The 72,089-nt window shown below is 42.2% G+C and overlaps 1 long non-coding RNA gene across 1 annotated transcript; it reads right to left on the minus strand.

Annotated features, from left to right (window-relative positions):
• Positions 1 to 24,214: 24,214 nt before the first annotated feature.
• Positions 24,215 to 36,221, minus strand: LOC134480742 (uncharacterized). The gene is made up of 3 exons (XR_010055501.1): positions 35,398 to 36,221; positions 33,995 to 34,178; positions 24,215 to 25,924 (listed from the first exon to the last, which is right to left on the minus strand). It is a non-coding gene; the product is annotated as an uncharacterized LOC134480742 (long non-coding RNA).
• Positions 36,222 to 72,089: the final 35,868 nt, after the last annotated feature.

Here is a 72,089-nt window from a genome sequence, read left to right on the forward strand (position 1 = left end):
AGGAACTTAGGGGCTCATTGAGAGTACTTCATGCTTGCTACTCCATAAAATACCAGCCTGAGACAGAGGAAAAGACAGAGACTTTGGCACTGGAGACATCTAGGTTCAAATCCATTCTCAACCAGTTTTTCATGGTGTGACTTTGAGTGAGACACTGAAGTTCTCTTGGCCCCGGTTTTCTCCTCTGTGCTCCGGGGATGATGGGTGCTCTCTGTGAAGTGCTGTCAAATACTGACTTTTCAGCAGCCACACTCTCTAGATCACTATGAAGATCAGTGATTTCATTGCTCTGTCCATGCAGTAGACACTTCTCAGTATCATCTTTCATGTTTTCTTCATTCTCCTCCTATGAAAACAATTTTATTATGTGTCTATATGTTGTGTATTTAAGTTCATGTGCTCTTGTGTCTGTGCATATGTGTGTATGTGGGTGTGTGTACATGTGAAGAAAAGGGTAAACATTGGGAGTCTTTCTCAAAGGCTCTCCACCTTACTTTTTGAAGCAGTGCCTCTCACTGGACATGGGGCCCACCTATTGTCTCTTGGTCTGGGATTATAGTAGCACCTGCTGTACACGGCATCTTACATGGGTGCTTGAGCCCTGAACACAGGCCCTCATGATGCATTTCAAACATTTTCTGTCTGAGCCATCTCTCCAGGCCCCCATTTTGATTTCCCGATGGTGTCTATCCCAGTGCATGCCATTTGAAGGCGCTTTTCTCATTGTAAATGTAGACACATCTTCACAACTAGGATGCCCCGCCTTCCTTCCCACAGGGACTGTTTCAGAGATGAGCATGTGGCCAAAGATGGATCAATGAGACTCCATAGCCACTTCTATTGCTCTTATGGTTGTTAAAATCATGTTAGATGAATCCTCAAAAGGCTGGACAGAATGATCAGATAACCATCATTTCTATTCCAAGGTATAATATAATAAAAAATTTGAACTAAAACAGATCTCAGATAATACCTCGAATGCTCCTTGCAGCACCGTTTACAATGGTCCAAATGGGAAAGAAACAGCTCAACTATCCTTCAAGTGGTTGGATAAATGTGTATGGTATATCCACGCAGTGGAATGTTATATAGCCACCAAAAGGGCTAAAGTACTGCGACATGTAGCAACTTGGACAAACCTTAAAAACTTTGTCAAATTAATAAAGCCAGAGACAGATACACACAGTATGTGTGATTCCTCATCCAGGATCAGAGCAGGAAAAGCCACGAGAACAGAAAGGCATGGACTAGGGAAAATGAGGACCAGGAAGCAGTTGTATACAGGGGCTGCAGGGTTTTTCATTTGGGGGTGATGAAAATGTATAGTGGTGATGGCTGTAGTCCCTGGAAGGTACCCCAGTCCCTTGTCCCAAGAGACTTCCCGGGGGTCTCTCCTTTGTCACCATGAAACAATTGCTACTGAACTGTGCAAATATAAACTGGATCCTTTATTTGGAATTTTAATTTTTTTCTTAAATATCTTCATCAGCATCTACAAGGGATCGCCTCTGCTCCTGCTCAGCGCTCAGCCCTCTGCCTTCCTTGCAGAAGGTTCTGCTTTACCAATTGTGCTGCTGTCTTCCTGCTCAGTGGGGGGCTACCTATCGGAGGTGGTGGTCTCTCATGCCACACACAGGGAGAACTGTTTGGGGCTGTCAGCTAGTTGCTAAGTGTCACTGAGTCCTGTCAGGATGGTGGTAATCTCAAACCTAGGCCTTTGAACTGCAGAGATCCTGCTTTTAAGGGTTAAACGCAGTGATTTTATGCATTTTCTCCAAGGATTCAACTAAGCACAAAACTTTTTCCAGAAGGCCGCAAAGCCTTGCTGTAAAATGTCCCCCTAAAGGGTTTCGGCCTGACTCTTTCAAATCAGGATTGTATCTGCAGAGGAGTGCTGTGACAATGGAGGATGGCTGACAGGAGCTAGGCCAGCCTCTCGTCTCTGTGTCATTTGTCAAAGTAGGTCCCAAGAAAGTACCCCTTGCCCCATTTTCCTGTAGCTCCTTTGTCTGCGCCTCAGCTGAGAACGTTCCTTCCCAGTCTTTTGATTGTGGATATGTAACAGGACCAAGCAATTGCCTTCTCTGAACAAGTCTCAGGTGAATAGATGGTAATATCAGGAATTAGCAGCTTTTCTCTATGGTATGTGTCTGAAACCGGTTTTATGACAGGGTTGGACTCTTCCATAGAGAGTGGTCAGCTTACACAAACATGTTTATCTCCACTTGAGTCTAGCTATCCTGTAAGATTTCCTTCTCTTTCTTTCACCCCTCCTTCCTTCCTTGCTTCCTTTGTCTGTCGGTCGGTCGGTCTGTCTGTCATGGTGACAGGTCTGACAGGGTGCCTCATGACTGTGAGTTGGGAGGACTCCCAGTGAGTGACAGGGTAGAACACTGATTTAAATTTGATTTTTTTGTATTTCTGTCCTGGCTTGATTCCATTGAAATTTTGGAGTGACATGGGGCCCTGTATAGGGAGGAGAGGAAGCTGAAGGAGGAATCATTCAGTTGGAGTTACAGTCAAAGTGGAGAGCCCTGGAGAGCACAATTAGGCTCTGCTTTCTCCCTCGCTGGGGATAGCTCCATGTTCCTGTATCTATTCTAGTTATGACATGTTCTTCCTCTCTATTAAGGGGAAAATGAAGAAACAGAGATGAACATCCATTAGAACAACTGGATGTGTGTGACATTGGTTCGCCCTCAGGGTCAAGCCCCTTTGCCAAATGTGATGTAGAAGAGACAGGTAATGTAAAAGTGCTTGTGGAAACACACCTCAGTTTCCACTGAAGATGCAGATGGAGCAATACTGAGTATGTGGTGCTATTGGACAGTTGTGTTCAAAATCAGTACTATAGCATGTGGAAAGTGACTCATATACACCGTCATTTTCCATGACCAAACAGAATTCCACTGAGTGGACCGTACACCCGTCTACCTTGTAGGCTGATGTTGCTTTTGTGTTGACGTCTGTTTCCTGTCTTTTCTTGTCCCTTCATTCCTTTTCCTTCCCGCTGCATACCCACCCTTAAATAAATAGTCTTTAGGGTTTTTTGTTTATTTTTCACAAGACTGATGATCAAAGAACTTTCTTATCTTTTTGCAGTAGAGTTTCTACTTTGTGTGCTCGAGAATTCTAATGCTGATGCATGCTGAGAGCATGGCAGTTGTAGCCTCGTGCTTGCAGCATCCATTCGGGCCTCCCTGTAGGCACAGTGTGTGCCCTGAGACCTGTGGGATGGGTCTGATGAAGCAAAATAAGAACTAGGACTTGTGATGGTGATGTTGAGGGTGGGATAGCATGGCAGGAAGAGAAACCCTCTCCTACAAAGACCACATGGTGGGGACAGTATAGCGCCTTCAGAGGGGTCACTGAAGGCTGAATGTGCATAGAGATCATGAAAGGAGACTCAAATAGTCTACGAAGAGAGAGGAGCACATTAATGGAGAAAGAGTGGGACCTTGCAAGGGCACACGGGAAACTTGGGCTTTGGCCAGTTTCAGCCAGGCAGGGGATAGGCTGACACAACAGTTCAGTCAGTTCCCTGTGGTACAGGCAGCACACTCTCAGGTGTTAGGTGAGACGGAAGTAGGAACTCCAGCAGGCCACACAGGCCGCCCTTTCCGTAGTAGAAACCATAATTCTTTTGGCCAGTGTTCTAGTTAGCTTTAGCTGTTAACCTGACATGGAAAAGGTTCCCTGGAGAAAGATCTCAACTGACGGACTGTGTAGATCAGGTTCGTCTGTGGGACGTTGTCTTTATTGTCAACTGATGTAGGAGGGGCCCACTCCATTGTAGACATCACTAATCCCTGGGCATGTGGTCCTGACTATAAAAAAAGCTGGATGAGCATGGGTCCATCTGTGAGCCAGCCAGTGAGTAACATTAGTTCACGCTTTTTTTCTGCCTGAGTTCATGCTCTGACTTCTTTCAGTGATGAACTGTGACTGGAAAGTGGGAGTCAAGTAAACTCCTTCTCCCTCAGTTGCTTTTAGTCTGAGTGCTTTGTCACAAAAATGGAACAGAACTTGAACAACCATCCTATGCTGTTCCTTGTGGTAACACACACACACACACACACACACACACACACACACACACACACACACCTTGGTGCAGCGATACAGACTGCAATAGATGCTCTCCAAGCCCCATCTCTGTCTTTCATGTAGTTTCCTCTGCGAGCTGCAAGGTTGCTCACTTGGAGTATCTGTAGCCATCTTCCTGAGGATGTTTCGCTCCTGGACACAGGAGCAGGTGTTCAGTGCAAAGGCTGAGCTGGAAGTGCCAACCAGTTAATGTCCCCTGAGGCTACATCAGTAATTAACCTGAGAACCAAAAGGTACTAGGACCCTGGCATCCTCCACAACAGTCTGGATTACTGCCTGCCTCTGCTTTCTGGGTCATTCTGAGTGGACACTTGCCATCATTTCCCAAGGATGCTAGAACTGGGAATGTTGCTGCAGTGCCTGTAATTATAAGATGCTTTTCTGCCAAGTCCTGATCCACCCGTGGAACCAAGGGAGAAAGTCGTATCAGAATGATGGCTGGAGGCACCAGAAAAGTGTAACTAGTATTCACCTGGTGGGAATTCCCGTGAAGGGAGGAAATCAACTCCCTTCCGCACTGCACTTTCTGGAGCTGCCTTCTACATAGATTTTGTGCAGGGAGAAAACATGCCTAATTGTGGTTCTTTGGGATGAAAAGACTTATGGAATTATTCTCTCGTAAGTTTGCATATGCTAATTAAATACTGAGGCATGAACAGCTCCAAACATCATGGCCTGTCTCTTGTAATCTGGCTTCCTGGTTTCTGTTTATTTGTGTCCAGAGTAATGCAGCTGAGACATGTTTTCCCTTATTGTGCTACCTCTTGCTCAGAACAAATGACAATTTATTTATACCTGTTTCACTTCTGGGGGAGAGGGGACTTATGTGGGCTAGGAATTTTTCTCTGAATGGTTTTAGTAGAGCTGGACATGTGAGAGCAGTGTAATGCACATGCTAGCTAATTCTTTTCCTAGCTGAAGTGCACTGCTCTGAGTTCCTCATTGTATACAAAACAACAGAAAGGATGCCAGTGAAGTTAGGTCAGAAATGGGTCTACAGCTTGGAAAGCAAGTAGGAAACACAAGGAAGGAGAGGAAGCCTGACTGAGGACTTGACCCCAAGACCAGTCAGCCAAGCATGTCCCCACAGGTGTGGTTGCCTCGGCTACTTAATGCTCTACAGTTATTTGAGAATTCAGCCTTAGCTGAGGAAGCGTCTTTGAAGGAGGCTGTGTGTGCACCTCTATTCAGATTCTAAGCCCTGGAGAGGCACTAAGGACAGATGCTCAGGTCTCTCCTAAGAAAACTCTTTGAAGAGGCAGCCTTTCCTGTTGCCTACCCATCCTTTCCCCCTCAGACATGTCTCTTCCTGTAGCTCTATGCATTTCACAGCATAGAATTTATTACCTTCACTGCTTAGGGTCTGGATTCCGCCCCTAAAATCTGGGCTTTCCTGTTTTTCTCATTGTTAAACCTACAGCTCCGGATACAGGGTGGGCACTGAACAAATGAATGGAGCAGATATGGAAGTGATTGAGGGCTCAGGTGCAGGGCTGCTTCAGATGAAGAACAGCCACTGTAGGAAAAGCCTCTCCTTCTTGATAAAATAAGTAAAGGCTTCTAGAAACTGACTTGTTTTTAGCAAGAGGAGACAGTACACAGTTCACACTGCAAAGCAAAATGTGGCAGAATCACTTGACTGTTTTCTCCCTTAGATTTGCTTCCAGGCAAAGTTGGAACTTCTTACCAGAGCCCAAGCTATGGCTTGTCTCTATGTGAACCGAAGAGGCCTTTGGCAAGAAGCCTGGAACCTATCAACGTGATAGACAAGCTCGGCTCTTTTTCCCTGAACAGAGACTAGAGGCTGGGTTTGAGTCTTCTGTTCAGTTCTTTGGTGAAATGATGCCACTTTGCATGGTGCCTGCAGGCTGCTTTGTAGGAGGGGAAAGTGTTTCTCTTTTGACTTTTCCCTGCCCCTGACAACTACATATTGAAGGGCTAGCATATATTCATGTGCTGCATGCCTTCTGAACAATTGTGTTCTGATAAAGACCTCGAGCCAGCACCATTGTTATCCAATTGCAGCTGAGTGATGCTAAGTTGTTTGAAGACGCATCTCATTTTAGTTAAGGCGAGCCATCATTCTAAATGCTAAGCCAGGCCAGGCTTTTTCTGAGAACAAAAGTTTGTTCTCAGAAACATCTCTGTATGACTGCCTGAGAAACTCATTTCAGCCAATCTTTATTAGCCACTATTAGCCCCAAGGGAGTTGTGCTATAAATAGAATGTTTGCATTTGTCCAAAATTTATATGTTAAATCTTAATGCCTATTGTAAAGCTATTTGGAGATGTGGCTTTTGGGAGGGGTGGGGTGACTAAGTCAGTCATGGGAACTAACTTAGAAGGGGATTCATTCCTTACCAGAAAACAAAACAAAACAAAACAAAAAAGAAAACCAAGCCAAAAAAAAAAAAAAAGAAAAAAGAAAAAAGAAAAAGAAAAAGAAACGAACACTCTGGGAAGTTGACTTGCTTCCTTCTTTCCTGTGAAGACACAGAAAATAGCTACCATCCAGAAACCCGGGGACAGCCACTCACCAGGTAGATTTTTGCTAGAGTGTTAGTCTCTGGTCTGCGACTTCCTAGTCCCCACACCGGTGGGAAATATATTCCTGTTGTTCAACAGCTTCCCAGTTTATTAGAATTTCTTTGTATCCACCCGAAAGGGCAAAACATGTTAACAGAGAGTTGGTTCAAAGACCCCTTTGTGTTTGATGATGTTGGCATATACAATAGTGTAATTACACAAGACAGAATGCTTGCAACAGCCAATGCCAGGAGAATCTAGAAATGCCTACAATCTCCATGGAGCATTTCTCACTGTATCGAGGGTCATACCTTACTCTTGCTTCTACAAAGAAAGCAAGCACCTCAAATGTTGGTTCACTGTCCTCGGCATACAGGACGGAGATGGAAATTCTTTTCAAAGTGCCCATTTGGGCCTCCCACCATAGCAGTATGCTCTGTATCCAAATAGAAAGAAACTCAAAATGTGCCTTTATCCTAGGGCCAAGAGCCAGCTGTGAAAAGGTCTGAAGGAAGAGATGCCTGGGTGGATTTAGGTTTTATATAAATAAGGAATTATTCCAATATAAATATGTATTGTGTAACATTTCGAACCCACTCGCCTCAAAATTTGTTTCTTGGTTATTCAAAACTAATTGAACACACCATGCATTTTCCTTTCTAAGTCTAAGTACTAGAAGAAGGATATGCCTTCTTGTCTCCATCTGGGCCCAGAGTCAGGACTGTTCCACAGCCCTCAGACACAAAACCTGCCCTCAGAGAGCTGGTCTGCCGGGAGCACTCTCCCTCCTAAGCCCACAGCCCACAGCCCACAGGAGAGACCCTCCAGAGAGCACAGGGCTCAGAAAATGCAGGATGGCCTGGGGAAGGGTCCTTCCCGTCTTCATCTGCACCCAGAGTCAGGACTGTTCCTCAGCCTTTGGACAGAAAACCCGCCCACAGAGAGCTGGTCTGCCAGGAGTGCTCTCACTCCAAAGAACATAGGCTCACAGGTTCACAGACTCACAGGCTCACAGACTCACAGGCCTACAGGAGGGACAAGCTCCCTACAGAGAAAGCAAAACCAACTAATATCAGAGATAACCAGATGGAGAGAGCCAAGAACAGGAACCTAAGCAGCAGAAATCAAGACTACTTGGCATCGTCAGAACCCAGTTCTCCCACTACAGTAAATACTAGACATCCCAACATACCGGAAAATTAAGATTTGGATTTAAAATCACATCTCATGATGATTCTGTGTTTACCAACACAATACAAGAGATTAAAGAGAGAATCTCAGGGACAGAAGATACCATAGAAAATATGGACACAATAGTCAAAGAAAATGCAAAAAGCAAAATGTTCCTAAACCAAACCATCCAGGAAATCCAGGGCACAATGAGAAGACCAGACCTAAGAATAATAGGTATAAAGGAGAATGAAGATTCCCAACTTAAAGGGCAAGTAAATATCTTCAGCATAATTATATAAGAAAACTTCCCTACCTTAAAGAAAGAGATGCCCAGGAACATACAAGAAACCTACAGAACTCCAAAGGGATTGGACCAGAAAAGAAAATCCTCCCGTCACATAATAGTCAAAACACCAAATACTCAAAACAAGAAAGAATATGAAAAAGCAGTAAGGAAAACTGTCAAGTAACATATAAAGGCAGACCTGTCAGAATTAAACCAGATTTCTCAACAGAGACTATTAAAGCTAGAAGATCCTGGACAGATGACATACAGACTCTAAGAGAACACAAATGCCCGCCCAGGCTACTATATCCAGCAAAACTCTCAATTAACATAGATGGAGAAACCAAGATATTCCATGGCAAAACCAAATTTTCACAATATTTTCTACAAATCCAGCCCTACAAATGATAATAGATGGAAAACTTCAACACGAGGAGGGAAACTGCACCCTAGGAAAAGCAAGAAATTAATCTCCTTGTAACAAACTCAAAAGGAGAAGAGAGTCACACAAACGTAATTCCACGTCTAACAGCAAAAATCACAGGAAACAGCAATCACTCTTCCTTAATGTCTCTCAACATCAGAGGACTCAGTCCCCAGTAAAAAGACAGACTAGCAGACTGGATGCATAAGCAGGATCTAGCATTTTGCTGCATACAGGAAATATACCTCAGTGACAAAGTCAGGTACTACCTAAAAGGCTGGGAAAAAATTTTCCAAGCAAATGGTGCCAAGAAACATGCTGGAGTAGACATTTTAATATCAAATAAAATCAAATTTCAATGAAACATTATCAAAAAAGATAAAGAAGGTCACTTCATACTCATCAAAGGAAAAAAAATCTACCAAGATGAACTCTCAATTCTGAACATCTGTGCTCCAAGTACAAGGATACCCACATTGATAAAAGAAACTTTACTTAACCTAAAACCACACATTGCACTTCACACAATAATAGCAGGAGGCTTCAACAACCCACACTCATCAATGGACAGATCATAGAAACAGAAACTAAATAGAGACACAGAGAAACTAACAGATGTTATGAACCAAATGGATTTAACAGACATCTATAGAACATTTCATCCTAAAACAAAAGAATATACCTTCTTCTCAGCACCTCGTAGTAACTTTTCCAAAATTGACCATAAATTGGTCACAAAACAGGCCTCAATAGATACAAGGAGATTGAAATAATCCCATGCATCCTATCAGAACTGGTCTTCAAAAACGACAAAAAGAACAGAAAGCCCACATACACATGGAAGCTGAACAACACTCTATTCAATGACAACTTGTTCAAGGAAGAAATAAAGAAAGAAATTAAAGACTTTTGAGAATTTAATGAAAATAAAGGCACAACATACCAAAATTTATGGGATACAATGAAATAAATGCTAAGAGTAAAACTCAGAGCTCTGAGTTCCTCCAAAAAAGAAAATGGAGAGAGCACACACTATCAGCTTGACAGCACACATGAAAGCTCTAGAACAAAAAGAAGCAAATTCGCCTAAGAGGAGTAGACAGCAGAAAGTAATCAAATTCAGAGCTGAAATCAACCAAGTAGAAACAAAGAGAACTATACAAAGAATCAACAAAACCAGGAGCTGGTTCTTTGAGAAAATCCACAAGATAGATAAACCCTTAGCCAGACTAACCAGAGAGCACAGAGAGTGTATCCAAATCAACAACATATGAAATGAAAAGGGAGACATAACAGCAGAAACTGAGGAAATTCAAAAAAGTTATCAGACCCAAAGCCTATACTGAAAACAACTGTATAACCTGGATGAAATGGACTATTTTTTAGACAGATACCAGGTACCAAAGTTAAATCAGGATCAGATAAACCATCTAAACTGCCCCATATTTCCTAAAAAAGGTGAAGCAGTTATTAAAAGTCTCCCAAACAAAAAGAGCCCAGGACCAGATGGGTTTAGTGCAGAATTCTATCAGACCTTCATAGAAGACCTAATACCAATACTGTCCAACCTGTTCTACAAAATAGAAACAGAGGGAACACTACCCAATTCCTTCTATGAAGCCACAATTATGCTTATACCTAAACTACACAAAGATATCACAAAGAAAGAGAACTTCAGACCAATTTCCCTCAGGAACAGTGGTGCAAAAATACTGAATAAAATTCTCACAAACTGAATCCAAGAACACATCAAAATGATCATTCACCATGATCAAATAGGCATCATCCCAGGGATGAAGGGATGGTTCAATATATGGAAATCCATCACTGTAATCCACTATGTAAACAAACTCAAAGAAAAAAACCACATGAGCATCTCATAGGATGCCGAGAAAGCATTTGACAAAACTCAACACCTCTTCATGATAAAAGTCTTGGAAACATCAGGAATTCAAGGCCCATACCTAAACATAGTAAAAGCAATATACAGTAAGCCAGTAGCCAACATCAAACTAAATGGAGAGAAACTTGAAGCAATCCCTCTAAAATCAGGTACTGCCCACTCTCTTCCTATCTATTCAGTATAGTACTTAAAGTCCTCGTCAGAGCAATTAGACAACAAAAAGAGGTCATAGGAATACAAATTGGAAAGGAAGAAGTCAAAATATCACTATTTGCAGATGATATGATAGTATACTTAAGTAACCCCAAAAATTCCACCAGAGAACTCCTAAACCTGATAAACAACTTCAACAATGTGGCTGGATAGAAAATTAACTCAAACAGATCAATAGCCTTCCTCTACTCAAAGGATAAACAGGCTGAGAAAGAAATTAGGGAAATGACACCCTTCACAATAGACACAAATAATATAAAGTACCTTGATATGACTCTATACAAGCAAGTGAAAGATCTGTATGACCAGAACTTCAAGTCTCTGAAGAAAGAAATTGAGGAAGATCTCAGAAGATGGAAAGATCTCCCATGCTCATGGATTGACAGGATTAATATTGTAAAAGAGGCCATTTTGCCAAAAGCAATCTACAGATTCAATTCAATCCCCATCAAATTTCAAACTCACTTCTTCATATATCAGAAAGAGCAATTTGCAGATTCATTTGGACAAGCAAAAAACCCAGGATAGTGAAAATTATTCTCAACAATCAAAGAACTTCTGGGGGAACTACCATCCCTGACTTCAAGCTATATTACAGAATAATGGTGATAAAAACTGCATGGGATAGGTACAGAGTCAGGCGCATAAATCAATGAAATGGAACTGAAGACCCAGAAGTGAACGCACACACTTGATCTTTGACAAAGGAGCTAAAACTATCCAATGGAAGAAAGATGGCATTTTTATCAGAGTGCTGGTTGAACTGGAGGTCTGCATGTAGCAGATTGCAAATTGACCCATTCTTATCTCCTGTACAACGCTCAAGTCCAAGTGGATGAAAGACCTCCACATAAAACGAGATATACTGAAACTAATAGGAGAAAAAGTGGGGAAGAGTCTTGAACATATAGGCACAAGGGAAAATCTCCTGAACAGAACACCAAGGACTTATGCTCTAAGATCAAGAATTGACAAATGGGACTTCATAAAATTGCAAAGCTTTTGTAAGGCAAAGGACATTGTCAATAGAACAAAACAGCAACCAACAGATTGGGAAAAAGTTGTTACCAATCCTACATCTGATGGGAGGGCTAATATCCAATATATACAAAGAACTCAAGAAGTTAGACTTCAGAGAATCAAATAACCCTATTAAAAAATGGAGTACAGAGCTAAACAAAGAATTCTCAACTGAGAAATATCGAATGACTGAGACGCACTTAGAGAAATGTTCAGCATCTTTAATCATCAGAGGAATTCAAATCAAAACAACTCTGAGATACCACTGCACACCAGTCAGAATGGCTAAGATCAAAACTCAGGTGACAGTAGATGCTGGCAATGATGTGGAAAAATAGGAACACTCCTCCATTGTTGGTGGGATTGCAAGCTGGGACAACTACTCTGGAAATCAGTATGGAGGTTCCTCAGAAAATTGCAACCTGTGGACCCAGCTATACCTCTCCTGGGTATATACCCAAAAGTTGCTCCAACATATAACAAAGTCACATGCACCACTATGTTCATAGCAGCCTTATTTATAATAGTCAGAACCCAGATGTCCTTCAACAGAGGAATGGATACAGAAAATGTGGTACATTTATATAATGGAGTACTATTCAGCTATAAAAAGTAATGACTTCATGAAATTCTTAGGCAAATGGCTGGAACTAGAAAATATCATCCTGAGTGAGGTAACCCAGTCACAAAAGAACACAAATGGTATGCACTCACTGATAAGTGGATATTAGCCCAAAAGCTTGGAATACCTAAGAAAAAATTCACAGATCATATGAAGCCCAAGAAGAAGCAAGACCAAAATATGGATGCTTCAGTCCTCCTTAGAAGGGAGAACAAAGTACTCACAGGAGGAAACACAGGGACAAATGGTGGATCAGGGACTGAAGAAAAGGTCATCCAGAGACTGCTCCACCTGTGTATCCATCAAACATATCCAGCCACCAAACCCAGTCACTATTGCTGATGCCAAAATGTGCTTGCTGACAGGAGCCAGATATGGGTGTCTCCTGAGAGGCTCTGCAAGAGCCGTACTGACACAAATGAGGTTGGTTGCAGCTAACCATTGGACTGAACAAGGGGACCCCAGTGGATGAGTTAGAGAAAAAACTGAAGAAGAGGAAGGATTTTGTAACACCATAGGAAGAACAACAATATCAATCAACTAAACCCCACCAGAGTTCCCAGAGAGTAAACTACTAACCAGAGAGTACACCTGAAGGGATCCATGACTCCAGCCACTTATGGCAGAGGATGGCATTGTCTTACATCAATGGGAGGAAAAGCCCTTGGTCCTGTAAAGTCTTGTTTCCCCAGTGTAGGTTAATGCCAGGGCGTTGAGGTTGGAGTGGGTGGGTGAGAGTGGGAGCATCCTCATAGAAGCAGGGGCAGAGGGAGGGAGTATGGCAGAGGTGGCGAAAGGGGACAACATTTGAAATGGAAATACATAAAATATCCAAGAAAAAAATTTAAAAAAAAAGGACGTGAGCATCTGTCTCAGTTGTCTTCAGATCTGACGCTTTCTTCATGTTCTAATTAAGTGAAAATCCAACATCTTAAAAGGCTCAGTTCATAGTAACAAGGATTTTATGGTGGAAGGCTTTACTTCATCTTTAGCTGGAGACAAAGCTGATCTGTCTGATTCAATAAGGGCCACAGAAGCATTTTTTTTTCTTTCCTTTCCACTCTATTCATTCACAAAGAACAAGGATGGGCCAAAATGGGAGTTGCTTTCATTCCCAGGACTTGTGCCTGAGAATTGCCTCTTTTGTGGAGAGTAGGGGCTGAAAGCCTGAGGGTAGCCTGCTGAGTCCTCAGGGCAGGTGCTCATTCAGGCTCCTTGTTCTCCTATTCTTGTCAGGCCCTTTTAGGGACAGCCGGCAGTGTTGAGGATATTGAGACCCACTTCCTCATCTACACAGGAATTGGAGAGGTTTTTAATTTTTATTTTGGTTAATTGCTAACAAGCAGTTGCACCAAACACGTTACTGTGCAAGGCTACAGTCTCCTGCTTCTCGGAGTCCCCTTCAAACAACGGATGTTCTCCAGATACATGCTTGGTCACCAAAAAGGAAGCATCTGTTAAGAGCACTCTAGAGAACCCTTATACACACACGAAAATTGCTTTTATAATAACCACATACACAGCTTTTTTTAGTTTATAGGTTTTGTAAATGTCGAGGATCCTGTGCCTTGATTTTCTTCTAAAGCAGAATGTGTTTGTATGTCTCTAATGTCTTGTTCTTACTTCCACTCCCCCAACCCCTCCCCATCCTCAGTTCTCTCCTCTTCCTCTCCTGCTAGCTCACAGCAGGGTTACGGTCTTTTTAAAAACTTTTTATAGATTCTGAGTTCCACACCATGCACCCCAGTACTGCTCATCTCCATGTCCTCTCATATCTGCCCTCCACCCTTGTGGCCTCCCCCAAAATAACACACACACACACACACACACACACACACACACACACACACACACACACACAAGCAAATATAAGGCATAGAAAACATCTCTTTGTAGAAGCTGCAGTGTGTCACAATGTGTCTCACAGTTCATACATCTTGCAAATGTTCATTGCAATGAGTCTGGCTCCAGGTCTCTGGCTTCTGTGACACCAGCAATATTGGGTCCTCACGGGATGCCTCCTGGTTATCCTGTTGCCCTGTGTCATGGAGATCCTGCAGCAGCTTTGGATCAGCAGGACAGTTCCTTTCATGTATCTCAACAGTTTACAGATGGTGTAGATTTTGGATGGGCCAACTCAAATCCCTGGATCTGCTGGGTCTGGTGTCAGCCCACTTGTTCTCCCTTATCCATACCACTGGGCCAGCTCTCCAGTACTAGAGCAGTGTTTCTTGATTTAGATCATAGGTTAAAAATAAGGAATTGTAGGTTTAGTGCTAACAGTATGTGCTAAGTGGATTTTTTCAGATTATGTGCTGTAATTAGTCAGAGGTTTTTCTTGTAGCTAGGGTTAAGGAGCCTAGAGGTGAAAAACAGAGTAGCCAGACTGGGGGATCTGGATCTTCATTCTAGCTCTGTAGCTTGGAATGTGTTCTTTAGAGATCCAAGATGTAGCCTAGTCAAAAGTGCTTGCCTGGCATGCAGAAAGCCCGGTTTGGTCCATGGCATACATGGAACTGGTCTGTAATATCTGCACCCTGGAGGGTCGAAGGTTCGAAGTCATTTATGTTTACATAGTTAAGTTGAGGTCAGCTTCTGCTGCCTAAGACCACTGTTTAGAAACACACATCTCCTATCCTCATACTGGTTATCAACATCTGGAGCTCGACCTCTTCAGTCATAATATGGTGATCATAAAGTATGCCATATAAATCGTGAGGGTTGAACAAGTTCACACAAGGCTCATCATTTATTAATGCTGTTTTTATTTCAAATTGGCCTACTGCCTGTGCTTATCAATAAAGTTTTATTGGAATACAGCTACCCCCATTTATTTGTCATCTCTGACCGGAGAGTTGAGTACTAGAAACAAAGACCACACTGACTGAAATCTAAGATGTTTACGTAATCATAGTACAACAGTTTTCTCACTCCTCCTTCATGTCCCCAGGGAGCTCTGGATCTACTGGGAACAAAGACTCTGACACCCCATCACTGTGCACTGCAGGAGAAAGGCAATGTTGAGCTGAGGAGAGTTTGGGATTGTTTTCTCGCCTCACCTCCAAGCACACGTATAACCTCAGAGAATCAGCTCCCCTCACCTGACCTCCTGATGGCCAAGGTAGCCTGGCAGGCCTAGTGATCACCAAGGGCTCCTTAGACCTTAGAACTCTCTGGTTTCCTGGGTTGTCATTCTGTTACCATATGGGGAAGCTGCAATGGAATAGAGGAAAAAGGAAGCAGAAAAGAGCTAGGAGGGACAAGAGAGAAAGTTCTGGAATGTGTTAAGGGTTCACCAGTCTTTGTACACAGAAGTCACTGCTACAGCAACAGGGTTCTGCATTGTAAGTGTTCATGGAAGTTGAGCAACAAAGGAGATAGGCGTGTGCTCAGATCTGTCTTCTCTGAGCCAGCAATGAAGGGATTCACGTGGACTGGGATTAGGTGAAATGGAGACTAAGTAACTGAGAACCTTGATAAAGTCAGCCATGTTTGTTCTTGGTCCAGGTGGAACTGTCAGGATTCCGTCTGTCTCAAAGCTGTTTACAGTACCTGTTGCTTATTATCTAGACCTGAAAGGCCCTGCCTTTGATCATTTTGCAGTTCCAGCTTGAAAGATTTTGGGTTCCACCCCACCCTAAACTCATACTAGGTTAGGCTTTAGAATTATCTGCATCCTGGGAAGCAGCTTGAGCAGATTTCAGGAGCAGGGAGGTGGTTTTATGGCTCTGTTCCAAAGCCTTGTAAACTCCTTGTTTATTTCTATCCTTTAAACCACCATTGGATCACCCTTGCGTCTGAGCCCAGTTGTGACTTGAAACTTTCTCTCAACCAACAGATGATGACAGAGGTTTTTGAAAGGACAACTCTTTTTTTTTTTTTTATTAACTTGAGTATTTCTTATATACATTTCAAGTGTTATTCCCTTTCCCGGTTTCCGGGCAAAATCCCCCTCCCCCCTCCCCTTCCTTATGGGTGTTCCCCTCCCAACCCTCCCCCCATTGCCGCCCTCCCCCCATAGTCTAGTTCACTGGGGGTTCAGTCTTAGCAGGACCCAGGGCTTCCCCTTCCACTGGTGCTCTTACTAGGATATTCATTGCTACCTATGGGGTCAGAGTCCAGGGTCAGTCCATATATAGTCTTTAGGTAGTGGCTTAGACCCTGGAAGCTCTGGTTGCTTGACATTGTTGTACTTTTGGGGTCTCGAGCCCCTTCAAGCTCTTCCAGTTCTTTCTCTGATTCCTTCAACGGGGGACCTATTCTCAGTTCAGTGGTTTGCTGCTGGCATTCGCCTCTGTGTTTGCTGTATTCTGGCTGTGTCTCTCAGGAGCGATCTACATCCGGCTCCTGTCGGTCTGCACTTCTTTGCTTCATCCATCTTGTCTAATTGGGTGGCTGTATATGTATGGGCCATATGTGGGGCAGGCTCTGATTGGGTGTTCCTTCAGTCTCTGTTTTAATTTTTGCCTCTCCCTTCCCTGCCAAGGGTATTCTTTTTCCTCATTTAAAGAAGGAGTGAAGCATTCACATTTTGATCATCCGTCTTGAGTTTCGTTTGTTCTAGGGATCTAGGGTAATTCAAGCATTTGGGCTAATAGCCACTTATCAATGAGTGCATACCATGTATGTCTTTCTGTGATTGGGTTAGCTCACTCAGGATGATATTTTCCAGTTCCAACCATTTGCCTACGAATTTCATAAACTCGTTGTTTTTGATAGCTGAGTAATATTCCATTGTGTAGATGTACCACATTTTCTGTATCCATTCCTCTGTTGAAGGGCATCTGGGTTCTTTCCAGGTTCTGGCTATTATAAATAAGGCTGCGATGAACATAGTGGAGCACGTGTCTCTTTTATATGTTGAGGCATCTTTTGGGTATATGCCCAAGAGAGGTATAGCTGGATCCTCAGGCAGTTCAATGTCCAATTTTCTGAGGAACCTCCAGACTGATTTCCAGAATGGTTTTACCAGTCTGCAATCCCACGAACAATGGAGGAGTGTTCCTCTTTCTCCACATCCTCGCCAGCATCTGCTGTCACCTGAGTTTTTGATCTTAGCCATTCTCACTGGTGTGAGGTGAAATCTCAGGGTTGTTTTGATTTGCATTTCCCTTATGACTAAAGATGTTGAACATTTCTTTAGGTGTTTCTCCGCCATTCGGCATTCCTCAGCTGTGAATTCTTTGTTTAGCTCTGAACCCCATTTTTTAATAGGGTTATTTGTTTCCCTGCGGTCTAACTTCTTGAGTTCTTTGTATATTTTGGAAATAAGGCCTCTATCTGTTGTAGGATTGGTAAAGATCTTTTCCCAATCTGTTGGTTGCCGTTTTGTCCTAACCACCGTGTCCTTTGCCTTACAGAAGCTTTGCAGTTTTATGAGATCCCATTTGTCGGTTCTTGATCTTAGAGCATAAGCCATTGGAGTTTTGTTCAGGAAATTTTTTCCAGTGCCCATGTGTTCCAGATGCTTCCCTAGTTTTTCTTCTATTAGTTTGAGTGTGTCTGGTTTGATGTGGAGGTCCTTGATCCACTTGGACTTAAGCTTTGTACAGGGTGATAAGCATGGATCGATCTGCATTCTTCTACATGTTGCCCTCCAGTTGAACCAGCACCATTTGCTGAAAATGCTATCTTTTTTCCATTGGATGGTTTTGGCTCCTTTGTCAAAAATCAAGTGACCATAGGTGTGTGGGTTCATTTCTGGGTCTTCAATTCTATTCCATTGGTCTATCTGTCTGTCTCTGTACCAATACCATGCAGTTTTTATCACTATTGCTCTGTAATACTGCTTGAGTTCAGGGATAGTGATTCCCCCTGAAGTCCTCTTATTGTTGAGGATAGCTTTAGCTATCCTGGGTTTTTTGTTATTCCAGATGAATTTGCAAATTGTTCTGTCTAACTCTTTGAAGAATTGGATTGGTATTTTGATGGGGATTGCATTGAATCTGTAGATTGCTTTTGGTAAAATGGCCATTTTTACTATATTAATCCTGCCAATCCATGAGCATGGGAGATCTTTCCATCTTCTGAGGTCTTCTTCAATTTCTTTCCTCAGTGTCTTGAAGTTCTTATTGTACAGATCTTTTACTTGCTTGGTTAAAGTCACACCGAGGTACTTTATATTATTTGGGTCTATTATGAAGGGTGTCGTTTCCCTAATTTCTTTCTCGGCTTGTTTCTCTTTTGTATAGAGGAAGGCAACTGATTTATTTGAGTTAATTTTATACCCAGCCACTTTGCTGAAGTTGTTTATCAGCTTTAGTAGTTCTCTGGTGGAACTTTTGGGATCACTTAAATATACTATCATGTCATCTGCAAATAGTGATATTTTGACTTCTTCTTTTCCGATCTGTATCCCCTTGACCTCCTTTTGTTGTCTGATTGCTCTGGCTAGAACTTCAAGAACTATATTGAATAAGTAGGGAGAGAGTGGGCAGCCTTGTCTAGTCCCTGATTTTAGTGGGATTGCTTCAAGTTTCTCTCCATTTAGTTTAATGTTAGCGACTGGTTTGCTGTATATGGCTTTTACTATGTTTAGGTATGGGCCTTGAATTCCTATTCTTTCCAGGACTTTTATCATGAAGGGGTGTTGAATTTTGTCAAATGCTTTCTCAGCATCTAATGAAATGATCATGTGGTTTTGTTCTTTCAGTTTGTTTATATGATGGATCACGTTGATGGTTTTCCGTATATTAAACCATCCCTGCATGCCTGGGATGAAGCCTACTTGATCATGGTGGATGATTGTTTTGATGTGCTCTTGAATTCGGTTTGCCAGAATTTTATTGAGTATTTTTGCGTCGATATTCATAAGGGAAATTGGTCTGAAGTTCTCTTTCTTTGTTGTGTCTTTGTGTGGTTTAGGTATAAGAGTAATTGTGGCTTCGTAGAAGGAATTCGGTAGTGCTCCATCTGTTTCAATTTTGTGGAATAGTTTGGATAATATTGGTATGAGGTCTTCTATGAAGGTTTGATAGAATTCTGCACTAAACCCGTCTGGACCTGGGCTCTTTTTGGTTGGAAGACCTTTAATGACTGCTTCTATTTCCTTAGGAGTTACGGGGTTGTTTAACTGGTTTATCTGTTCCTGATTTAACTTCGATACCTGGTATCTGTCTAGGAAATTGTCCATTTCCTGAAGATTTTCAAATTTTGTTGAATATAGGTTTTTATAGTAAGATCTGATGATTTTTTGAATTTCCTCTGAATCTGTAGTTATGTCTCCCTTTTCATTTCTAATTTTGTTAATTTGGACGCACTCTCTGTGTCCTCTCGTTAGTCTGGCTAAGGGTTTATCTATCTTGTTGATTTTCTCAAAGAACCAACTTTTGGTTCTGTTGATTCTTTCTATGGTCCTTTTTGTTTCTACTTGGTTGATTTCAGCTCTGAGTTTGATTATTTCCTGCCTTCTACTCCTCCTGGGTGTATTTGCTTCTTTTTGTTCTAGAGCTTTTAGGTGTGCTGTCAAGCTGCTGACATATGCTCTTTCCTGTTTCTTTCTGCAGGCACTCAGTGCTATGAGTTTTCCTCTTAGCACAGCTTTCATTGTGTCCCATAAGTTTGGGTATGTTGTATCTTCATTTTCATTAAATTCTAAAAAGTTTTTAATTTCTTTCTTTATTTCTTCCTTGACCAGGTTATCATTGAGTAGAGCATTGTTCAATTTCCACGTATATGTGGGCATTCTTCCCTTATTGTTATTGAAGACCAGTTTTAGGCCGTGGTGGTCCGATAGCACGCATGGGATTATCTCTATCTTTCTGTACCTGTTGAGGCCCGTATTTTGACCAATTATATGGTCAATTTTGGAGAAAGTACCATGAGGAGCTGAGAAGAAGGTATATCCTTTTGCTTTAGGATAGAATGTTCTATAAATATCCGTTAAGTCCATTTGGCTCATGACTTCTCTTAGTCTGTCGACATCACTGTTTAATTTCTGTTTCCATGATCTGTCCATTGATGAGAGTGGGGTGTTGAAGTCTCCCACTATTATTGTGTGAGGTGCAATGTGTGTTTTGAGCTTTAGTAAGGTTTCTTTTATGTATGTAGGTGCCCTTGTATTTGGGGCATAGATATTTAGGATTGAGAGTTCATCTTGGTGGATTTTTCCTTTGATGAATATGAAGTGTCCTTCCTTATCTTTTTTGATGACTTTTAGTTGGAAATTGATTTTATTTGATATTAGAATGGCTACTCCAGCTTGCTTCTTCTGACCATTTGCTTGGAAAGTTGTTTTCCAGCCTTTCACTCTGAGGTAGTGTCTGTCTTTGTCTCTGAGGTGTGTTTCCTGTAGGCAGCAGAATGCAGGGTCCTCATTGCGTATCCAGTTTGTTAATCTATGTCTTTTTATTGGGGAGTTGAGGCCATTGATATTGAGAGATATTAAGGAATAGTGATTATTGCTTCCCTTTATATTCATATTTGGATGTGAGGTTATGTTTGTGTGCTTTCATTCTCTTTGTTTTGTTGCCAAGACGATTAGTTTCTTGCTTCTTCTAGGGTATAGCTTGCCTCCTTATGTTGGGCTTTACCATTTATTATCCTTTGTAGTGCTGGATTTGTAGAAAGATATTGTGTAAATTTGGTTTTGTCATGGAATATCTTGGTTTCTCCATCAATGTTAATTGAGAGTTTTGCTGGATACAGTAACCTGAGCTGGCATTTTTGTTCTCTTAGGGTCTGTATGACATCAGTCCAGGATCTTCTGGCCTTCATAGTTTCTGGCGAGAAGTCTGGTGTGATTCTGATAGGTCTCCCTTTATATGTTACTTGACCTTTTTCCCTTACTGCTTTTAATATTCTTTCTTTATTTTGTGCGTTTGGTGTTTTGACAATTATGTGACGGGAGGTGTTTCTTTTCTGGTCCAATCTATTTGGAGTTCTGTAGGCTTCTTGTATGTCTATGGGTATCTCTTTTTTTAGGTTAGGGAAGTTTTCTTCTATGATTTTGTTGAAGATATTTACTGGTCCTTTGAGCTGGGAGTCTTCACTCTCTTCTATACCTATTATCCTTAGGTTTGATCTTCTCATTGAGTCCTGGATTTCCTGTATGTTTTGGACCAGTAGCTTTTTCCGCTTTACATTATCTTTGACAGTTGAGTCAATGATTTCTATGGAATCTTCTGCTCCTGAGATTCTCTCTTCCATCTCTTGTATTCTGTTGGTGAGGCTTGTATCTACAGCTCCTTGTCTCTTTTTTTGGTTTTCTATATCCAGGGTTGTTTCCATGTGTTCTTTCTTGATTGCTTCTATTTCCATTTTTAATTCCTTCAACTGTTTGATTGTGTTTTCCTGGAATTCTTTCAGGGATTTTTGCGATTCCTCTCTGTAGGCTTCTACTTGTTCTCTAAGGGAGTTCTTCATGTCTTTCTTGAAGTCCTCCAGCATCATGATCAAATATGATTTTGAAACTAGATCTTGCTTTTCTGGTGTGTTTGGATATTCCATGTTTGTTTTGATGGGAGAATTGGGCTCCGATGGTGCCATGTAGTCTTGGTTTCTGTTGCTTGGGTTCCTGCGCTTGCCTCTCGCCATCAGATTATCTCTAGTGTTACTTTGTTCTGCTATTTCTGACAGTGGCTAGACTGTCCTATAAGCCTGTGTGACAGGAGTGCTGTAGACCTGTTTTCCTCTCTTTCAGTCAGTTATGGGGACAGAGTGTTCTGCTTTCGGGCGTGTAGTTTTTCCTCTCTACAGGTCTTCAGCTGTTCCTGTGGGCCTGTGTCTTGAGTTCACCAGGCAGCTTTCTTGCAGCAGAAAATTTGGTCTTACCTGTGGTCCCGAGGCTCAGGTTCGCTCGTGGGGTGCTGCCCACGGGCTCTCTGCAGCGGCAGCAACCAGGAAGACCTGTGCCGCCCCTTCCGGGAGCTTCAGTGCACCAGGGTTCCAGATGGTCTTTGGCTTTTTCCTCTGGCGTCCGAGATGTGTGTGCAGGGAGCAGTCACTTCTGGTTTCCCAGGCTTGTCTGCCTCTCTGAAGGTTTAGCTCTCCCTCCCACGGGATTTGGGTGCAGAGAACTGTTTATCCGGTTGTTTCTTTCAGGTTCCGGCGGTGTCTCAGGCACAGGGGTCCTGCCGCTCCTGGGCCCTCCCCCACGGGATCCCAGAGGCCTTATACTGTTTCCTCTTGGGCCAGGGATGTGGGCAGGGGTGAGCAGAGTTGGTGGTCTCTTCCGCTCTGCAGCCTCAGGAGTGCCCACCTGACCAGGCGGTTGGGTCTCTCTCTCACCGGGTCTGAAAGGACAACTCTTGACAACATTTTGTTTATAAGGCCTAGTCTTGGCATAGTAGAGACACACCTCTGCCAGCCCCAAAGAAGCAAGTAGCCATGTGGTGAATGTCTGTGGAGGGCCATGGGGTATATTACTACAGGGTATTTGGGGTCCTGAGGTCAGCCTCCAGTTTATAGTCAGTAAGAAGCCAAGGGCTTCTATCATGCAGCTTAAGCAAAAGCATTCTATCCAGAAATATCTCCAGTCAACCTTCAGATGACAAAATATCCTTCAAGTACCCAGCCTTGGGGACCTGGGCTGCAGACCCAAATGAGCAGTATTTAACCTATAGGAACTAGAGGAATATAAATAGGTAATTTTTTGAGTTATCATATTACACAACAATTAAAAATGAATATAATCAATGTCCAAAAGAATTCTAGAAATAGGCAGAGTAAATGACAGCCTAAGGTGGGTAGTTTGGGGCTCCCAAAGGTCTTTCATTTTCCCCTAGGTTTCCCATGTTTTTATACACAATATCTATCTTCCCGATTCTTTATAAATGAAGATGTCAAATATATATTTAAAATAAAGATATTGCCAAGAAAGTAATAAAACACAACACATGTAATGATTATTTGTTGTAAATCAATTTGTTCAAATGTCTGATAAATCACCATTTCATATTGTAAAGACCACTGTATAGGATAAATTAGCTTTATTGTCTGTCTGTTGAGATAGGACTTGCTCTGGAGCTCAGGCTGCCTTGAACTTGAGAGGATTAAGTTCTCAGTGAGGTGGGAGAAGTAACCTGGAGTCATTCATAAATTTATAGAGAATTAGCTACATTTCTGACCTTGTGCTTAATACATCACGTTTGCAGCCATGCACCCCATAATGATGTTTAGTCAGGGGTAGACTCATGCATGACAACACAGATTGTACAGCTGTGTATTAGGCCTTGCCACCTAGGCTTGTGCAAGTAAAATGATGGTCACACAGCTATGCAATCCCCTAAGAATACATATCTAGACTTAGATCCTATTGTTCCTGGATGCACAGCTGTGTACCAGTTAGTGATCACCACCTCAGCACTGCCAGGTAGGCACTTTGACTACTCTCAGTTCTCCATAGCATGGAGTTTATGTAGCTTGCTCAGTCATGTTGCAGTAGAACCTTGGTGTCTGGAATGGGCTTTGCATTTCCATAACAAGAAGAGGCAGCCGAATGAGAACAAAGGCAGGTAAGAGAAATAAGGAAGAGATCTGGAGAAAATTCTCCAAGTAGGAATTATGTTGAAGACATCTCCATTCAAAAAGAAATGAGAGATTAATTTTAAAAAGATGGATACTGGACTTGTTAGCAGCAGATGCCTGAAGGCTGAAGACGGCTTTGAGGTCTTGTACAGGTTCAGTGGGAAACAGGGCTTTGATTTCTGAAGTGGAGAACCTTAGTTGTAGGTGGAAGGGAATGGGCAAGTGGGCTGTCACTTTTTGTTCAGGCCATTCTGAAGTGACATAAAACACTTTCCCAGACTGAGCATGTGACCCGTGCAGTGTGTGCTCTGGCTAAACTATAGCAACTGCACACATTTACATATGTTGTCCTGCAGCCCTCCTAAAAAGAGCAGAAGAGTCAAAAGTTGGAATTGTAAACCCTTGGCTTGCAGGAGTTCTCTTCTGTGAGTATGTTTGGGTCTTTGTTGTCTTGGAAACACCAACATGACACAGTTTAGCAACATCTTCACCAGCTTTATTGATTGACCCAAGGGAAGGCACAAGGCAAGAGCTGACCATAGAGTATGTCTGTGAACTTCCCCAAGCTGGAACTGGGAGAGGAAAGGACTATTCTCAGGTTACTGAACTGAGCAAGGTTGTACAGGGCACATAGCCACCATGTCCACTGTGTGCAGGGATTTAGAATGAGCACACTGTGCAGGGCTGTCCTACAGGAGAGTGTCTTATACTCCAGAGGCAGTATTAGGATAGTTTTAAATCCCTGGTTCAACTTGACCCTGATTTTAACAGCTCTTAGTAATGAAGCATATTTGAGGTATGATTAGTATATAACAAGCAATGTCAATTTTACATGTAGGTTGAATCATGGATATGTATTTATGAAATCACAACCAAGATACTAAAGGTACAAATCCCCAAAGTTTCCTCTGGACCCAGCCCCCAAGGGACTGCTGATTTACTTCTGTCACTATTTAGGGTGGTTGTTGTTGTTTTGTCTAGAATTTTATATAAATGGAATTGTACATTTGCTCTCCTTTTATCTGGCTTCTTCCACTTAGTGTAATGAATGTGATATACATTCATCCTGCCCATGCACCAACATCCACTGTTTCCTCCACTGCAGAGGGACCTATTGTCTCTCCATTCTCTGCTGTTGAAGATTTATCTGTTTTCAGTTTTTGACTCTTAAGAATAACCATGCCATGAATATTGAGTATACGTTTTTGTATGGATGTAGGCTTTAATTTCTGATGCCTTAATACAGAGAAGTGCAAAGATTAGTGGTATACTTAACACAAAGAAATTGCCAGGCTGGGTTGAAGAGATGGCTCAGTATACCAGTGAAGTACTTGCTGCCTGCCCAAGTCTGATTACCTGAGTTTAGGTGCCCAGAACCCACACAGAAGCTGAGTACTACAGTGTGGGTCTCTCTAAAGGAGAGTGGGCAGTGGAGACAGATAACCCCAGGAAACTTAGGAACCAGCCTGTAATATGCAGAGGAGAGGAGAGGAGAGAGAGGGAAGGAGGGAGAGGGAGAGAGGGAGAGAGGGAGAGAGGGAGAGAGGGAGAGAGGGGAGACCCTGTTTCAAATAAATTGGAAGGGAAGAGTTGATACCCAAGGTTTTCTTTTATGACCTTTCTGGATTATTTCTCTCCTCTGGACAGTGACTGTAACAATTGTTCCATTTGCTCCAGGTCTTTGCAAATGTGGTGGTTTGAGTAAGAATGGCTCCATAAACTCATATATGTGAATGTTTGCTTATCAGAGAGTGGAGCTACTTGAAGAGGATTTGAAGGGAGTGGCTTTGTGTCGTTGGAACTGTGTTTCCAGAGTTTCAGTAGTCCAACCCAGGCTCATAACCTTTCTTCTTGCTGCTGTAGATTCTGGTATAGAACACTCAGCCCCTTCTCCAGCACCATGTCTTCATGCTGCCATACTTCCCACCAGGATGATAGTGGACTGAACCTCTGAAACTGTAAGCCAGCCCCAGTTAAATGTTTTCCTTTATAAGAGTTGCTGTGGTCATGGTGTCTCTTGACAGCAATAGAACACTGGACAGCAAACATGGCTTGAACAGTTGTTCCCTCTTCTGCTTTGGGACCAATGCAGTTCTAGCTGACTCCCTGTTATTTGTCCTCAGAGAATGATGATTGTTATAGAAAACCCTGTCTGGGAGAACTTTATCTGTAAGACCTGCAAATCTAAATATAAAAAAAAATATATTGATTTAACAGCAGACAATACCCAGAAGAACCTGCATGAAAGCCTAAGTCATTCCTAACATGGTTTCATTTCTTCATCTGAGAACATCATCATCATCATCTGTCACTGAGTGATATTAACCTCTCACACTGAGAACTACAATTGAAATAGCCAGGGTCCTTTATCTGCCTAGCCACATACCCTGCTGTTTCAGTTGGAACCAGGATGCAGAGTCTGAGGAATCTCTTATGCTTAATTTAGGCAACATGGGCTTCATGAGTTAATAAGAATTATGATTGTAAGAATACACTTGTAATTGTTTCTAACATGCCTCTGAGGTGGAGAAACACCCTGACGGTGGCAGAATATTTGAACCAAATAATGTGAAAAGATAAAAGATGCAGCTTCAGTGTTTGCCTGGTGCCACCCAGGGCCATCAGGGGCTGGAGAGCAGGTGAAGGGCTAAGCAAGATGGCTCTTAATTCAGCTTCCTCCTATTCTGCTTACTGCCTTGGGAACTTTACCACAGTTGGTGTGTGCTGCTCAGTTTCCTCATTTGTGGGGTGCGCATACTAAAAGCACATCATCATGTTACTCAGACTTTATATTGCTGTGACCAAACACTGCAGAAAACAGGAAAGGAAGCATTTAGTATTGACTGATTAACTTCAGAGGTTTTACTCTGTCATGGTGGGGGGAGGCCATGGCAGAGCAGAGCAGAGCAGCTCATATCATGGCAGCCAGAAAGTAGGGCAGAAAGGGAAAAGGGGAAGGGAGAGGGAGGAAGGGAGGGAGGGGGAAGGGAGGGAGGGAGGGAGGGAAGGAAGGACAGTAGGAGAGGGAAAGGGAGAGGGAGAGAATATAGTGAACTAGTAGTGGTCTTTCTTGTGTATCCACTATGTGCATAGTCAATTAGACAGCACCTCCTCCATCCAGGCTCTATGTTCCTCTGTTGGTTGATCCTCTGTAGAAACACCCTCACAGACACACTCAGAAGTATACTTCCCTAATCCTATGTATAGGATTTCTACTTTACTAGCCAATCTGTGGTGTGTTTCTCCTAGGAATATTCCCATTTTTAAAATCCAATCAAGTCAACTCTCAAAATTTGTGATTGCACTGCCTCATAGAGTTCTTGTGACGATAAATTGTCTGTCAGTACAAATTGCTTAGAACACCAACACTGGGTGTAGACAGTAGTCAGTCAACAGATATAACTACTACTACTATTAGGCTGTGATGGACAGTACATTGTCCCTCCCATCCTTAGTAAAGATAATTCATTTTCATGGTCTCTTAGATGTTTCAGCACATTGATTGTCACAGTGTTACCATTTCCTCCCACATTTTACCAGCCTCCCCCTCCCATTTACATGTGAAGATCCCATGAAAGTTAAGAAGCAGTAATTAGAAGAGGCAACACATCACAGCAGGATGGAGATGCTGCTGTTGGTGCTTTCTGTTACTTTAAGATGTTCTTATAAGCACATTGACAAGCCCTAAGGTACCAGATTAGTCTTCTTCCCAGGGAGGAGGAGATATGCTGTCTATCCTAGACCATGCTAATAGTACCAGGGAAGAGCCCTGCTCCTAAGTCCGGGAAGCAAAGTGCTGTCTCTTAAGACAGGTTACTCCTCACGGTTTTAGCTCTTTATTCTTCGTGACTGTAGCAGCCACAGTGTCCTTCCCCAGGAAGCTCTTAAGGAATCTTGGGATTGGGAATTTGAGGGCTTTTGGCAGTGAAGATGCTCTTCCTGCTTGAGGAAAGACATGAAACAGATGACTCCATCCCTAGCAGGAGGACAGCATCCATTCCATCAGCCTCATTAGGTCCAGGACTAAATGTATAAACATGGTCTTCCCTTTCAGACAGCTGCTTCCAGTATTGATTGGGCGTGGTCAGCCCCTCTATTACAGCACCTAGTGATTCAGGGAGAACTGTAGAGGCTTGGGGAGTGAAAGACATTTAACAAACCCATAAGCACAGAGAATGAGATCTTTGGGAAAGATGGGGAGAAAGGAAAAGAAATGAATTGTTGAAAGAAGACAAAGGCTCCCAAATATATCAGGAAGAAAAACAGCACTTTGCTAAAAAAAAAAATTAGAAAACTAAGGACTCCGGTTAGGAGCAGGATAGCCATGAACGGGAAATACTGTAAAAAAGACCAGGGTGAGGGAGGCTGAGGACATGGATGGAGATGCTGGGTAGTCAGGTGGTCATGTGGGAAATACGATAATCCCATACGTACAAGTGAGAGAGATTCAATTTGTGAGAGGCACAGATAAGACAAATATAAGAAATAAAGCCAGTTTCAGAGTGAGACTGGTGGACTGAATGTGTCTGACAACAGGCCAGGGAAGGTTCAGTGGGGAATAGGAAGCATGAAGGAGACAAATCTGAAGAGAAAGAAGATGTCCTCATTGCCATGGCTGTCAAATGACTTTGACAGGGAGCAGAGAGGGACAATAGAGCGCAGAGGCTGATGGACAAATTCTCTAACCCTGAGTCACATAACATTACAGGGATCTGCTTTGTAGTCCATGACCACAGCCATCCCTGAGGCACACGAGGAAGCCTTCAGAGCCAGTGAGGCTGCTGTGGTGTTAGATCTGAGGTGGAAAACCTCCAGAAACAGCTACAGAAGTAAAGACTCAGAAGTCACGTTGGGATTTTAAACTTGCAATCTCAGTGGGGCAGGCATTTCTACTCTTAATAGCTAACCTGTGGTGTGTTTCTCCCAGGGATAGCCCCATTAAAAAACTGTACATAGAAAAATCATTTAAAACCATATTTCCATACATATCTATCATTGGCTTGCCCACGTTTTCCTCACTGCCCTTCTTCGTGCCCCACCCCACCTGACTGTCCTCTCACTCCCACAGCAGTCTCTCTTTTGCTTTCCTATGGTAAGTATGTCACATGCATGTATTTAAATTCTGTATATGAGAATTCAGTGTTTGTCTTTCATTTTTTTCCTTTCATTTTCTTCCCTCGTTCCCCTTCTCCTTTTCCATGATCACCCCAAACCCTCTCTGAGCCTTACTTCCCAGTGGGAAATAGCCTGGTGGTCAAGACTCTGGGATCCTCCACTTACAAACTCATCTTTCTCCACTGGATGAAGCTAACTGTTGGTGGCTTTTTGGTCCAAACAACACAGACAGGTGAAATCTTGCATATTGTAGGATCATTCTAGGTGCAGGGCTACAGACTAAAACCCAGTATAGCTAGAGATAGGTCACCCCGGGCAAGGCAGGCAGGTAAACATTTTTTTTTAATTATTGTTGTGAGCATGTATATCACTTCTAACCTTTCCCCCCTCCAATTCTTCCCATGTTCCTCCTTTCCTTTCCAAACCCATTATCTCTTTATTATCTATATGATATATAATATATGTCATATATATAATATATGCACACATATGATGATGTTATTTCTCTGCTAGTGAAATGAGCCAATTCAAGCCAGATTTATATATATATATGTGTGTGTGTGTGTGTGTGTGTGCATGCAGGTTTATTGGGAAACTGCTCTCAGGCAGGCAGGTTCAATGGCTCCAAGGAAGGAGGCCTGGGAAGGAGGGAGGGAGACAGAGGAGAGGAGGAAGAGAAATAGAGAAAGTGTGCACATGGAAGTAAAAAGGGGATAGAGAAACCAAAATGTCTGGATTCTGTAGGGAAGAGCCTCTGGGGGAAGGGCAGCCCCACCCCTAGGCTGGGAAGTTCAGGGTAGAGACTGACGGGTTCTGGAAGAACCTGGAGGCCAGGTCTGCTTTGGTGTGTAAAATATGCACCTCAGCTCATGTGTCCATCCTGGGGGCGGACTCAGGATCAGAGACTCAGGATCACAGACATGCTTTGACCTTGAAACGGCAGTTATGTGTTGGAAGTCCTTTCAGGCTAGGGAACCTTGCAGGGGTCTTATGAAGGGCGAGAAAGGACAGGAAACTGGCATCTTAGACATGTTTCTGAAAGTGTTTTTCACACAAAATTCACAGGTTGAAAGAAAAGAGAAGCGTCCATATTTCAATAAACTAGAAAAACTTCAGACTAATTTGCAAATTGGTTTTGTGATTAGGGAACTTATGGGTCTTAAATGTTCTTATGGGTCTCACTGATTTCTAAGGGAGACAATGAAGTGTGCAGTATTCTTTTAATTTTAGGCAGAAAAACCTTTTGAAGGAGGATCTTGCAGGTCTGACATTTTGTCTTTTACCACCCCATCATAGAAACAGCGTTCAGTAGTGTCTAGAATGGTGGTCTTGACAGTGAAACATGCAAAGCATTGCTCCTTAAGTCTCAAACCTGGACAGGCAGTGACTGAGGGTTCTTTGTAACACATCAAAGCCAATGTGGCTGCCAGGTTTCTTCCAGCAACCCTCAGTTCCTACCTGTTACAGGGTATGGCTGACATACCCTGATCTGCCCTTAACTGCTTCTGTGCAGGGCCTGGTCTGCCCTTCCTGCAGACCACAGAAAACAGTCTAAAGAGCACCTTTGTTCCTGCCTTAGCAGTTACCCTTCCTAATTCCTTATCTTTTATGACAAACAAGGTAGGAATGTTGGCCATACTGCTGTCACTTGGGGCCAGTGCAATATATTTCCATGACCCTCAGCCCCCCAGCCCAGAGCCCTATTTCTCCCATATGGGCAGTTTGCTTCCACCAGCACTCCTGTCATGGGTGAGGATGTTCCACAAGTCACATCCTGCCACCAGCTGGCATAGGTCAAAAGTAAGGTCAGGCCACCAGTTGTTGAGGGTTTTAGAGGCCATCAGGGAGGCGATCTCATCTCCAGTTCCAGTGGAAACCACAATCCAAGTTTGACAGATCAGGACATGGGGGCAGCAGGAGTCCCCAGGGACTGGGGCATCTGCAGGTTTCATGTGGGATCCATGCATCAGGGCCACAATGCCAGCCACTTTGAGGACTGTAGGAGTGGTTAACAGTACCAGGAAGGGTCCTTTCCACTGGGGTTCCAGTGACTGTGCCTAATGGCTGTGGACATAGACCCAGACACCAGTCTGGAAATGGTAAGGGGTCTCTGGTGTTCCTGGAGCATATAAGGCAGACAGTTTAGGCCAAATCTCATGTTGTATTGACTGAAAGGCTTGGAGTCTCAAGAAGAGGTTCCTATCAGTGATTTGGGATACCTCCAGGGAGGGCCCAGTGGACACCAAGGGAGTTGGGGTACCAAACAGAATCTCCAAAGGGGTCAGGTTAAAGTGGTAGGGGGTGTTCCAAGCTCAGAACAGGGCCAGGGGAAGGAACACCACCCAGTCAGCACCAGTCTCCAAGATCAATTTAATTAAGGTCTATTTTAGGTTTCTGTTCATTTTCTCTACCTGCCCTGAGCTCTGGGGACAGTACCCACAATGGAGCTTCCAATTAGTTCCCAATATCTTTGCCAATCTCTGACTTACCTTAGAAATAAAAGCAGAACTTTTGTCCAATCTAATTACCTTGGCACTTTGAACCTCGGGAAGATTTCTTGGCTACCACAGTAACTGTTTCCTGCTTGGTGGAGAAAGACTCAACTCATCCAGAGAAAGTATCTACAAACACTAGGAGGTATTTGTAACCATATTTACCTGGCTTAACTTCTGTAAAATGGACTTCCCAATAAACCCCAGGTCGTTCTCCCCTAGGTCTCTTGCCCTGTTTGCTCTTGGCTCCATAAGCATTTACTTGCTGACATACCTTACACTGTTCTACTGTCTCTCTGGCTAAAAACCCAAGGTTTGTTACATATACTTTAGATCCCTTGACTGCTTGGATGAGCTTCTTATCCCCTAAATGAGTTTTTGCATTTGTTCACTTGGCCAAGTAAGTCTTTCGTTTGTTCTCTGGGGAGTATAGTTTTCCTCCTTGAATGTACCATTATCCTTCGTTCTATCAGTAATAAGAGGTGGGCTGGCTAGCAATTTGGGCCTTTCCTTCTGTTGTATATTTTAAGTGGGGCCGTCTCTCAGTCTAATCCCAGTCCCCAGTGGGTGTCTCTTGTAGGCTCATAACCAGGGTAGGCTCCTGAATAGCCACTTCTTGAGTCACTTGATCTGCCTGGTTATTGTCCCAGGCCACTGAGTCTCTTCCCTTCTGATGTCCTGGGCAATGAATAATACTCAACAGTTGCTGACTTCATCAGGGCATCCAAGAGATCCAAGATTTCCTGATTTTTTTTCCCCTCTGATGTGAACAGTCCTCTCTCTTGGTATATAGCCCCATGAGCATGGGCTGTGGCAAAGGCATACCTGCTATCCATGTAGATGTTAATTTTCTTGCCAGCCTCAAGTTCCGAGGGAAAGTAACTCCACTTTCTGCACTGACGGGCCAGACCAATAGAGGTTCAGCCAGTGCAGATGATGACATTTGCGCTATTCACTAGGGCAGCGCCCACTCATCTCTGACCTTCAGGAAGAAAACGGCTCATGTCTGTAAACCAGATAGCCTCAGCTCGTGGCAAGGGTCAGTCAGAGGAGTCTTCCCTTCACCCATGGGATTCTGCCAATATTTGACACTCATGCTGTGGTGGCTCCAGGTCAGGATCAGGCAGCAGGATGGACAGATTAAGCCCAATGGGTGAAGAATCTAGTCCATGTCAGCTGACTGGTGGTCTCATCCTCTGGGTCTTTCCATTCAAAGGTGAAGTATTCTTGACTTTGGGATGCCAAGGTCAGGCAGAAAAAAGAATCTTTCAAGTCTAAAACTGTGTACCAAATTCTGTATGGTGACAAAGATCTCAACAGAGTGCGGGGGAGGAGGGGTTAGGCAGAGTAGGGTGGATGCCAGCCAATCTACCATGGTTTAACCTTTCTTAAGTCCTGGACTAGGCAATAATCGTTAGTGCCTGGCTTCTTAACTGGCAAGAGTGCTGTGTTACAGGCCAAATGGCACTAAGCAACACCTCAAGCTGGAGGAGCTGGGTGATGTGTGGTTTGATTCCTTCTTTTGCCTCCCCTGACATTGGGTACTAGAGCACTGAGACAGGATCAGCCTGGGTCTTAAGCTTCACATACACAGCTTACAGATAGATACACATAACCTAGCCTAATTCCCAAGCAAGAGGAAACTTTTCCAACCACCAAGCAATATCCTCTGTCTTTTGGGTATTGGTCTCAAACAATTTGTATTTGTCCTTCAGCCTAATAGTAAAGACTTAGACAGGTTCTTCAGCAGGCCCCCTCAATTGAGGGCCCTTTGGAAGGAAGTGGCTCTGAGACCCCATCGTGGAGAGCAAATCTCTCATGAGCAAGGGATAGGGGCAGTCAGGGATGAACATGAACGAGTAGGATACCCAGCCCACTTCTAGGTCCACAGTTCTTCAGGTAGTCCATGAATATTGTTTAGTCCCAATGACCTCTTGGACCCACGAGTTTTTTTTTTTTTTTTTTTTTTTTTTTTTGGCTGGAGACTGGCCCATCAGCTTGGAGAACTGGGTGGGTTTCCCTTCCACTCTCAAGGTTACCCTGGGCTGGGGGAGGGAATCTGAACCACTGTCTTCCCCCATTTGGGAGTGCTTTTCCCAAGGCCTGGGATTTCCTGCCCCCAGCTTTCATTTGTTGGGAAACTCTCAGGCCCAGTGGCCCCTCTCCTCACAATATGCACATTGGTCCTTTTCAAGGGGCTTTCTGTATCTCTTTGGTTGGAGTCTCTCTTCTTTGCTGTCCCTAACTACTGTAGCCAAGATTTTCTGTAAATTCCTTTCCTGTCGCTTTTTTCATCTTCTTCCTTTCTCCTTTTCTGCTCCTTCTGTCTCCCTGTTATGGTAGACTTTCTCAGCAACCTGCACTAAATCCCTCAATGACTTATCCTGTAGTCCCTCTAGCCTCTGAAGCTTTTTCCTGATATCTCTACTAGCCAGGTCTATAAAAGTCATAGTCACGGTAGCTTTGTGCTCCTCAGTGCTGGGGTCATAGGGTGTATTTTGGCAGAATGCCTCCATGAGCTACTCTAGAAAGGCTGAGGATGACTCGTCTGGTCCCTCATGTCCCTTGGTCAAATTGATGGGTCATAAGGCAGCCCCATTGAGACCTGCCAATGGAGTCTGGTGATAGACCTTCAGGTGATCCTTACCTCCTTGCACATTAAAGTCCCAGCCAGGTCTAGTCAGGGGAAACTCGCTGTCGATGACAGTCTGATCAATCGATGGTGCCCCTGTGTCTGAGGGGACGTTCTTTCTGGCTTCCTGCATTATCCTCTCTCACTCTTCGGTCATGAAGAGCACTCCCATGAGTTGTTGGATATCATCCCAGGTGGGCTGATGAGTAAATAAAACAGTCTGAGATTAATCAGCCCCTTGGAGTTATCTGAAAAGGGGGGTGTTGGGCCTTACAGTTGTACAAGTTGGCTGAAGAAAAGGGCCAATATTGCATGGCCTGATTGCCATCCTCATCTATGGGCCTGTAGGCTCTGAGAGGGAGAGCCACTGTTGTATCAGGTGAAGTGGCCCTTTTGCTCCAAGTCCCCATGGCTGGTCCTGGTTCAGAGGTTCCCTCCCCACATTCCCCCTTGCTGGGGCTGGAGAAAGAGGGGGGAGTGTAAAGGGATGCTGGATAAGGGCTCAAAGGAGGGGCCATGGGAACTGGGGCCATGGTAGAGGGAGTGGAGGATCCAGCAGCAGCAGATCCACTGTGGAAGGGTCCTGGAGGATGTTGTTCTTTACAGACTCGTTGGTCTCTACAGGGTTCTTCTCCTTCGTGGCCAGGGTTGAGGGTGGGGGCGTCCTCCACTAGATCCTTCCAGGTAATTATGTAGGGCACTTGGTCTGGATGGCTGAGGGATCCTGGTCTAAAGACTTTTTTCCTTTACTGTTTTAATCACCTGCAAATCAAGGGTCCCTATGGGTGGCCACCCTACTTTGAAGGTGGACCATTTTGAGGAGCAGAGAATAACTAACCTGCCTTTCTTTACTAGTACTGAGAAGTTTCTCCTCTTTCCCCAGCTTCCCTTCAGTGGTTAACTAGGATGTTTAACAGGGTAGATTCAATCTGTCCATGTCCAAGACCAAAAACACAGAGAAAGACAATCAACACACAGTTCACCCCTGCCCTGGGTGCAGAACAAGATTCAGTTAGCTCCTGTCGATATTGAAGTCCAAAAAAAAAAAAAAAAAAAAAAAAAAAAGAGAAAGACAATTAACACACAGACAGCTTGGACCTGCCACAGGCGCAGAAACCAGGTAATCAGGCGATTTGACCAGCTCCTGCTTGAGTCTACCAGGTGACCGGGCTAGCTTACACTGGTATCGAGTCTAACAGGTTCCAAAAGGAGCAGAGTCCTCCTGATTCCCCCTAGGGTGAGGGGAGGGCAGCAGGGGGGGTTGAAGCGTCCTCCAGACCCTCAAGGTCATGACCTTAAGGCCTGTCCGCCAGCCAAAATTTGACTGCACCAGACCAGAGAGGCTCTCTAAGCTTTACAGACGCTCACAAGCAAACCAAAAGACAGACAGACAACATGGATAAAGACAACCACGGTACCTGACATCAAGCTCGAGCTTTTCCTCCGACCACCATTCCTCGAAACCTCTTGGGGGGTGGGGGGAATCTGGCTTCCCGGCCAATGCACCAAATTTAAGGCTCAAAGTGAGTCTTAACTACCAGGAGACACTACCAAGTGAGACACGAGAACAGAGTTCAATGCAAATGCAAGAGGTTTATTTTTCCAGCGGGTCAACCCTCAATCAGACCCTCGTGGTGAGCAACTAGAAGGCAAACCCAAATGGCTATAATAAGCAGTTTTTATACTTTTTAGGGGTACGTGTTACATCAGTAAGGTTACAGTTTAAACTTATTGGCTAAGCATATTGACCTTTGAATTTATTGGCTAGCAAGTCTATGACATGATTTCAAATTCTATCTGGGACCAGAGGGTCAGGTGACTATCAGTCAGTCCATTCTGTGTTTTTCAAGAATGTCCCTGCTCCTTCTGAGAACTATGGTTGGAGGATAGAACTTGGCCAAGCTTTGACCTGAGGTGGTGGGTGTAAGGATGGCAAAAGCCCCTAGGGTTCTTCAACCCCAACTCTGAGATAGCCCTTTTGTGTGTGCCTACCATCCCCCCATAATAAGTCCATTGTGTGGTGTCTATTATGTGGTGTGATTTTTGAGGTATTCCTTGGTCCTCGATTGCAAAGCTACTCTTTTATCACAAAACCCTTGTATTATCACCTTTGGATTATATTGAACTTACTAAATTGTCCATATATAGTTCAGGTAGGTAACACTCACTACATTTCCTTGCCTCTTTGGGTGGATGTGGTGAGCAGGTAATAATGAGCTTTGTTTTCAGTAGAGTTTAGTCCTCCATGGAATTTAGAAAGTGTTACCAAGGAGACACAAGATGCTACAAAGGAGAGTGAGGTCACAGTCTTAACAATGTGAGAGAGTGAAGCTCCTTTCTCCTCCCAGACTAGGGGATCTTTTGGGTGCCTTTAGGAAGGAGATCCTAGTTCTCCTTTCTTGCACTACAGCTGAGAGGAATGTCTTATACAAGCATGTCTGATAGGTTATGCCTCCATCTCCTGTGAAATGAGCCCAGGTCAAGTCAGATTATATTAAAAGCAGGCTTTTTAGGAAAGTTCTCTAGGACAAGTTCATTGGCCCCAAGGACTGAGGCCAGAGGAGCCACCATGGGGAGGGGTGGGGAAGAGGAGAAGAAAGAAAGGATGTGTGTGCAGAGTCAGAAGAGGAGAAAGACTTAAATATCTGGATTATATAGGGAGGAGCAGCTCAGCCCCTGGGTTGGAAAACTCAAGGTTGGGGACAGGGTGTGCCAGGTGGGGACTGAGGGAACCTGGAGACCAGGTCTGCTTTGATAGGTAAAATATGTACCTGAGTCTCTTATCTGGATCTGAAATCAAACAACAATGTCTTGATAGCATGTCAGCAGAGAGAATTTGTTACTGCTGCTGGGTAACAAATGGCCCCAAACAATGGCTTGAAACTGTAAAGTGTGTTAGCATACCATATGAACACCCAGGAAACCTCGAAGCAGAGAAAAACCAGTAGTTGAGTAAATGTCCAGGTTGAGTGAGATGAGTTTAATGAACCCAGAAAACATGTGTTTGAGTGAGGAAAAGAAAGAATAAAATACCCTGAGTGTATGCTTTCTCCCAATGGAAGCTTAATTATGGCAGCCTGTTTCATCAGTTCACATGGATGAGAGAGAGGGGGCTAGGGGAGGAGATGAATTATCATGAGAGAAACCAGTCTTATGTAAATGAATCTTTGAAGTGACATTCCATTTCTTTTGTCATTTTCTGAGAAGAAATCATTAAGTTCAGTATGTTCTCCTGGAGAGTACTGAGCCAGGAGGTAAACCCTATGGGGGCCATGTGAGAAATGAGCACACAGACCACAGCCATTCTCTTTAAAGAGTTCTGCGGTTATTCCAAAATATTCAAAGGGAGAGACCTGAAGCCCACCTAGGGAGAGGCACTGCAAGGATGGCTGGTGGTCTGTGTGGCCAGCTCACCAGCAACAGACTTTAACCTTGTACTACCCTTTAACCTTGTACTCCATCAAATGCTAAAATCCATGATTTAGTCCCAAGAAAGGGAATGCTTCAGTACTGACTGAGAAAGGCACATTTTAAAATAGGTACTGGTTTTTGCTGTCTTCATAAAGATGGACTGATTTTCATTTACCCAATTCCCATTCCTTTATCTCCTTTCGTCCTGGAAAATCATTGCACAGCTAACCATTGAGTACAGTGGATTAGAAGTGATAAAAGTAAAATGTACGGGTTCAACCCAAGTCACTGAGACAAATCATAGACATTACTAAACATCGAAAAGATGGCTCTGAGATTAAATTCAGTGAAACTTGGAGAAAGCCACTTGTCAAACAGCAAATGAACATCAAGTTGGGAAATACTGAAGAAAAAGAGCAAACTGGACTGGACTCAGGTGAAAGACTTTAAGTAGAATATGGAGACTTTATGGAAATATGGAAAAACTTTAAGTAGAAAATGATAGCCACAACGTCTCAGACACAAGCCTAGCCTGATGTGGACCACACGTTCACATGCCCGTTTATCCAACAGACCTGTGTTGTGCTATGCAACAGGTGCTTCAGTTGATACTCTGGGCATGACAAGGAGCTATAGCAAGCTCCTGTCAGAAGTGGTGTTACACACTGCTGGTCCCAACAACTTGGGAGGATTAACAAGTTTGGGTCCTTTGAGTCTAGGAGTTCAAGCCTAGGTTGGTTAACATAACAAGACATCAACTCAGAACAATCATGGTACTGAATCTGGCTCACTATCTTGATCTTATAAATAAAGTTTAGCTGGAATACAGCTACATGAATTAATTTATGAATTGTATGTGATATTTTCTCATAACAGCATAAAAGTTGAAATAGCTGTCATGACTAAAAATGTTATTGTCAAGTCTTTGACAGAAAAATGTTTGCTGACCCATAGGTTAGACAGCTATGGCTCTGTGAAGTGGAAACTTCTAGTTTGTTTTGAAAGTCAGTTATGTAAATGATGTTTTGCTGGGACACATAGAATGTCTTACTAAGACAGACATGTGAATGAATGTTTTCCTGAAGCAGACACAGGTAAAAGGATGCTTTGCTATAGTAAACATATGAAAGGTTGTATGATGAAGGAGTATAAATGTGACCCTCACAGACAGTGGGAGAGAGAGCATTGGTTTGGTTTGCTCCACCTCACTAGTCTTTATTAACAACAAGCACGTATTGGTTCACCTTACACTGCAATTACCAGGCTCCGCTAGTGGTGAGGCCAGAGAGAAACTCATCAAAGAACTTCTTGTGAGGTTTGTTCACCTTCTTGGTACTTCAGTGGCCTCAGGCCAGTTTGTAAACCTTGTGGTTTCTTCAGGATTTAATTATAACTGCTGGTTTGTGAGTGATGTCTGCCTGCCTAGAGGACTGGACTGAAGCAGCTGATTTATATTTGGTGTTTGCTATGGGACTGAACTGCTGACTAAGAATATTGAGCTTGCCCCCAAAATACTGTTGCTAAACTGGTCCACTCCCCACCCCCATATCCTAATAACTTTTCTCTTCCATTTCCTCTAGTGGGTGGTGGGCAAGAGGGGAGGTTGTACATTTATTAAAATAGGCTGCAAAAATGTAGGCCAACAGCTCTGTTCTCATGGGGTTCATTGTCTGTCAGGAAAGTCACAAGCTTTGTTCATCATCTGTCAGGAAAGATGCATATTATCTTCATAAATCATTGTAATCTGTGATTAGTATTCTGGAAAACTACAAAATACAATCAGGAATATAGCATAGGTCACTGTTTTCAGTTTTTTAATGAGTTTTGCTCTGTATTCCAGATTATGGTTTAGGGGATCATGATTGGTTTGTTTTAAGGTGAGGTCTTGACATGTTGGCCAGGCCAACATGAGTTGGTTTTGAACTTCTGGACTCCAGTTGTCCTTCCTCAGCCTGCTATGGAACTAGGACCACTGACTTGAAGCACCAGGCTTTTCTGGAACCAGTTTTGATAGGATGGTTAGGTATACTTCTGGGGGATTATGGATATTTTTGAGAGTCATTGGATGAGAAGGATTGGGATAGAGATTCCAAACAGAGGAAAGAGAACACATCAAAATCTCTCATTGATAAAGAGCTGTCCCTTGGAAGAACCAGGTTACCAGTGAGGTTGGTCAATGGAGAATGGAAAGCTGATGTTCAGAATCTCTGTATGGTCAGGAATCTAGATTTTGCTTGGGTTATGCTTTGTAATGTATCAAAGTACTTTACAATTGGTTTTATGAATCTCTAAGCTCATTATATCTTGTTTAATTAGTTGGTAGTAGATAGCAGAGATTGATGAAGAATTTTGTACCAGCCTTCCCTCTTCCCTGTCTTGATGAGTATGTCTGGGAACACAGACTAGTATAGACTGTGGCCAGAGGTAGAATGGCTTATACCCTGATGGGTAATGCATATCAGGATAACCACCAAACAAAGGTCATGAAGCTGCTGGAGAGATGGGGAAGGCAGCCTGGGCTTGGGAGAAATTCTGTCAGGGTCATCTTCTAGTGAAAAAGTCGTACTCCTCATACGACATGTCCCTTGTTGAGTATCATCCACAGAAATGCCTCAAGAAAACATGCACCACTAGATTTTGCAGGAAAGCCAGAGGTTCTGATCTTTACAAGGAGCAATGCTGCAGCTTTGATCATGGATAATTAAGCTAACAGTGACTGAGCTAATGGTGGCAGTTCATTCTCTCTACGATGAGCCATCTTTCTCCAACTCCTGAGCCAGTTCTATGGGTATGGGACTTTATACTTGTGTCTGATGATGGAAAGAAATAGCTAAACAAACATCCTTCAAGGAAGCCCCTTCTGAGCATGAAGTAACTCACCTTTTCTGGGTTCTCCTTTCAGTCTTTTCAATTCTCCAGAAGAAACCTTATGAATTCTGAGTGTGAAAACTCTAATCAGCACCTCTTTTTGTAGGGAGCTGCCTGGTACAGTCATCCCTCAAGGCATCTACCAGTTATATGTAAAAACTAGTATTAAAATCACTTAAAGTAATTTTGCCACTTAAAAAGATTATTTCTCCTGAATAATGATTGAAAAAAAGACTTACTGCTCAGTGCAGTGTTATGGGTGCATATGCTGTTGTTACTGATGACTTCAAAGTATACAATGTTATGGGTGCATATACTGTTGTTACTGATGGCTTCAAAGTGTACAATTAAAACAATTGAAGGCTCAAGTCAACTTTATATATTTTTCCAAGGATTCTCATATTACTGAAAAATAAATATTGCAGAAAAGTCCTCTAGTTACAGTTGAGAACAATATCCAGGAACAGTGAGATGGCCTTGTCAGGGCTAGGTACAGTGATAAAGATACTTACATCCCCTTTCTCTTTATATATACTGAATTAGTATCCTTTTCTATATTTAACTTTATTTAAATTTTCTTTTATTTACTGTGTGAGTTTGCTTTTCGGCCAACATATGCATCATGTGTTAAACTAAGCAGCACCAGTATTCTTGTGGAGCCCCCTCTGGAAGAACCCAGTTCTTCATGATAGTATTGATATCTTACATTTCCCTTTATTTCTTTCTTCTAAAAACATTTAAAGTGATTTTCATTCATTTCTCCTTTCTGTAGAGATTAGTATCTCTGTGGATAAATTACTTACATCCCCTTTCTCTTTATATCAGTTGAATTAATATCCTTCCCTATATCTAACCTTATTTAAATTCCCTTCTATTTACTTCATTAGCCTATTTTCAGGCCAACATGTGTCACATGCTAGGCTAAGCACTCTCAGTATTCCCGTTGAGCCCATGGTGAAAGAGCCCAGTTGTTTATGATACCGCTGACATTTTACATTTCCATTTATTCTCTATTCTTTCTTTGATTATGGGAGGCATGCAGCCTTGCTTTTTGCCCTCTGAGCAGCCTGGTTTATTGTATAGCAGGGGCTTTTTAGCATCTGCATGATTAAGCTTCATCTACAGTGCAGTAGAGAAGCATTTGAGAAGACCTCAGGCTGGAGTCTGAGTCAGCAGCTAAAGGTTTTGTTATTAAGGTTTAGTTTTGGGGCGCAGCTGTGTCTTAGCTTACTCTATGAATTCCCTGCCTCCTAATCTTACAGGGATGCCATGTATTTTCCCTTTGGGAATTTCAAATTATTATTGTTTTTTAAAGTGAGTTTTTGCACCACATTGGACGCAAATACGTTGTAGACATTTCCTGTCCCGGGGTTTCTATCCTGCCTTAGATCATTGAATTCCTGGATAAAAAAACACACACAACTTTATATTTGCAACAGTACAAAGGCTGGGCAGCTGCTTGCCCTCTATATTGTTAGAACCTACTTTTAAAATCAATAACCTTGAGTTATTACTTATTATGTTTCATCTGGGCTGCTCTTAACTCCAATTGGCCAGGCCTCGGGGTCATGCTTTCTTGACTCCTAATCCATGGCGGTTTCTCCTTCCTCCTCCTACCTTTCTTCTCCATTGTGGGTTCTCTGCCAAGCTATTAGCTGTTGGCATTTTTATTTGCCAATCAGAAATAACTTGAGGCCAAGGTGTATGATGTAGACTCTCCCTTGGACAGCCAGGTCTTGGGAGCCCACACTTAGCATTGCAATAGACCCAGCCTCAACAAAGGCACATGAGAGGCCCATGTTGGAGCTGGGTACAGGGGAAGACAGACAATGTAAAGGCACATGAGAGGCCCATGTTGGGGCTGGGTACAGGGGAAGACAGACAATGTAAAGGCACATGAGAGGCCCATGTTGGGGCTGGGTACAGGGGAAGACAGACAATGTAAGGCACATGAGAGGCCCATGTTGGGGCTGGGTACAGGGGAAGACAATGTAAAGGACAGTGAGCTGTACATGTTGGTCTCAGCATTGTGTTCAGTTGCAGTTTTCCGTATTGTCTCCATTTGCTGTAAAGGTATTTTCTAAAAATAATATTTCTTTTGTGTTTTGAGATTATAAAAACAATTGTTTAATTTGCCCCTCCCCCTTTCCTCGTCTAAGCCTCTCCTTGTTCTTTTTAACTTTATGATCAAGAGAGGCGTCTTCGAGTGATGATACCTGCATGTTTCTGTGGATAGAAGGATGAGCTTTAGAACTCTCACTATGCTGTTCTGGCGCAGTGCTGGTGGCAGATCCATTTCTGTGGTCCGTAACCTCATTAACCCAAGAAAGCTGGCTAGGTTTCCAGTGTGAGGCTTAATTTCTTTCCTATTGAGTGATGTACTGGTTTCTTATGTTTAAAGTTGTGTGTGTATGTGTATATCTGTGTAGAGATCTGTGCATATGAGTGCCGTTGCAGAAGAGGGTGTTGGAACACTTGGAGCTGAAATTAGAGATTGTTGTGGGCCGCCCGTGGGTGCTGGAAATCCAACGCAGGCTCTTGGAAAGAGCATCAGGCACTCTTCACTGCCAGGTCATCTCTCAGGTGTGAACCCTAAGCACAATGACTTCTGAGAACCACGTGATGTGATCTAACCAGGTCAGGAGTTGGGGCCAGAAGAGTCCTCTTTGTCTCGATGTCTTTTGAATTTCTCTCATCATGGTACTTGTTTTTACTGGTTTCAAGTTTGTTCTTCAAGCCCCTGGGTTTTGAACCCTAAGGCATGTTACAAATTGACATAATAGTTTGTAAGTTCCTGTCCTGTGAAAAGACACAGTGACACCTAAATGACAAGTTATAAGTTTTGCTCTATTTGTGTTATCAGAATCTCATTATTGTGGGAAAGGAATTTAAGCTAAAATAAAAAGCTAAGCAAGTTTGTGGCAAGGGTTGAATTATGTAAGAGCTGTGGATTTTCTGCAGAATTAGAGAGGTGGAGGGGTGGAAACTGATGTGTATAACCAAGCTTTGTTCAAAAAATGTAGATGGGAGCCAGAGAGGTGGCTCAGTGATTAAGAGCCTTGGCTGCTCTTCCAAAGGACCCAGGTTCAATTCCCACCTCTGACAGTACAGCTCACAACTGTCTATAACTCCAGTTCCAGGGGACCCAATGCCTTCTTCCAGCTTCTTCAAGCACTGCACACACATGGTACATAGACATTTATGTAGACAAAAGGAATATACTTCACACATGAAAAACCTCCAAAAGACTGATCAACTTAGAAAAACAATCTTTCATCACTAGTGCTTGGGATTAGATACAAGCTCAAAACACTTTAAAATATAGTCCCTAAATATTTCAATGAAATAAATACCTTAAGAAGATATGTTATAGTTACATTACCTTAAGAATTCTGTACCATCCTCCTCTCACCATATGGATCTTAGAGACTAAGGCTTGAAATCCTAGCTGCTGGGGAGAGGTGGAAGCAAGAGGATGACAAGTTCAAGGTTAGTCCCAGCTACTAAGTGAGGACAAAGCCAGCCTGGGAAACTTAGGGACAACTTCTCTCAAAAAAAAAAAAAATAAATGGAGGGCTAAGGCTATGGCTGAGTAGGAGATTCTAGGTGAGCATGCTCAAAGCCCACATTTAGCCCACAACACAAAAACTGCACTCGGACAAATCTCAAGAACTCTGAGTGGCATGTCTACTACTGCTCATGACAGCAGTCAGAAAGGAAGACGCTAAGGAAGAAAATGGAGAAATGGAGACTAGTCATTATCCAGCCCTAGGAGCCACTGAAAACTGTATTCCTAAGTAAAAGTAGATTAGAGAACAAAGCTTGGATCTGAGCTCTCCTGGGTTCTCATAGGAAATAAGTTCACACAGCCTGCCCTGCTCAAGGCCTGCAGTAACTGTCCAGGTTCAACTGGTATTGACACATGAAAATACCATATATATATATATATATATATATATATATATATATATATATATATATATCCCAAAAATTAGTTAATTAGTTTTAATGTGGAAAACTCTCACTCAATCTATTAAACCATTTAACTTTTTTTTTTTAAATGTTAGGCACACCAAGCAGTACAAGTGTGTGTTGGGGATAACGTGCATTCCCACTGGTGACTGCTGGATTACATCGTCACCCAGGAAATGAAGCAAGATTGTTTGCCATGTTACTTTTTGCCCCTAGTTAGGCTGGAGAGATGAACCAGTTCTAAGGACTGGAATATGGGAAAGAAAACTCCTGAGCCCAGTGTGCATGAATACAATGACTGCTCTTACTTCCCTGACTCTCTCTGACTGCAGACTTTCTTGATCTATCTGTCCCTTATTCTTCTAAGTCCCTCTTCAGCTTCTTCATTTTAAATCTGATCCTAGTACCACATCATTGCCCAAAGAGATTCAGGCTGAAGTTTGCTGTCAGTCTGATTAGGCAATAGAAGAACCCAGAACTGCTCTTGTCAACAGAAGGGTTACAGGGCCCCGTCTTCAGACCAGAAAGGCGAAGCCTTCATCCCTCATCAGAGTAAATGTCACTCTGCCTTCTGCAGCAGAGCCAAATGCATGTAAGAGCTTTGGACAGAGCACATCTTAAACCTGTCAGTGTCTGGGCAGTTGATGAGGGACTTAAAATGCTAAGCACAGTTAAAGGGTTTCTCCTTAAGTCCAACGAGCAGTTTGAATCAAGATCAGAAGTTTTTCTTGTTTTTCCTTTTTTTGGGGGGGGGGGCAGGGAAACTTCAGATATTCATCATTCAACAAACATTTATTGAGCACTTGCACTCACCAGGGGACCAGTAAGTACGGGGCATTTAACATCAAACAAGATGAACTTGATCCCTGGCTTCATGGAGAGTACAATGGTGTCTCAGGGGAGAGGAATAAACACAGAATAAAAACATGACTCAGCTGACGATGCTGCCTGGAGAGCTAAAGAAAGGGGCTGCCCCACAGTGGAGAGCAGGGTCCCCTCCATTTGAGATGGTCATTGATGGTTTCCAAGGAGCTCATACCTGAATCATAAAACCTTAATTCTCCTGCATTTTACCTATTTATATGTGTTTATACCTTAATCCCCAGCTTTAACAAATGGAAACGCTCAAATGAAACACCAAAAGGCATTAGCAATGGCTGTCTCTCAGTGTCCACTTAACTGAGGGTCGGTTGAGTGTCTGCCACAGCCTCAGTACTGTGCTAAGTTCTAGGACTTGACAGAATACAGTCAGGGCTGTGAAGTGTGCCCTGAAAAGTATTGTGGGTGCCCTGGGACTGCAAAGAAATCATATTTAGAAACAGGAGATAAGGTCTTTTAGTATGGAGCAAAAAGGCCAGTGGGGCTGGGAGAGATCACTGAGCTGAGAAAGTACTGATGAGAAAACAGGACTGCCTGACAGTCTAACGCTGGGCATGGTGGTGCTGTCCTCTCAGCACCACAGTCTAATCATTGAAACCCAGGCCAGTGAGAGACCATGCGCTCTAAACAAGTGAACATTGCCTGAGAAATAATACCCAAGCTTGACCTCTAGCCCTCACAGACTTGCGCACCTACACACATGCACACGCATACGCACACAACAGACACTCATATAGAGAGACACACAGACAGAGATAGAGAAAAAGAGAGATAGGGGAAAGAGAAGCCAATAGGTAATTGGGAACAGTTAGACGAACCAGATCAAGTAAGTCCTGGATCACAGAAAACCGCATTTGGATTTTCTGTGAAAAGCGTTGGGGAGCTTTTGAGAGTTTCAGTTATTTGGCAACATTACTTGAGGTACACGTTTTCAGAAACATCACTCTTGACAGTTGTTAGGTGAAGAATGGAGGACTCCTGGGGACAGAGTGGAACAGCAGGAGGTGTTGGGTGCTTGCTCTTGGATCCTGGTGCGAGGTGATGCAGGTTGGAGCATAGAGAACTCCTCAGTGTGGTCTTGCAGTCACTCTCTGCACTGCTCCAGGGACACCATCCATCTGCATGACAGGCCAATGACATTTCTGGACTTGAATCATAGGCTCACCCTGGGTCTCAGAGGAGCAGTGGATAGAGGATCCATACACAGGTTATACTGCATATTGCAAAGGAAAAAAGAGGAAAGAATCTCTTTAAAATGTCTTTATAGATTTAAAAAAATTCTTTGGTATCTCACATGTACAATAGATTTTACTTATGCTCACAATTATTTCCTCTCGCCCCACTCCTGCTGAGAACCCCTTTCTACTCCAAAGGCTTCTTCCTACTTTAAATGCCTTTTTTGTTTCTGTGTGACCCCATGTGGTTAATGAGAATCCTTGCAGGAACATGAGTCGTGGACCACGTAATGATGGCTACATTATGGCAGAGAACGACACTGAAGGAAGAACTTTCAAAAATGACTCGTGGGTTACTACCTCATGTGAGTCCAGCCATGTTGGCAGCATTTTTATAAATGAAGAGAGATTGACTATGAAATCACTGGGGGGAAGAAAGAGATTTTTCTTGGCTTATTAAATATGAGCAGCTAGGCAGCATCTATGGGAAGGGGTCAAAGAGGTTGGGGTCAAAGTTTGGCATTCAGTGTGGGCGCTTAGGTCAGAAGGAAACGGGGTTATTGGGCTAAAGATGTCACTTAAAGCTGTGATGTAGAAAGAAATGATGGAGGGCTGTGTCTGTGACTTCTGTGGAAGGAGGAGCTGGGGAGCCATAAGAAGAGCAGGGAGGTGATTGAGAAGAGGAAGGAGGGGTTGCTCTGTGCTAGGAGCAAGTCATCGGAGTGCAGCAAGGAGCCTGGGTGACTTATGCGCTAAGGACCAAGTTTTAATTAGAACCATAAACCATGCATGTGTACCACTGTCTCTAGCGATAATGTTGCATCTAGATCATCTTTCTATGTGTGGTGAGGGTTGAGCAGATTTCTCTTCACAAAGCGACCAGTTGTCCCTATGAGCAGGAGTGGGTGTTAGCAAGATATGATTCAGGAATGTGTGGGACCTAACACTCTAATTTAACTCTGAAGTGAATCCTGTCCAGGCTTAAGTCTGTTTCTTGTAGGGCAGTGGTTCTCACTGGGGCAAATTTATCCATTGGGGGATATTTGGCAATGTCTGGAGACATTTTCAGTTATCACAACTGAGTGACAAGGGGTGGGTGGAAGTGCTACTGGTGTCTAGTGGGTAGAAGCCAGGGATGCTGCTGATTCTAAACATCCCACCACACACACGACAGGCCACCATGACACACAAGGCAGGTCGCCATGACAGAAACTATTCTACTTCAAATGTCAACAGCATCGAGGAAAAGAAACCTTGATATAGGGGGTGCAGTGTCACAAGAGATTTCATTGTTTCTTCCTGAAGTTCTTCTAGAAACAAGTATACCCAGACAGGGAAGTTGATTGAACCGATTCCCTTGACTGATGTTTCACACAGAGTCATCTGAGAGGCAGCCCAGAGAGTGATTTCTATAGCTCAGTCACATAGTCTACACACACACACACACACACACACACACACACACACACACACACTCAGAGACAGAGACAGAGACAGAGACAGAGACAGAGACAGACAGAGTCAGAGGAAGAGGGGGGTGAGGGAGGGAAGGGGAGGGATGAAGGAGGAAAGGAGAGAGTGCAAGCTCACACCTTTGTCTTAGGAGAGACTTACAAAAGCATGAATGTGGCATCCACATTCTATTATTCAGAACCCTCAAAGCTGTTTTTCTCTCTTGCTCTCAAAGCTGGCATTCATTTTTGTTCTCTTGGGAATAAATGGTACTTTTTCTTCTTTACTTGTAATTTAAAAATGGTTTATTGGCCGTGTGAAAATAGAGTGCCACAATGATTTTAGTTTCTAGTATGAATCCAAGGCAGATGCGGTGTTTTTATATTGGCCCTGCTTTTTCCTGTGTGTGTGTGTGTGTGTGTGTGTGTGTGTGTGTGTGTGTGTGATGGGTGTGTATATATGTGTGGGGGTATTTTTGTATGTATGTGTATGTATGTGTGTGTGTATGTGTGGTACATGTGTGTGTAATGTATATGGGGTATGTGCGTATGTATGTGTTTGGGGGTATGTGTACAGTGGAAGTTGGCTGGCAAAGAGAACCTCATGAGAGAGGCTCAGAATATGAATTCTTATTCAGAAGGCAGAAACTTTAACTCTTATTAGAAGCTGATATTTTAGACTGTAAGGCAATTCATTTGCCATCACTGGAAGAGCACAAGAGATTACACAAACATTTGCATGGAAATGTGAACCTCTCATGATTTTGTTCCTGGTTGTTCTCTAGGGCCAGAAAGAATGTGGTGCAAGACAGAAAGTCATGTTAGATAATTGTCATTTGTCAATGACAATTTGAAATGTTGTCTGTTAAAAATAGGAAGTTTTAACTAGTGTTTTGAAAAGAGCAGAGAAGGAGACAGACAGAGAGGGAGAGAGAGAGAGACAGAGACAGAGAGAGAGAGAGAGAGAGAGAGAGAGAGAGAGAGAGACAGGCAGACAGACAGACAGAAACAGAGAGAGACAGAAACAGAGAGAGAGACAGAGAGACAGAGATATAAGGAGAGAGACAGAGGGAGAGAGATAGAGAGAAAGGATTCTAGAGAGCCATTTTTTTTTATTTGTACACTGTAAGAGAGGTGGCTCTGTACAAGAGAGGAGGAGGCATGTTCTCACCAGGAACCAATGAGGCTAGCAACATGACCTTGGACTTCTCTCCTCTAGGATTGTAAGAAAACAAATTTCTGTTTCATAAGCCAACAAAACAAAACAAAACAAAAATAAAAAAAAGTATATACTAGAATCTACCTAGACAAAGATTAAGGTCACAGGGTTCTAGGGGATTTGGGTGTGGTTTTGGTTGGTTTGGGTACTTGGTGTGGTTTTGGTTGTTTGGGGATTTGCTATGGTTTTGATTGTTTGAGTGATTTGGTGGGGCGATGGTGTTTGGTTGGTTTGGGGATTTGGTGTTTTGGTTGGTTTGAGGATTTGGTGTGTTTCGGTTGTTTGGGGTTTTGGTATGTTTTTGTTTGTTTTGGAGATTTGGTGGGTGAGGGTGTTGAAGTAATGCTGCAGTAGGAGATTTTCTTTATTTCAGTGTTCATCCTTTACCCAGTGCCAGCTAAACTTGAGGTGCTTGTGAGAAACCTCACTGGGTTTCAAGTCAAGTTTGAAGTTTAGGGTTAAGGATATGATTAGAGAATCACATTCTAAATTTGTGCTGTAAAGATGATGTTTAAAACCATGGTGCTAGATATAAGCCAAGGCACAGTAAAGAAATGAGAGCGTGAGCGAGAGAGCGAGAGAGAGAGAGAGACAGCGAGAGAGGGAGAGAGAGGGAGAGAGAGCGAGAGAGAGGGAGAGAGAGAGAGAGAGAGAGAGAGAGAGAGAGAGAGAGAGAGAGAACAAGAGAACATGGCAACATGGCCAGGGCTATCTTTTGGGAACATAAAGAAGCAAGATAATAGCAAGAAAAAGACTAGAAGAGAATAGCAGGGCAGGGGAGGGGGGACTTTGCAATTATAAAGAGTGAATGGTGAGGGGATGAAAACAGTCACCAAAGGAACCTGGGCTTTTAATGTAAATAGGGAGCCTAGAGCTTTGACTTTTTTTTAAATTATTTTTTGCTTTTGTTATTATTTTTATTAATTATTCTATTTACATTTCCAATGCTGTCCCCCTTCCTGATCCCCCTCCATGAACCCCCATCCCCCTTCCCCATGGCTTCTAAGAGAGTGCCTCCCGACTCTGCCTCACCTCTCTAGCATCCCCCTTCTCTGGAGCATCAAGCCTCCACAGGACCAAGTGCATCCCCTCCCACTGAGGCCAGACAAGGCAGTCCTCTGCTACATATATATCAGGAGTCACAGATAAGTCCGTGGTGGCTTAGTCCCTGGGAGTTCGGAGGGGTCTGATTAGTTGAGACTGTTGTTCTTCCTGTGGTGTGGCCATCCCCTTCAGCTCCTTCAGTCCTTCTTCTAACTCTTCCATTGGGGTCCCCAGGCTCAGTCCAGAGGTTGGCTGAGTATCTGCATCTGACTCAGTCAGGTGCTGGCAGAGCCTCAGATGACAGCCATGCCAGGCTCCTATCTGCAAGCACACCTTGACATCAACAGTAGTGTTTGGTTTTGGTGTCTGCACCAAGGATGGCAAGGTGGAGCAGTTTCTGGGTTGCCTTTCCTTTAGTCTCTGCTCCATTTTTTGTCCCTGTATTTCCTTTACACAGGAACAATTCTGGGTTAAAAATTTTGAGATTGGTGGGTGGCCCCATCCCTCAAATGGGGCCCATATCTATCTACAGGAGTTGGTCTCTTCAGGTTTTATCTCCCCACTAAATTCCCAATGGGTTCTGGGAGCTTTCCACATCCCTATTATCTGGGACTTTCTAGTGGTTCCCCAAGTTCCTCACCTCCCACTGCTACTTATTTCTATTCATTCTCTTGGGCCTATGAACTTCTCTCCTGTTTCTTCCCATACCTGATTCTGCCCCCCTTTTCTTTCCTCCCCCTACCGTCTCCCACCCAGGTTCCTCCCTTCGTCTGCCTCCCGTGATTATTTTGTTCCTCCTTCTACTTCATATGTTCTCTGAGTTGTATCATGAGTATTCTGAAATTTTTGGCTAATATCCACTTATCAGTGAGTACATACCATGTATGTCCTTTTGGGCCTGGGTTATGATCTCACTCAGGGTGATATTTTCTAGTCCTATCCATTTGCCTGCAAAATTCTTGATATCTTCGTTTTTAATCATCTAGTAGTATGTCATTGTGTAAATGTACCACATTTTCTATATCCATGCCTCTGTTGAGGGACATCTGGGTTCGAAAGAATAGCTTCTGGCTATTATAGCATAAGGATGCTATGAACATGTGTGTATGTCCAGGAGAGGTGGGTCTTCAGGTAGCACCGCGTCCAATTTTCTCAGGAACTGCTAGATGGATTTCCAAAGTGGTTATACCAGTGTGCAGGTCTATCTTAATAGAGTGTCATAGTTTCTTCTGCTAGAGGCTAGGAAACTGACTTCTTTTCCTTCATGGGAACACATTTCTGAAGTTTCTGAGGATGCTGGCTTTTACCTAATCACCATAAATCCTTCTACAGTCTAGCTTGAGCTGGGCTAAGACTCATTTCTGAACATATGCACTTCCTGAGACTAACTCTAGAGATAATTATGAGAATAAATATAAAAGGAGGAGAGAACAGATCCATAGATGGGATCCCACAGACAACAGGATCCCATAGATGTGATTCCACAGACAGGATGCCACAGACTGGATCCTGCAGTTATCAGAAGGGAAAACTCATGGTAGAGAAAAGCTAGAGCCTGACATCTAGGATCCAATTTCAGAAATATGCAGGAAGCAGAGCTTTGTATGTGCTGCCAAATGGTCCTCAGTACCTGAGCTGATAAGAGAAGAAGAAGAGCTGGCCTTGCTGAGTCTCTGATGGTAATGAGATGACAGCATTGCCGAGTCACCTGCAGCGCTGACAACAGCATTCCCACTGTTGAGTGAATGACAGCACCCTGTCTGCAAAACTGAGTTCTACTGGCTCCTCTGTGCTCTGACAGAGGCCATAAAGAGGTTCAGTTTCTATCCAAAAGGACTTGAATGTCAACTGATGGTGACAACATTTTAGCAAGAAAAAAATCAGTCCAAATTTGCTTTAAGGAGAGGTCTCACTGATTGATGTAGGGCAGGGGAAATCAAGTCTGTTGAGTGGTGAGAATCATCCAGGAGAGAGAGAGACCATGAATTCATTTAAAAGATGTTAAGGAGATAGTTCCCAGCCTTTATTTTGTCATTCAGAAACTCAGCCTGAGGTGCCCACAGATAGGAATATGAATGATATGGGCAAGAAGGAGTTATGTTCAAACTCTGACTCTGATTCTGGGCGGATTCTGTGGCATTGATTCTTCAACTTTCTCACTCTAAAACTAACTCCAGGACTAACAACCCTTGCTGCTTCACAAGCCTGTCAGAAGATTCAGTTAGACATTGCCCATCCACAGCATGTGGGAACTAACTGCCTAGAAGCACAGATAGATTGTGATAAATCTTCAGATGTCCTCTTCTTACTAAATATTCTCACTTTAGGAATAGATACCTCTTTCTCTCTCTCTCTTCACAAAACCAACTTATTCCCTTTAAACATTTTCAAAAATGTATTGCTCAGTTAATGTTTTTGTCAAGTAGATGGCATGATGTTTAATATGAGACATCATAGAAGCTATATGTTATTAATGTCATTCATGACACAGATATCACAAACCAACTTTGATTAAAAGGATTTATTCACAAAGAGAGGGCTGTTAATGGCTGATTGATAGCCAAGTGACAGAGTTAAAGGACACACATTTTGTATGCAGATTGATTTGCAAAGATCATGCTTTCAATTTGCCCATACTAACTGGCTACTCAAGCCCATAATTATCCAATTAGTGGGAATCCTTTCCTAACTGTGGGGCAAACATGATAATGGAGCCCCACACTCAGTTTGCTTCCTCCTAGGAAAGGTGACACACTGGAATGTTGTGATGTCATGTCAGAATTAAAAACACCCCACAGCGTGATCCCTTCCTAAATGGATGGTAGTTCAGCCAGGGGTGTTAGCTAGCTGCTACTAGCTCTTGTATTTAATTAAGGATAATGGATATTTATTGCACATTCCTGGGGAGCCACTCAGGACTGACGCAGATGCTGATGTCAGGGTCCACTTTGGGAGTCACTATGCCCGAGCAGGATAATAATGCTTTTCATCTGACTGTGTTTCTTCCTGTGAAGGATGCTCTTTCTCCCTCAGGCTTGTCCTTGTGTGTCACTTCAGTATTCTAGGTTTGTCTAGTCAAACAAATGAACCAACATCTACAACAAATCCCCTTGGTAGGGTCCTCGTTTCATGTTGCACTTGGATGCTTAGGTCTAGTCCAGTTTTAATCTGACAGGAAACTATGGCCTCTTGTGTAGTTGCTGTACCAAAAACCACTGCCCTCTCCTCTTTTTCCCTCCCCTCTCTATTCTCCTTCCTCCTGTCTTCTCTTCCCACTCCTCCCCTTTCCTTACCTTTGCCCTTTCTCTTCCCTTCCCTTTTCTCTCTCCTTCCTTTGCTTCTATTCTTTCCCCTTCTCTTATGTGCCTTCCCGTCCCTTCCCTTCCCTTCCATTTTCTTCCTTTCTTCTTTCCCTTTTATTTTACTAAGAGGAATCAGGTTGAATGCTTCAAATTGTACCAGTGCTTCAGAACATAAGCTCTGTGAATGGCTGATGAACATGGAGGAACTCATAAGATGACAGGAACAGTGACAGTGAGATGCCATTGTGCTTTCTAGAATGATCAGTGGTCTGCACTACTGAGAACATGAGAGCTACCAAACTCTCATAAACTGACATGACTGAAGTAAAGTGCATAGACTTTAAAATGATGGTTTGGTAAGTTTTTTTAAAGTTAGTGGTAAGCTGGCCTATGACCTAGCAATTCCATTTTTAGATTTTGCCTAATAAAAATGAATACAAGAGTATGCTCACATTTTCATACAAGTTTTATTAATCACAGCTACAAACATCTCAAATGTCCACCAATGAGATGTATAAAAAGATGAATGACTATGGTATGCCTACCGGCAGGAATTCTATGCAGCAACAAAAACAAGACCACCCCTCCATATAGTAACGGAAAACATTGGCTAATGTTATTTCTGTGATGTTATGGAACAGGCTAGCTTCCTTGAAGAACTTCTACTGAACAGAGGCTTAGAGAATATGAGGATCAGAATACACAGGAGGATAACATGTAATCAGCTCAAATTTTGAAATCACTCATAAAGATGGCTGGAATGGATATGTTAGCCAATGTTCATAAAAAGGGCAGGCAGTGAACAAATACTGCAAGCTATGTGTAGACATGTTAGGAATGACAGAAAGTTAGTAAGGTGGCTTCTTTGTTAAAGTGCTTCCTAGCCTGTGTGAGGGGCTGGGTTCTAGTCTCAGTAGTATATAAGACAGACATGGTGGCTCATTCCTGTAGTCCTATGTTTTATTATCCATAAAGACAAGAGAATCAGAAGTTCAGGGCCATCCTCAACTACAGAGTGAGTTTGAGACTGGCCTGGGCTATATGAAACCCTATCTCAATACCAACCAACCAACCAACCAACCAACCAACCAGCCAACCCAAGACTGGCAAAGTGGTGTGATATGAGCAGCAAGGTAAGGAAGATGGTCATTTGACAGGTATACAACTACAGACTGTCCTGCATCACTCAAGACAAACTGAGGGCATTATTTTGGCCTCCTTTTTTGACCTTTATACTGAGTATTTTTGATATGCGTACTAATCAAACTAGTATCAGCGTTTGTGGTTGATGTTCCCAATTGTCTAAGGGGCTTCACTTATGAGACATGTATTTCTTGCTCACAAAAACTCCATCAACAAACACCCTTCTAGGAGGTCACTCAAAGACCCAGGCTCCCTCCATCTTGTAGCTCTGTTTCCTTCTTAGGACTCAGAACCCTTTATGTTTTATTATCTAGAGTGGTGAACAAGAGAGACAAGACACGCCTGCTTCTCACAGTCTCTGCATCAAAGAAGCATACAGCATTTCTACCCATGCTCAAATGATGAGAATGGGGTATCCCTCCTCCCCTTGTTATGAGGGACATTGATGTACGTGGCTCTTGAATGAATGGATGCTCTAGAAACTAAGTTCATATTCTTTAAAGGAAAAGAACAGGGTTTGGTGATAAGCTACTTGTTTATGGAGCAGTTCATACTCTCCTTGCGACCCACCCTTCCTGTTCATCTCCCATATAAATGGACATGTTCACTGGACTCTGCTTCATTTGGAAGGCCTGCATGCCCAGGAGGAGTCTGACAATGACAGCAAAAAAGCTGAGCTCTCCATCCAGGAAGGCTCACAGCAGGGGCTCTGGGGTTCATCCATCACAGTGCAGAGGCATTTCATCATCTGAATGATGAGGAGAAGGGCCTGCCAGAGTGGAGCTCATAAAACAGATGTTCACCTGGTAGATCCCAGCAGAAAAGAATTGAGCCTGCAGAAAATGAATACCCTGAAAAGTAGCCATCCCACCTTAACAAAAGCAGCCCCTGTTTTTGCAACCTGCTTTCCAGTGGGGAAAGTCATGTTTCTCTTCTCCTTTTTGAATTATGTTCCAGTTTTAGCATGGATAATAGCTGATTTTCTCATGTTTCCAAAGCAGGAAAACAGGGTCATTAATTCTTCCTACTGTAGGATGAATACAATGCCACCGCATTGTGGCTGCAGGTAAAAAATGTTTCATGAAATGCTCAGCCCTGCCATCATTATCATTAAATCCCACTCAGGATAAATAAGGCTCATTTCAGCCACAGTCATTTGTTCTTGCTAGGGAGCCACTGAATGGCATGAAATATTAAATGACAAGGGTTAATTCTATTCTTGTGAAGAGCTCCTGTCTAATTTCCCATAAGGCTGCACATCAGGGCAATGTTTCAAGTCTGAAATAACAAACTTGCTGGCTTTTTATAGGAAGGGTCTATCCCATGGCTGTGGTGATAGATCTGTATTCTGCAGTGAGAAAGCAAAGATGACTCCCACTACCTATATGAGGAATTGGGGCAGGATGGTACCCAAGCTCTGCAGCAGTGGCCTTGAGAATCTGCCTCTAGTGATCAATGCCTCTTCATGTTCAGCTGGCTCTCTTGAGTCGAGTGGGGGTTTCTGGCACTCTGTAGTTGAATGCCAGTCTCTCACCCATAATTCACCATTTTTCCTATCCAGCAATTATTTGTTGTCTTAAATTATGTTGATGCTTTATTAATATGTTAAATGAGCTTGCCAGAGCTGTGTTCACTCGTTACAGTGAAGTACACAAGACATTAGTAATGGATAGAAACACTCCATTTAAAGATCTCCTTATAAATCAGCTGACAAGAGGAAAAAGAATCATTGTTTATTTATGAGGTCCTGGAAAGAAATTATATAGAGCTGACTTTACATAGCTTCCTGTTCTAAAAACATTGTGAAACATTGATTATGTGCTTGCCATCAACTTCATGCTCCTGTTGCCTGTATGTTTCAGATATACCATCGATCTTTACTAAGAGTAATCTCCCCAAAACTGATTTCAGGTCTGATGGGAAGTTGTGGAGCAAGATAGTAAAGTGCACTTGGGCAGAAATTGGATATTCTTTCTTTTGTAGAAAGCACCAAGGAAAAGTCTTCGGAGTGCACTGTCCTCATGGGGGTGTTTTGCACTGCCCAGGGGCCACCGAAAACCTACATCGGGAAAATATAAATAAACCTTCACTGGGCGGCTTGAGACTGTAGCTAGGCTGTTAAAATGTTTGCCTTGTAAGCATGAGTTCAAGGTGGAGATGGGCAGATCCTTGGGGCTTTCTCACTAGCTAGCCTAGACTGATTGGTGAGCCCCAGATCTCAATGAGAGAGACACCTATCCGCCAAAGCATTTCCTGAGAAATCATACCCAAAGATGACCTCTGACCTCCCTAGGCACAAGGGTACAGATGGTCATGCGTCCGGCCTGCATGCATCTACTTCTCACCATCAGGAATATACATGCATTTCCACAAATTTAGAAATCCAAATATTATGAGCATACAGATTTTAATAGAGTGAAACAGTCACCAAGACATCAGATGAGCTGCACATGGAACTTAACCGGTCCCACAGCTCTCTGTACTGAAATCCTATGGGGGAAAGAGCTGGATTCACAGAAGTGTGGCCAATCCTGATAGCTCAGAGGAGAGAACTACTTCTGCCTACATTCCTGACCCAAGAGGAATCTACCTAGTGTCCTCTGTGGCTTCTGGGCACAGGAACTTAAGAACAGTCAGGGGCAAGACCCTTCCAGTTTCTGCCTGAGCCCAGAGCTGAAAGCCAGTTGCCTGGAGCTCTGACACACCTGAGAGCCAGAGGTTAGACCAACTCTTCTGTTCCAAGCAACATGCCTGGAGGCCTCAGGACACATAAACCCAGGAAGAGCTCTCGGTTCCCATATCCAGCTGAAAGAAAACAGGTCTACAAAAGTGCTGACACACAGGCTGCCAGAAGGGTCAAGCTACTGGCAGACATGATAAGATAAGTTAACACAAGAGACAACCTGATGGCAAGAGGCAAGCACGGGAACCTAGGCAAAAGAAATCATGACTACTTGGCATCTCAAAGCCCAGTTCTCCCACCAAAGCAAACACTGGATATCCCAACACACTGGAAAAGTTGGATTTAAAATCACATTTCATGATGATGATACAGGACTTTAAGAAGGACATAAATAACCCCCTTAGAGAAATGCAGGACAATACAGGTAAACAAGTAGGAGCCCTTAAAGAGGAAACACAAAAATCCCTTAAAAAATTACAGGAAAACACAACAAAATAGGTGAAGGAATTAAGCAAAACCATCCAAGATTTAAAAATGGAAATAGAAACAATAAAGAAAGCACAAAGAGAGACAACCCTGAAGATAGAAAACCTAGGAAAGAGATCAGGAGTCATAGACACAAGTATCACCAACAGAATACAAAAGATTGAAGAGAGAATTTCAGGGACAGAAGATACCATAGAAACTATTGAAACAATAGTCAAAGAAAATGCAAAAGGCAAAAAGCTCCTAAACCAAAACATCCAGAAAATTCAGGACACAATGAGAAGACCACACCTAAGGATGATAGGTATAGAAGAGAGCAAAGACTACCAACTTAAAGGGCCAGTAATATCTTCAACAAAATTATAGGAGAAAACTTCCCTAACCTAAAGAAAGAGATGCCCATAAACATACAGGAAGCCTGCAGAACTCCAGAAAAGAAATTCCTCCCATCACATGATAGTAAACACACTGAAAGCACACACACAAAAGAAAGGATATTAAAAGCAATAAGAAAAAAAGGTCAGGTAACGTATAAAGGCCACCTACCAGAAATATACCAGACTCCTCAACAGAGACTATGAAAGCCTGGACAGATGTCATTCAGACCCTAAGACAACACAAATGCCAGCGCAGGCTACTATATTCAGCAAAATTCTCAATTGACATAAATGAGAAATCAAGATGTTCCATGAAAAAAACAAATTTTCACAATATCTTTCTACAAATCTAGCCCTACAAAGGATAATAGATATAAAACTCCAACACAAGGAGGGAAACTACACCAGAAAAAAAGCAAGAAAGTAATCTCCTTGTAATGACACCAGAAGAAGAGAACCACACAAACATAATTCCACCTCTAACAACAAAAATAACAGGAAACAACAATCACTATTTCTTAGTATCTCTTAACATCAGTGGACTCAAATCCCCAATAAAAAGACATAGAGTGCATACAGAAAGGGGCACCCATCATTTTGCTTCATTCAGGAAACACACCTCTCGGAGGCAAAGACAGAAACTACTTGAGAGTAAAAGGCAATTTTCCAAGCAAATGATCCCAAGAAACAAGCTGGAGTAGCCATTCTAATAAACGAATAAAATCGACTTTCAACCAAAAGTTATTAAAAACGTTAAGAAAGAATACTTCATATTCATCAAAGGAAAAAAATCCACCAAGATGAGCTCTCAATCCTGAATATCTATGCTCCAAATGCAAGAGACCTACATTCATAAAAGAAACCTTACTAAAGCTCAAAGCACACATTGCACCTCACACAATACTAGTGGGAAATTTCAATACCCCACTGTCATCAATGGACAGATCGTGGAAACAGAAATTAAACAGAGACACAGAGAAGCTAACAGAAGTAATGAACCAAATGGATTTAACAGACATCTGTAGAACATTTCATCCTAAAACAAAAAAATATACCACCTTCTCAACACCTCATGTTACCTTCTCTAAAATTGACCATATAAATTGGTTACAAAACCAATACAGATACATGAAGATTGAAATAATCTCATGCATCCTATCAGATCACCACAGACTAAGGCTGGTCTTCAATAATAACAAAAAACGACAGAAAGCCCATATAAACATGGGAGCTGAACAATGTTCTACTCAATGAAAACTTGGTCAAGAAGAAATAAAGAAATTAAAGACTTTTTAGAATTTAATGAAAATGAAGGCACAACATAGCCAAATTTATGGGATACAATGAAAGCAGTGCTAAGAAGAAAAAGAAAACTCATAGCTCTGAGTGCCTCCAAAAAGAAACTGGAGAGAGCATACATTTGCAGCTTGACAGCACACCTAAAAGCTCTAGAACAAAAAAAAAAAGCAAATACACCCAAGAAAGGAGACAGCAAGAGATAACCAAACTCAGGACTGAAATCAACCAAGTAGAAACAAAAAGAACTATAGAAATAATCAACAAAGCCAGGAGCTGGTTCTTTGAGAAAAGCAGCAAGATATATAAACACTTAGCAAGACTAACCAGACCACAGAGTATATCCAAATTAACAAAATCACAAATGAAAAGGGAAACATAACAACAGAAACTGAGGAAATTAAAAAATCATCAGATCCTACTACAAAAGCTTATATTCAACAAAACTGGAAAATTGGGATGAAATGGACAATTTTCTAGACAGATATCAGGTAGCAAAGTTAAATCAGGACCAGATAAACCATCTAAACAGTCCCATAACTCCTAAAGAAATAGCAGTCCTTAAAAGTCTGACAACCAAAAAAGCCCAGGACCAGATGGGTTTAGTGCAGTATTCTATTTGGCCTTCACAGGAGATCTAATACCAATATTCCCCAAACTATTCCACAATATAGAAACAAAAGGAACTCTACCCAGTTTCTTCTGTGAAGCCACAATTACACTTGCCACACAAATATCCAACAAAGAAAGAAAACTTCAGACAAATTTCTTAATAAAATTTTTACAAACCAAATCCATGAACACATTAAAATGATCATCCATCATGATCAAGTGAGCATTATCCCAGGGATGCAGAGATGGTTCAATATTTGGAAATCCACCAACATAATCCACTATATAAACAAATTCAAGGAAATAAAGCTATGCGATCATCTCATTAGATGCCGAGAAAGCATTTAACAAAATTCAACATCCCTTCATGTTAAAAGTCTTGGAAAAATCAGGAATTCAACGCCCATACCTACTCAAAGTAAAAGCAATGTATAGCAAAGCAGTAGCCAACATCAAACTAAATGGAGAGAAACTTAGCAATCTCACGAAAATCAGGTACTGTCCACTCTCTCCCTACCTACTCGATATCATACTCGAAGTTCTAGGCAGAGCAATCAGACAACAAAAGAAGGTCAAAGGGATACAAATTGGAAAGGAAGAAGTCAAAATATCAACTATTTGCAGATGATATGATAGTATACTTAAGTGACCCCAAAAATTCCATCAGAGAACTCCTAAACGTGATAAACAACTTCAGCAAAGTGGCTGGATAGAAAATTAACTCAAACAAATCAGTAGCCTTCCTCTATTCCAAGGATAAACAGGCAAAGTAAGAAATTAGGGAAATGATACCCTTCACAATAGTCACAAATAATATAAAATACCTTGGTGTGACTCGAACCAAACAAGTTAAAGATCTGTATGACAAGAGCTTCATTCAAGTCTCTGAAGAAAAAAATTGAGGAAGATATCAGAAGATGGAAAGATCTCACAAACTCATGGATTAGCAGGATTAATATTATAAAAATGGGCATTTTGCCAAAAGCAATCTACAGATTCAATGCAATCTCCATCGGAATTCCAACTCAATTCTTCATAGAGTTAAAAGAGCAATTTGCAGATTCATTTGGAATAACAAAAAATCCAGACCAGAGACAATTATTCTCAACAATGAAAGAACTTCTGGGGGAATCACCATCCTTGGCCTTAAGCAGTATTACAGAGCAATAGCGATAAAAAGTGTATGGTATTGGTACAGAGACAGGCAGGTAGATCAATGGAATGGAATTGAAGATCCAGAAATGAACCCACACACCTATGGTCACTTGACCTTTGACAAAGGAGCAAAAACCATCCAGTGTAAAAAAGATAGCATTTTCAACAAATCATGCTGGTTCAACTGGAGGACAGCATGTAGCAGAATGCAAATCGATCCATTCTTATTGCCCTGTACAAAGCTCAAGTCCAAGTGGATCAAGGACCTCCACATGAAGCCAGATACACTCAAACTAATAGAAGAAAAAGTACAGAAGTGCCTCAAATACATGGGCACTGGGAAAATTTCCTTAACAGAACACCAATGGCTTATCCTCTAAGATCAAGAATTGACAAATGGGACTTCATCAAATTGCAAAGCTTCTGTAAGGCAAAGGACATTGTGAATAGGACAAATTGGCAACCAACAGATTGACAAAAGATCTTTACCAATCTTACATCCAGTAGAGGGCTAATATCCAACATATATAAAGAACTCAAGAAGTTAGACTCCAGATAATTAAATAACCCTATTAAAAATGGGGCACAGAGCTAAACTAAGAATTCTCAGTTGAGGAATATCAAATGGCTGAGAAGCACCTAAAGAAATGCTCAACATCCTTAGTCATCAAGGAAATGCACATCAAAACAACCATGAGACTGTGCCTCACACCAGTCAGAATGGCTAAGATCAAAAACTCAGGTGACAACACATGCTGGTGAGGATGTGGAGAAAGAGGAGGAGTTAGAGGAAGGATTGAAGGAGCTGAAGGTGTTTGCAACCCCATAAGAACAACAATACCAACCAACCAGTGCTCCTAGATACTAATCCACCATCCAAAGTGTACATGTGGGCAGACTCATGGCTCCAGCTGCAAATGTAGCAGAGGATGGCCTTGTTGGGCATCAATGGGGGTGAAGTCCTTGGTCCTGCTAATGCTCAATGCCCCAGTGTAGGGTAATTTCAGAGTGGGGAGGCGGCAAAGGGTGGGTAGGTGTTTAGGGGAACACCCTCATAGTAGCCCAGGGAGGGGGGATGGGATAGTGGGTTTATGAATGGGAAACTGATAAAGGGGATAATATTTGAAATGTAAATAAAAAATATCCAATAAAAAATGAATAGAATAAAAAGAAATGGTTGCTGAACAAACCAGAGCGAACAAGCCAGCAAGATATGCTCTACCATGTTCTCTGCTTTAGTTCCTGCCTTCGTGTTCTTGCCTTCATATTCCTGCCTTTGCTTCCTTCCAGGATGGACTGCCATTTGGAACTTTAAGATGAAATAAATCCTCTTCCAGTCAGTGCCTTCTGCCTTGGCAGATCACCAGCTTGTCTACTCCTCTGTAGACACTACAGTCAAAATGCCTCCCAGGAGGTCCACTGCATGAAGGGTGGGGCAACTGATAGGTGCCTAGCATGGCTGCCCTCTGAGAGGCCCAACAAGCAGCTGAAAGTCAGATGCAGATATTAGCACTAAACTAATGAACAGAAGCCAGGATCCTTGTGGTTGAATTGGGGGAAAGCTGGAAGAAGCTGAGGAGGAGGGCAGCCCCATGGGATGACCAGCAGTCTCAACTGGCCTGGATCTTAGAGACATCAATCAGACATTGAGCCACCAACCAGGCAGCATACACCAGCCAGTATATACACACATATGCTGTATACACATATACAGCAGAGGACTGCCTAGTCTGGCCTCAGTCAGAGGAGATGTGCCTAACTCTAAAGAGACTTGGGACTTGAGGCCCCAGGGAGTGGGGAGGTCTGGTGAGGTAGGTTGTGGGATTTTCTCTTGGAGAGGGGGAGAGGAGGTGTGGGATGCAGAGCAGTGGGGGTGGGCAGACCAGGAGGGGGAAGAAGACTGGACTGTAACAAAGGATTAAAGAATAAAAAAAGATGAAATAAGCAATTTCCTTCCCAAATTGCTTTTTTTAGTGTTTTATCACAACTATGAAAAAGCAAACTAAGACATAATTTTATAAATTTTGTAAGTTATTAGGTCACTAGCTTTGATAAGGTATGTTCCCTTAACAAGATGACCTTCATGTTATTGCTGTTAAACTAGAAGTTCTTCAGGGGGAAAGGGGTTGGAAGAGAAGGAGTTTCGAGGCATTGTAGGATACAAAACCAGCATATCAATGTTAATTGACCTTGTATATATTAGCAAACTATCTAAAAGTGTTATCAGAAGAGTGGTCCCATGGACATAGCCTCCAAAACAATAAAACACTGGGAAATATTTTTAATCAAGGACTCAGATGACTGCTATCCCTCCCCTCAACAAAACAAAACAAAACAAAACAGAAACACATGAAACACAGATGAAAGAAATAGCAAAACCATGTGCAAAGACACTCCTTGTTTGAGGGTTAGAATAATTGTTATTTAAAATGTCCATGCCACCCCAATGATCTTCAGAGTTAATGCAACCACTACCAAAATTCCAATGGCTTTTTTTTTCAGAAATAAGAACAATTCTAAAATTTGTAAGGAAGCACAAGAGATCTCTAATAACCAAAGCTATTTTGAACAAGTAGAACAAAGCTGGAGGCAAGATGCTTCTTGATTTCAAAATTGATTACAGAACTACAGTAATCAAGACTGTAATGATGCTGGAGTAAAACCAAATATATATAGAGCACTGGCCAGAATAGAGAGCCCCAAATAAACACATGCAATGTAAGGCCAAGTGGGCTTCAACACACGTGCCAAGAAGAGAACAAGAATGCAGAATAGATGCCTCAATAGCTGTAAAATTGAGTATTCACAACAAAGAGCGTGGAGTATTCACACCAAAAATATGGAGTATTCACACCAAAAAGTATGGAGTATTCACACCAAAAAGTATGGAGTTGGACCCTTATGTCACATCACAAGCAAGAGTCAACTAAAAGGAGACAAAGCATTGTTGCAAGACCTGGAGTCTTGAAACTGACAGAGGTGCACAGGGGACTCTTTGGTTACTAGCTTATGAATATGATGATGAAAATATAGGCAAGGGAGGCAACAGTAGACAAATGAGCCTTTATGAAATTGAAAAGCTTCTATGAGGTAAAGAAAATGATTAGCACAGTGAGAAGGCAGCCTATGGGGTAGGAAAATACTTCCAAGTATGTATCTGATAAAATGTTAATATCAAAAATACATAAAAATTCAAGATAGGAAAATAACAAGCCAAACTATCAAGCACAGTAACCTCCCAAATAAAGGAACTGAATAGGTACTTCTCCAAAGAAACCTTGCCAGTGGTCATCAAGAATATGAAAAATTACTCAATATTGTTAGAGACATGCAAATAAATTATAATGAAAACTATCATATTCCCCTTGGGACTGCTGTATTAAAAACCTCAGAAGATATCAAATGTTGACAAGGTTATGAAGAGAGAGAACTCCTTGAACACTCACTGAGGAAATTGGGAGTAGCCAATATATGAAATGAATATGGAAGTTTCTTAAAAAATTAAATTCAGAGCTACCATACATGTGATCTGTGAGTCTCATTTCTGCAATATGTAAAAAGGAATTTAAATAAGGATCTCAAAGAGTTAATTGCACTCATACATTAATTGGAGCATTGTCACCAACAGCCAAGATATGTAATCAGCCTAAATGTCCCTTGATAAATGAATGGATAAAGCCAGTTTGATATATCCATGCAGTGGACTCAGTCTTTAAAAAGAATGAAATGCTGCTTTTTACCACAGCAGAAATGAATGATAAATTGCTTTTTATACTAAGACAAGAAACTTGGATTTTTGTCCTATAGAGAGTGAGGCAGTTAAGACATTTATAAATATATGAATTAAGGATAGAAAAGATGAAGCCAGCTTCTTTTAAAGAATATTCTGCTTACAGTTGTGTAGATGGTTTAACGAAAATAAGATGAGAGACACAAAGGAGACAATGAGAACCTGAACTACATGAACTACATAAAATAAAGCAAAGCATTGTGGTAAATAAATTGATCCAGACATAAGGACAAAATTGACCTGATTTCATGAGTCTATTGTATATAGAAATATTGAGTGTATAGAAGCGGGGAGCAGAATAGTTTCTATCAGGGAATCATTCTGATGAAGGGAGTGAAAGGGAGGTAGTAATCAAAGGGCATACAAGACTTTTACCCAAAGGGATAAGTCTTAAAGGATTTGCTGTGCAGAAAAGTGCCTGTAGGTTAGTGTTTCACTGTATACTTGAAATTTGCTAAGGGGGTAGACCATATGTTAAGTCTTTTCTTAATGCACACAAAGTATCAAATAGTATAGGAAGAATCTTTTGGAGAGTGTGGGTATGTCTTTTACATATATTATAGTGATGGGTATATACTGATTTCTAAGCCCATCAGGATGCATTCATTAAATAGGAACAGATTTGTCATAGATCAATAACATGCCCACAAAGTATTTTCAAAAAATTAGATGTGAAAAACATTTCAGACAGCAAAACATTTTGAAAATCAACCTGTTCTAATGCAGAGAACAGCAAACATCTCAGTACCTCCAGTGCGCACACGCTCAGGATAAAACTCACGAGTAAGAAGAAAATCTGATACAAAGTGAAATAATGACGTCATTTTTATACAAGGACAAGAAGCTTGGGTGTTTTATCCTGTAGAGACATAGGCAGTTAAGGAATATGTAAAGAAAACACAGGATGAAACAATCTTTCTTTAAAGCTAATTCTGCCTGAAGTTGAAAAGATGGTTTAAAGGAAATGAGACGAGCGTCCACACAGTAATCAATGATGGCCTGAACTACCTGGAAATGATAGATCAGTGTGGACAAGAACCTGAAACATAGATGAAGCAGAACTGATAGTGTCATAACTGTCTCGTTAGCCAGCAACTCAGAATTAGAGCCCACTCCTGGTACCAATTTCAGTTAGAGTCATGACTGATTTTTTTACATGCTTTCTGCTGGGGACAGCATACCATTACAGGGACTGCCAGCAGTAGGCTAGGATGGAGACATTTCAGAGGCCTGTGGCAGCTCCTTGTAAAAAACAGTTGTTCCAATTTTTCCTAACCTTAACCCTGGACAACAATGGCTGTAGAGATTTCATTTGTGTGTGGCTTTTCAGTTGGCCTTGGTGTGCCATGTAGTTTATTCTACTATATTTGACTTTCCTATTTCTTTCTCCTTCTGCTCTGGCAAATTCTGTGAAACTAAATGTTCCTTGATATAATGATTCTTAAACAATTAAAAATTGAGGCATAGGGGCACAACACAGCACACTCCTAAGGCCCATGTACATGTTGTGTGTTCTCATCTAGAAAAGAATGTAATAACTGCATAGTGGTAGTTCCAAATTAATGCTTGACTTGCAAAGTAAGTTTGAAGAAATTATTAGAAAATGAATTCAAGCCAACATTGGAACCCTGAGAAAGGAAAAAAGTTATAAAATAAGTTTCGCACAACATTTGAGAGTAGTTCCTGGATAAGAAAGTATAGAATGCATAAAATTATATCTTAGTAAAATTAATTCACAACACTGGGACTCTGAGGAGAGTCATTGTGTGCAATGTGCAGAAGCAGGAAGCCAGCGGAACTACTAAGTTAAGGTTTAACTTGATTCTTTCTGGCCACTGCCTGGCAGCTTTGCCCATGTCATTTATCATTAGAGCCTCACAGGAAACTGCAAGGAGCTGACCTTGGAGCTCTGAGCTCTGAAGTATAATAAGTTAAAAGTTAAAGTTTAAATAATGATAAGTTTGTAAATATTATTATTTTTGCCATAGGCCTGGGAATAGGGGAAGCTTGAAACTTTGGGGAACAATTGTAATTCTTAATTCTTTGTGGAATGTGGTTTTTCTTTTGAATTTGATTTGGCAATGATTATACAATGTCTTTTTTTCTATCTGCTTTTTGGATTATCAATAAAAGACTGGGTGAGAGAAAGGTTAGAGAGCATGTGTGAGCATGTAAAGAACAAGTAGAGAGTGAGTGGAGAGATCATGAGGTGTGTGTGTGTGTGTGTGTGTGTGTGAGAGAGAGAGAGAGAGAGAGAGAGAGAGAGAGAGAGAGAGAGAGAGAGAAGGGAGAGAGAGAGAGGAAGAGAGAGAGAGGGAGAGGGAGAGAGAGAGAGAGAGAGAGAGAGAGAGAGAGAGAGAGAGAAAGGAAGAGAGAGAGAGAGAAAGGAAGAGAGAGAGAGAGAAACTTTAAGCCTTTAAAATTGCCTGTCAGTTTGTACCCGAAAAGTAGTCTGTGTATATTTATTATGCGCCGTCCAGATAGCCCTCTTCCAGTTGAGAACACCGATCCTATGTCAAGGCTGGACTCCAACTGCTTTCTTTTTTTACCTATGCTACCACAAAGTTGTTAAGATATTCTGCCTTTGTTTCTACTTTCTATTCTCCTGTGCCACCATGTTAGACCTTATTGTTTTTCTTTAAACACAATTGGATTTTAACTTATTTATAGTCAAATTCCTGGCGATACTTCAGTACACATCTCAATGAAAACTACTTTTTCACAGCGAGTTCAAATTACCAGTTCATATTCAGATTCAGCAATTTATAGTTATATAATTTGAGCAAGCCATCTCCCTCATACACCACACAGGGATTAATGCCGTTCGCTGCTTAGTTGTATTGAGAATTAGAGGAACATCTTCCATGAAATTAAAGGTCAGTTGATGTTCTTTTAGTTCTCCTCAACTTAATTCCCTTTAAGTATTATGGATTGGTAGATGAAGTATTAAGTATTAGGTTTCTTTGTGACATTTCCAAATATGCTTTTTAAAATATTTCTCCCATTCTTACTGGTGGGAAGTAAGGTACAAGTATAAGGAGCAAGTGAAGAGCATGTGACTTTAAGACCTACTCAATGACCCTGAGGTCGGATGTTCTATTGCAGGTGATGTAAGTGATGGTGTCCTTATTCTACATGCACTTTCCCCTTCATTGCTTCAGAAGCTGATGTTTTCTTTATATCTTGGGCTGTAGAGTCTAGGTAGAGCAGCATGGTTCTTAGTTGTAAATCAGAGGCGTAAGGTTGTAGCTGGAGAGGTAATGTCAGAAATAGAAGTACCCTAGCTCTCGTGTCCAGAGCTCTTGGAAGAAGGCAAACGTAGCACTGAGTTAGCCTGAGGTACTCCACATGCTTCTCATTGCTAGACATTTGTGAGTTAGTTAGTGAAATGAGTTAGTTGCAGGCACTATTAATTTCCCCTGGAAGAGGAGAGGGAGCAAGCGATCATAGGTTTTTACTTATTTCCATGTAAAGGGACATGATGGACCCCTTTGTGAGTTTGTTTTTCTGACCTCATATAGAACAATGCTCTGAATACAAACCAGGAAGGCTGAACAGTTTATTGCTTATGAAGTTCCTGAAAAGATACCACAGTGATCTGTTATAAATGCTCCCAAGTTAAAACATATCCAATAAAAATAATGCTGCCGAGATTGTGTGGTGCTTTCTGATGGTGTCATGAGCATTGCTTCCTTTGAATATCAGTGCATTCTGAGACACTGCACACTGCATTTGATGAGCTGAGATGATTCTTTTAACTGTGTGTTCCAACATCACTCACTGCAATCCTGACTTACCCCAGGAATTATGGGTTGTTTTTTAATGTTTTGCTGTGATGGGACTTTGCGCCTTTCTCTGGCATGGAAATCTCTGTTGGCATCTGCCGTAATCCGACGGACTTGAAGTGGTGAGAAAAAATTTATTTCCATTTTTCTTGGATTTCTTGGTGTATGGCCTTTGAATTCAGACTGGTTTCATGTCTCATTGTTACCATGTAATATCCATTTACCTAAGTAAAACTTATTTGAGCCTCAGTTTCCCTGCCTCCTATATGGAATGACATTTACTCACAGGAACACTGTAGCAATAATATAGGCTAATGTAAATTGCCTGATTCAGTACTTAAAACACGTTATCTATAATAACTGATAAATGTTACCTGCTATTCGTTTGATACTGGCTCCATTTGAAGAGGAAAATGGGCCATATGGGTTAAGCATAGGGTTTAAAGAGGGGCAATCTAAAGAAAGACATGGCAGTTTCTCTTGTTTTCCAACTCTGATCGTCTGCATTCATCTGGGTCAGGGTATTGCATTGACTTGAGTGGTCTTTACAGTAGATGAGAACCACATGAAGCCATTGTGACCACTCCGGGGTACAGCCACTATCTTCACTTACATGACCCTATCATAGTTTGGTTCTGAAATATTCCCCCAAATGTCTTGAAGGCTTGGTTATCCCTGCAGTAGTGTTCAGAAATGAGGCTTATGAGAATGGTTGGATTATGAAGGCTCACCAATGACTCAGTGCACTGCTGGGTTCATCACTGCTGGGTATTAGGAGGTTGTGGGAATGGAGTGGGTCTTTGAGGATATGCCTTAGGGGACTATATTTTGTCCTGGGCCCATGTCTCTCCTCCATGGCTTCCTGGCTTTCATGAAGTGGTTGACTTTGCTTAGCTATGTGCCCCTTATCATGTGCTTCATCACAGCCCAGGGACAACAGATCTAAGCAGCTACATGCTGAAACCTCCGGACCTCAGAGCCTAATGAAAGCCCACCTCCTTCAAGTTGTTTTTCTTACCTGTTTTGTCATAGCAATGGAACTGGATAGATGTACTCACAGCTCATCTGAACATGTGAGGACCCTGTGGTCCTATTTAAGACTGGATTATTCATCACGAACTTGTCCACACCCTCCATCTAGTCTACTCACTAGAATCTCCCCTTTCTCACATGTCATGCCCCATAAGTCCATTAATGAACACGATGTCTTATTTTGCACAAGTTTAGTAAGTTCTGAGACCATGCATTATAAACTCAATGCTCAGGCTTGGCTGGATTGTTTTTTCTTGCTAAGGGTCAAAGATCATGCAGTTGAGGCTTCCTGGTGGGCTAGCTGCCAGTTGCTAGGTGACCTGTGTTAGTTGACCTTGCCTTTTAATTTGCCACAGGGCCCATCATCAGTGATAAAAACAGATTTTTAATTCATATAAAAGATACATCGTATCTTCAATGATAAGATTACAGTTGGAACTTTTTGAGAACTCCACATTTCGGGACTTGTTAACTCTAAGTTACGTGAGCATTTATGTGAAGACTAGGTTCCTTAGAACCTCCCCCAAAGCTATTATTCATAGCAGCTAAATGGGTGGGTACTATGGTGGCAGAGGGCTTAGAAATAAATGAGCATACAGCTGTGTTGGTTCATAATTCAACTTTAACAATCAGGTGAACTTGATACATCTGTGTAAACAGTTTTTGAAATCTAAAAATTCCTGCTAGCATATATTTATTGAGAACTACTATTTTTGTATGGTTCAACGGAAGACACAAATGAAAGCGAGCAAATTCATGAGTTTAGTCCTTTATCCCAAACACTTTAGTTTTACATGACACATGTACACGTGTAACATGTGAGTTCATGTGCACATCATGTAAAATTGAAATCAAATTAAATGTGTCTGCATGGGAACATTTATCATTTAATTTTTAAATTTTCCCTTCCACTGCATTTCATTGCCTCTAATGACGGAAGAGTATGTCCTGTGTGTAGGTACAGCACTGTCTTCTTGTGTCTGTCAGATGGTTGTGCAGTCCAAGATGCTCCCAGGAGCACTGCTCCTGGGCCACTGTGAGCAGTGCTGCAGTGAACACCGAGTCCAAGCTTGTCTCTATGGGTTGCTAGATCATATGGTATTTTTATTTTTATTTTTATTTTTATTTTTGAGTTTCCATGTCGCTGTATCTGTTTGCACATTTGCCAGCACTGTGCAAGGTTCCCTTTCTTGTATATCTTCTGAGCATCTGTCTTTCTTCCTTCTAGGTAATAGCTGTTTTAACTGGAGACTTAGCTACTAGCATTCATTGTGACATGAGTCAAAGGCCTTGGTGATGCTGACACCCCTGACCCCTTCCACATCGTGTCCTTTTTTGCCTCTGTACTAGTCAATGTTTTGAGTTCCTTACATTTTTTATGGCTATTAATATAATATTTCCTCACATTCTTAGGTACATTTTTGCTCTCTGGACTATTTCTCATATAAGACAAGTCCAGAAAGTAGTAAATACCCCCAAGCACAGTAAAGCTAAAGTAGACAGGAGAAAGCTAAAGAGACCTGCACACTTGTCAGAGAGCTAACTGCCGGCAACCTTCATCTGTGCTGAACCACACAGGCTCTTTCCACAGTGCTTTTGCTTTCTTTAGTTATCATTTCCATAGAGTGACATGCACAGTCTTGATGTGGGGTATGTGCACATGTGCACCATAAATATGTCATGTGTCTTTCACATCAACAGTTCATGACACAGCAAACTCCTTCCATCCCAGAAAATACTTTTGTGAATCTACCCCTGAGGAAACTTGCCACTCTTGGTTGTTTTTCAACTATGGCTTGAACCCAGGGGCTTCACACACACATTAGGCAAGTGCTGAGCAACTGAGCTACATCCCCAGGCTGTTCCTAGGTTTCCTTTGCTTTGTGTAACTAGGTGCTACAGTACATACCTTTCTGTTTATACAGTATCTTAGTTCCTCCCAATTCCATCAGTTGTGCTGCTGTGTCAATAGTGGACATCTTCCTGTAGCTGGTAGGGACCCCTTGTTTCTGAAGTGCTTTTTCATTAGCCCTCTGGTCATTTAAGCTGTTGACTTTTGTTGTCTATTGTAGTAGTACCCAATTAATTACTCAAATTGATCTCAGCGGTGGTTGCCCCAATTTTCTGGATTCACAAATGAAAGACACACACACAGCCTATAGAGTTTGATATGCCTTAATCAGCTCAATGGCTGGTTCACTTTCTAACCTCCACATGGCTAATTTACTTCCCTCTGATATTCCCAAGTTATTACTTATTAATTTCTGTTTTCCATCTTGGCTGCCTCAGACCCAGCCGTGCAATCCTCTTGGGTCATGTTTCCCTGGTTCCTAAATGGCAGGTATGCTCTCTGTGCCCACCTTCTCAGGCGTGGCGTCTTTCCTCCTGTCTCCTGGCATGAATGATCTCTTTTCTTTTCCTTCCTCTCTG

This window comes from Rattus norvegicus, chromosome 10 (genome assembly GCF_036323735.1).
Source record: "Rattus norvegicus strain BN/NHsdMcwi chromosome 10, GRCr8, whole genome shotgun sequence".
Lineage (NCBI taxonomy): Eukaryota > Metazoa > Chordata > Mammalia > Rodentia > Muridae > Rattus > Rattus norvegicus.